This window comes from Melopsittacus undulatus, chromosome 6, assembly GCF_012275295.1.
Source record: "Melopsittacus undulatus isolate bMelUnd1 chromosome 6, bMelUnd1.mat.Z, whole genome shotgun sequence".
Lineage (NCBI taxonomy): Eukaryota > Metazoa > Chordata > Aves > Psittaciformes > Psittaculidae > Melopsittacus > Melopsittacus undulatus.
The window spans coordinates 76,193,962-76,264,614 of record NC_047532.1 but is presented as its reverse complement, the minus strand read 5'-3'; the positions used below and the strand labels follow the sequence as shown (position 1 = coordinate 76,264,614).

General features: G+C 43.6%; 4 protein-coding genes across 5 annotated transcripts; all 4 read right to left on the bottom strand.

Moving 5' to 3' along the window:
* Nucleotides 1–11,353: 11,353 nt before the first annotated feature.
* On the bottom strand, nt 11,354–19,482 carry VGLL1 (vestigial like family member 1). Of its 2 annotated transcripts, none has more exons than XM_034064347.1 (6): nt 19,298–19,482; nt 17,036–17,092; nt 15,688–15,917; nt 14,704–15,126; nt 12,370–12,429; nt 11,354–11,695 (listed from the first exon to the last, which is right to left on the bottom strand). In XM_034064347.1, exons 3-6 carry the CDS (start codon nt 15,896–15,898, stop codon nt 11,655–11,657), a joined length of 735 nt encoding a protein of 244 aa, XP_033920238.1. In that variant the 5' UTR covers nt 15,899–15,917; nt 17,036–17,092; nt 19,298–19,482; the 3' UTR covers nt 11,354–11,654. The 2 variants fall into 2 exon arrangements, with proteins under 2 accessions (XP_033920238.1, XP_012984317.2); XM_013128863.3 differs by having other exon boundaries at nt 14,704–15,123; nt 19,298–19,481.
* Nucleotides 19,483–21,472: 1,990 nt separating this feature from the next.
* Nucleotides 21,473–35,350, bottom strand: HTATSF1 (HIV-1 Tat specific factor 1). The gene is made up of 9 exons (XM_034064012.1): nt 35,061–35,350; nt 31,100–31,304; nt 30,737–30,784; nt 29,737–29,891; nt 28,733–28,896; nt 27,726–27,825; nt 27,096–27,185; nt 26,453–26,590; nt 21,473–26,077 (listed from the first exon to the last, which is right to left on the bottom strand). Exons 1-9 carry the CDS (start codon nt 35,232–35,234, stop codon nt 25,793–25,795), a joined length of 1,359 nt encoding a protein of 452 aa, XP_033919903.1. The 5' UTR covers nt 35,235–35,350; the 3' UTR covers nt 21,473–25,792.
* A 5,909-nt stretch (nt 35,351–41,259) lies between these two features.
* BRS3 (bombesin receptor subtype 3) lies at nt 41,260–45,641 on the bottom strand. Its single transcript, XM_005148256.2, has 3 exons — nt 45,211–45,641; nt 42,216–42,567; nt 41,260–41,667 (listed from the first exon to the last, which is right to left on the bottom strand). Exons 1-3 carry the CDS (start codon nt 45,639–45,641, stop codon nt 41,260–41,262), a joined length of 1,191 nt encoding a protein of 396 aa, XP_005148313.1.
* An 8,019-nt stretch (nt 45,642–53,660) lies between these two features.
* ADGRG4 (adhesion G protein-coupled receptor G4) lies at nt 53,661–70,231 on the bottom strand. Its single transcript, XM_034063814.1, has 16 exons — nt 70,051–70,231; nt 69,218–69,350; nt 68,627–68,745; nt 67,381–67,591; nt 64,976–65,141; nt 64,706–64,855; nt 63,766–63,888; nt 62,126–62,171; nt 61,185–61,288; nt 60,310–60,431; nt 59,193–59,461; nt 58,062–58,155; nt 56,357–56,646; nt 55,732–55,833; nt 54,493–54,654; nt 53,661–53,865 (listed from the first exon to the last, which is right to left on the bottom strand). The coding sequence occupies exons 1-16, from the start codon at nt 70,229–70,231 to the stop codon at nt 53,738–53,740; spliced, it is 2,400 nt and encodes a 799-aa protein (XP_033919705.1). The 3' UTR covers nt 53,661–53,737.
* Nucleotides 70,232–70,653: the final 422 nt, after the last annotated feature.

Below are 70,653 nucleotides of genomic sequence, written 5' to 3'. Positions count from 1 at the left end.
GAGTCGTAGAGTCATAGAGTGTGATAGAGTGATAGAGTGATAGAGAATGACTGATAACGAGTGACGGAGAGTGACGGAGAGTGGGTATCTGACAGCAGCCAAGGGAAACCCACCACATGCTCCCAGCTCTCCCATAGCCCCATTCACTTCCCACTGTGCAGTGCAGTTCCTGAGGAGCATCACTGCCCTTCCTGGCTTCCTGACCAGCCAATCCACCCTCATCCTCAAGAGCTGAATCACTGCAGCTACCAGTGTAGAGTAGTGCTGAGTCTCAGTGCTGACACACACATACACCCCATCTCATCTCTACTGCCTGCCTGCTGGACCATGAAAGTCTATGGCACTGTGACATGATCAAGACTCATAGAATCAACCAGGTTGGAAAAGACCTTTAAGATCAAGTCCAGCCTTTACCCCGGAATGATGCCAAGGATGATGCAGAGACAGTTTCTAAGTGAGAGCCTGGCTTTGGTGCAGGAGGAAAATCCCCCCTGATTCCCACCTGCAACCAGCCCTTAGGATCCATCAGGGCCTTTGAAAAGGGGACTCAGGTTTTGTACCTCAGCTTTGCAAGGCAAGAGCATCAGTGCAACTGAAAGTAGGTTCACACCACAGTGCCCACCCATGCAAAACTCTAACAAACCACAAAACCAGGCAATTGCACAACCTTCTTCTTGTGTTTAACAGGTTCATTTCCCGAGCACTGGCTGCTGTTGAGAACAGCCTCAGAGGAGTTTAGCGGTAAGAGTGACCTCTTGGTCTGCTATTGCCAGGAACCCCACTGAACCCTGTAAGCTGAGGTCTGTAAGAATGGTCTTCAAACGATCCTGCAAACGTTTCAGTCCAAACCCAGAGCTCTCATATCACCTTCCTTCACATACCTGAGCTCAAAGGGACTTCTCTCTTGGAGATGTAGAGCAGGTTTTCCTCCCTGCATGCTAAGGATGGATGGGTACCTCTCAGGAGGCTGGAGCTTGAGGTTCGCTGTGCCTACAAAGAACCATATAGAAAAGGTCTACGTGATTAACTGTACACAATGTGCATCACTTAGACCCAACTATGTCCTTTTAGCCTATTTCAGGCTATCCCCACCAAAATCCAGACCAGGTCATGGCCAAAGGCACTATGACACATAGCATCTAGCAGAGAAGGTGGGTAACCACAGCCACCACCACAACCCCTATGAGATGGTCCTTCTTCTAGAAACCTCCTAAAATACCTACCTGTTGTTATTATAAACGCCACTGAAGTCAGTGGGATAACACCAAGAGCTCTGCAGTGACCAATTCCTTCCTTTGAGCAGATTTGCAAACTCCCTGAGAAATCCCTCTCTGGCTGCATACAAGGACTCAGGAGGAAGCACAAGCTATAACCCCTTTGCACACACTGCTCCTGTGTCCTCCTTACAGCCTGTGGACATCCAGTGTTCATAGCATGGGTCAACTTTCTTCTCCTTCCCATAAGCAGGAAGAAGTTTCCTCTCTAACAGCCACTGCTACAGCCTTTTGCAATGTGATGGCTCCTGCTGGGTAGCAAAACACCAATGAAATACTCATGGAACTATGTCTCAGGTAGGAAAAAGGCCAGAGCTCCGCAATGGGAAATGAGATGCTCTTGAACTTATATAGCTGTCCTGGGGATATTCACACACGCAATTGATGAAGAACCCTTGAGTGCTTCATACATCAGCCTAGAGAGCACCAAGCCCCAAGCTCAGCAGCTCTAGGATGGGATTAAGGCCAAGGAAGCACTCAGCAGACCAACTCCTGCATTGCTCTGTCCCCACAGTGGTGGCAGGAGAGAAAGTCACCTGCATTGGCAGCACATTGACCAGCAGCTTTGGTTAACATCACAAGCACTGTTAGGATGCAGGATGGGATGGTGTGATGCTCAGCACACTCCATTACACGGCTTGAGGGCTGCAGTATGATGCCAGCCCTGCTGGAGCTCAGGAGGCATTGAGCATAAATCCCAGCCTACATTAAGATCAAAAATCCAGTGCCCACCTCAAAGAGATAGATAGATATATAGATATATAGATAGATAGATAGATAGATAGATATCTGATAACCAAGCAAATTAAGGACCCACCTTGTGCCCATCAAGGTTTGTAACTCACTACACTGGGAGTTGCATCCAGAGAGCTGCACTGAGGAGAGACCTGATGTCTCTGTGTATGCTGCTGCACCCCACAGCATCCCTGAGCTGGGAGCACCACAGTCTGCTCACACTCTGCCACAGAAGCACTGTTTTCCCTTGTTTCACTCAACAGTCAGATCCTTGTCAAGCTGCTCCACAGTCTTCATCTCCTTGGCAGTGGGAATTCACTCGTTCTGCTGCTGCCACACTGCAGTGTGGCACTTCTCCAAGCTAAACCTGGTGGGTAGCTTGATTCCCACGCTATGCCATTTGACAACAGCGCCAGGACACAGCACAGCTCCCTGGGAAGTGGCATTAGCTGTGGGAAAGACCTTTGGAAGAAGAATTGGCTTGCACACAGTCTGTTACTGACTCCTTTGGAGGACTAAGGCCTGGAGCATGCATGAACTTTGCATGATCCCTCTTTCACTGGACACTGCCAGGGATGGGGCAGCCACAGCTTCTCTGGGCACCCTGTGCCAGCGTCTCAGCACCCTCACAGGGAAGAGCATCTTCCTTATATCCAACCTAAATCTCCCCTGTTTCAGTTTGAACCCATCACCCCTTGTCCTATCGCTGCAGTCCCTGATGAAGAGTCCCTCTCCAGCATCCTTGTAGCCCCCTTCAGGCACTGGAAGCTGCTCTGAGGTTTCCACACAGCTTCTCTTCTCCAGGCAACAGCCCCAATGCTCTTACCCTGTAATAACCTCCAAGGGCTTTGATATTCAGAAGCAGACAGAGGTGCCCCTTGCTGTCCACATTGTTCCCATTCTCCCATCACAGAAGCAACACAAGGCAGGAGATAAGAAGCATCCTGCAAAGGGAAGAGAGATGCAGCATTGCATGATCCAATGACACAGGGCACTGTGTACACATGGTGATAATCTGCTGCAGCTGAAACAGACACCTAACCAGGAGAGACCAAGCCTCCTTCCTGACTGAGCCATACTGGCACAGCTGGAGCTCCAGCTTGGGGACACGGACACATACAGCTCAGGAGGAGGAGATGCTCATCTGCATCCAAGTCCAACCCACGAGCCGTGCACACCATGGCCATTCATTGCATCAGGAGTGATCACAGACAGCAAAATCACTGATAAGATGATACTGGTTTTCATATATTTATGGTTTTGAAGAAAGATTTAGGGAGCTCCAACCTTTGAACCAGGCCCTGGAGAGAAACAAAGAATAAGGGATCACATTTATCCATAGAGTAAGTGGCAGCATTGAGAGATCAGGAAATGAAAGACCAGGCTCATTTCCTACACTGAAATAAGAGCATCTTCTTTCATGCCACACAGACTCTCAGTATTGTTACTGCATGATAGACTGAAATAGAGCTACTTGATCTTAGAGCCACCAAAGAACTGGACTGAAGCCACTGAAGCCATTCATCAGAAGAGCTGTTAGAGAAGTACAGAAATCAACCAGGTTTGTGAGAAGGGCTCTTAGGTTCACATCCAAACACATGTGGTCAGTGAAAACCCAACTGATTTACCCCAACCTGCTTCTGAACACTGGTAAATCATAAAAGTAGCTGCGAGCCGAGAGGCAGGAACACACATCAAGAGCCAACAGAACAGCTTCAAACAGCCTGCAAACAAATAGAACAATCCGACTCACTTAATTGCTTAAATCAAGCCAAAATCCAATGTAATAACACCCTTACACACAAAGCGTAAGCCACAAATAATGTGTCGACAGAGATCCGTGTTTAACACAAAGAAGCTAAACTGGTTGTGTGGCAGATGTTCCTTTACATATGTATTGGTTTAATTGCAGATTGCTCTCCCTCCTTTCAGGATTGCTAAGAAGGATTCAGAGCACAGTCCCTGAGCTGCTCCAACCGAGCCAGCTTGACTAAATGCACTCATTCTTCCTTCAGCAGAGATGTGCAACATTCCTGCTCTTATTGACACAAACAAAGTCAGAGGCAGGGGCAGGAATCCCATGGCTTGAACTCCCCGTGCATCGCTGCATGCAAGGAAGTTTGGAGCTGCCATTGTATAGCCTTTATGAAGGCAGGAGATGCTTCTCCTGCCAGAATCAGGCCAAAATCAGGCCAGAAGATGCTTCAGGGGTTTCAGTCTGCAATAAAGCAAGTATCTGTGCACGCTGCAGCTGTGTGTATGGGAGGTGAAGGGAATGGATGGGGACAGGGGAATAAACCTGGCCCTGACTTCCTGCTCTCCCCAGTTTACAAAGCCACAGGAAGCACATTTCCCAGCCAAGGAAGAGCAATATGGAATGCTCTTCTTTCTCTGAAACCCCTTCCTTCCCCAGTGTTTCTGAGCTGAGACAGGCAGCAGTTCTCATTAGTGACTCCTATGCTTGTTTTGGGCCCTGCACACTGTCAGTGTGGGAATTCTGCCTAGAGCAGCCCAGGCAGAACCAGCACCCTGCGGGATGATGCCAGAGCTGCTTCCCAAACTGGCATTTCCCAGTGGAGTTTCCAGGCTGCTTTCCTGGGTAAGCAAGGGAAAATAAACAAGTAAATAAAGCTACTCCATGGGTAGCGTTACACAGCCTGTGGGCAGACAATGCAGGGAAGGGGATCACCTCTTGTGTCTGTGCTGAGAGGATGCTGCACAGGGATGCCTTGCAGAATGATGCCAGTGCATCCCTTGACTCGCTTCGTGCCCACATCTGCATCCCCAGCGTGGCTTTGCCCCTTGATCTTCCCCATCATTGCACTGTCCCATGAGTGCTCCTGTGAAACAAGAGTTCCATAGCAGTGTGGTTTGAATGACAGATGTAGAAGCCTCCTCATCAGAGCCGTCTTAACACAAGGCATGGTTTTGTCATGCACTGTGAGCAGCTTGTGGGGCAGAAGAGCCCCACTGACCCGTTCTGGTCAATATGCCACCTTATAGATGATGCAAACAGATTTCATGCTTCGATCGAACTAATAAACTGAATAGGAGTGTTTTGGAAGAAACAGGACAAATGATGCAACCACAATCCTGATCCTACATATCCGGACAAACCCAGAAAAACAGTTGGAATGGCCCACGGCAGGCATTGGGCAATCCTCTCGGGCTCTGTCAGCAAATGTTGAGGTCAAGGAGAGGGTGTTTGGATCCTGCATGCAGCAGAGTGGAACCGCCCCCTGCCCCAGCCCATTTACTCATAGTCAATCACCCATCTTTGCGTTACACAGAGACCTCAAGTGCTGTGTACCTGTAGCACCATCCTTGATGATGCTGTTGCAGCAAAGTCCCTTTATGATTCACAAGCAGAATAAGGGCTGGCTGTTCCCTGCACACCTTCCATCAGCTGTCATTGGTGCAGGGGAAAACAAGGATTTTGATGCTAATCTGTTCTTAAAATATGGCACAAATCCAGCACCAACAAACAACATGCGGTGGGTGGAATTGCGATGGTATCGTGCGCATCAGAGGTTTGAGTTATGTGACAGCTTGACTGAAACCAAGTTTTCCTTCAAGTCTACTTATTCTACCTTAAAAAACCCCTTCTTCAAGCATTGAGAAGTCCAGCTGGAAGATTAATTGCCCATCATTTTTAATTAGCCCTGTGTTCTTCTCTGCAGTTATTTGAGGACCCAGACTGCACGCAGCGTTCCTCATGCTGGTGGAGCTGCACATGGCAACTTCAGTTAAATATCACTTACCCAGCTAATGCTTGAGACCTGATGGTATTTGGGTAGCTCACAAGAAGCACTGGCGTATTCCTCCTGCCTTCCTGAGAAAGAACCTGGCTTTCCTGCTTTAGTCCATACTGCTCCACAACCTACACAAACCTGGAGGTCTTGGTTTCCAGAGCCACAACCAGACCTATTGAGATGTGAGGGCTGCTCTGTGGGGCCAGTATGGGGTCCACAAACCTTAGAGACACACAGGCTTTCAAGGCTTTCATGGGAACTAATGCTTAAAGACCAAGGAAGGGTTGATCTTCTGCAAGGTCAAAGCAAAGGGTTGTCCTCTGACTGCATCATTCAGTGGTATCTGCAAGACTTGGATCATCTTGGGTTCAAGGCCAGGTTGGACACAGGGGCTTGGAGCAGCTGCTGCAGTGGAAGGTGTCCCTGCCCGGGGCAGGGGTTGGAGCTGGGTGAGCTTTAAGGTCCCTTCCAACCCAAACCAGGCTGGGACTCTGTGATCTCTAACTCTACAAACACAGGGTAACAGATTAAGCCTGTGCATGTGGGGATGCTTTTCCAGACATGGGGAAACAACGTGTGCCAGGCAGCCAGGACAGGATTATTTCAGGCTGTGCTCAGTTACCAGGGATGCCCTTTGCATGTTCAGTACATTCAGTTTCCTTCCATCCTTTCCATTTGGTTTTTCACTTGGCAGATGGATTTACCTAAAGTGACACTTCTCTCTGCTAAGTACACAGTATTGGGAGCTAATGGAGTGATTTACATTGCAGAGCACAGAAACTGTTCTTTTATCCCTGCCTCAGGTGGAAAGGCAGTAAGTAGGGGCTGAAATACTGTTGTATTCCAGTATCAAAACCTGCTTCCTAATGCTTACCTAGCCCTGTGCTGTACCCAGCATTTGCCCCATGGAGAAAGACGGATGGGGAATTGCTTTGCCCAGACTCAAACCCAGAGCCTGCAAAGCCCAAGCTGGGGTGATGGGGGTACAGAGGTGAGGATGGAGGTTGGGGAAGCAGCCCACTTTAGAGGTGCAAGGGCTTTGCAGGGCCAGCCTTACTCACTGGAAGTGCTGTACCCAGCTTAACCCCTGCCTGAAACCAGGCTGTGAGGGCAGGGTGAATCAGCAGCATGGATGCTGAGGAGCTCACAGTGCTCAGAGGGGCTCTTGTTGGACCATGTTTTGGGAGCACAATGTACGAGCCAGTTTACAGATAGCTTGGGTGGGCTCCGTTATGGCTCCAGACACTCAAGAGCATCCTCTGAGCTGGCCCAGAGAGCCCATGGCCCCACGCTACAGCCCAGCACTCACTTCACAGCCCTCAGCTGCTTCTGCACCCCCTCAGCAAAGAAATGGTGATCTGCATGATGCGACCACAAACAAGCTGCTTGCACAGCAATACTGTTGGTGCGGTAACTAACACACAGCCCTCTTACCCAGTGTGTGATAATGAAATGAGAGCATCCTCCTCCCAGCAGCCAAGGCATCAAAACCACCGCTGTGCACCCATTTTTTGCTGAAATCGTGGCCTGGTTTGTGTTGGAAGGGACCTCAAAGCTCCTCCAGCTCCAACCCCTGCCATGGGCAGGGACACCTTCCACTGCAGCAGTTGCTCCAAGCCCCTGTGTCCAACCTGGCCTTGAACACTGCCAGGGATGGGGCAGCCACAGCTTCTCTGGGCACCCTGTGCCAGCGCCTCAGCACCCTCACAGGGAAGAGCTTCTGCCTAGGAGCTCATCTCAGTCTCCCCTGTTCTGGCAGCTTAAAGCCATTCCCCTTGGCCTGTCCCTACAGGCCCTTGTCCCAAGCCCCTCTCCAGGTTTCCTGCAGCCCCTTTAGGCACTGGAGCTGCTCTAAGGTCTCCCCCCATGAATCGCTTCTGAGACTCTGGATGTAAAAATAAAGAGTTTGGACCTGTGCAAACATCACTGCTGCTTCCTTCCCTCTGCAGTACTGCAGAACCCACCTTCAGCTCAAACCAGTGCAAACTCACCAGTGCTGACACGCTCTGGGCAGATCTCAGCTTCGCTGTCTGCCTCTGAGCCCCTCACATAAACAGGAGCAGCACTGTTCTGCTCACCAGTGCCTGCCAGAAGGGAGGCTGAAAAACCACAGCATAGTCATAAATACCAATGGAGGTGAATGCTCCATCCCTGGCAGTGTTCAAGGTCAGGTTGGACAGGGCCTTGGACAACATGGTTTAGTGCAAGGCATCCCTGCCCATGGCAGGGGGTTGGAACTGGGTGATCTTAAAGTCCTTTCCAACCCAAACCATTCCATGATTCTATGAAATCAACTAACACATTAACAGAAATTGAATTACAGTGTTCTTTAACAGCAAGAGAACGTCTCTTGTTTGTCATTGCAGCCCAGGACTATTTTTAACGCTAGCAACAAGTGACTAAACTGGGGTGGAGTAGCTCAGCCAGCCCCACTGCTCCCAGCCACCCACAAGGTTTATCTGACCATCAGAGGAGGAGCTGGACCAGGGCCATCCCACGTGAGAAGACAAAGCAAGGTGCCTGCAAACGTGACCCAGCAGCTGTGTCCTGGGCTGTGCATGGTGAAGACATGTGCAACAGTTCCTGTGGCTTACTCAAACAAGCCCCAGCCTCCTCACAGGGAACGCATGTGAAACCCTGGAGGGGTTTAATCTGTGTTCATCTCTGAACAGGCCTCATGGAGGATGCAGTTTGTATCTCATCTGCCCATCAGGAAAAGATAAGGGAAAACCCATCTCTGCAAGAAGTTATTCCTGGACTAGAGCTTCAGAAGTGGTACCCAATGAAGGCAAACCGTGATGAAGGCAGTGAATGAAGGCAAACAGTGATTTCCCACAGTACATTACCAGGAAATGTAACACCCCAACCACGTTTGTCCTCCTGTCCTTTGGAGCTCTGCAGAGTGGTCAGGGAGTCAGATGCTGCTCCAATGGGTACATCCCGCATCCTTTCTCCTCCCGTCACCACCACGACTGCTGCATTCGGAGCAGGAACTGAAAATCAGTGTGGGAAGGACCAGCTGGCAGCTGCTGAGTGCAGTATGCTGCCTGCCAAGTCCTTCTGAGCAGAGGAGCACAGGAACTGAATGGGAATGAAGACACCAGGAGCATGACAGCAGTGCGGCAGCATTGGGAACACAGCGTTGGCCTGAGGGCAAAAGAAACACTCCACTCTGGGCAAACAACGTGGGAGAGGAATCTATATTTTACATGTATATTATATACAGGCACGTTTAAAAGCCTACCTGCTGTAAGGAACTGATGTGAAATGTCCAAACCTCTATTCATACTACATTGTTAAAGGGGAATTGCGGAACAGTCGGATGCCTATAAACTCAAGCACTCTCTGTGCGTGTTGCTGCAGTGGTGTAAGAGAAAATGTTGGAGCAGCAAAGCCTCTGTCCCCAAGGTCCTCATTCTTCTATCAGCTGGGGAAAAGAGCAAGCACCCAGTGTCCAGCCCGGAGCAGAGCTCACGGAGCTGATGGTGATGGGGACCAGGACAGGACACCAGCCTTTGGGGGGTTGCATGGGCCTTTGCTGCCTTGCCCCAGGTCTGCTGCCCAGCTGGATGGTGAAGACATGGCATTGCCAAACCCTGCAGCAATGGCTCAAAGCATTGCCATGTCAAGGTAGAGTCACTGATGGTTTGTGTCCTTGCATTTAAAAACAAAGGGTTTCCCATCCCATACGGTACAATTCCACTTGGCTGATTCACCATGAACACTGGCTCTGTCACCTTCAGCGTCACAGCTGGGAACATGCACAGGACCAAAGTGTTCCAAAAAGTACTATATTTTAAGGAGATTTAAATCACAGAATTCCAGACTGGTTTGGGTTGTAAAGGACCTTAAAGCTCATCCAGTTCCAACCCCAACACCTTCCACTAGAGCAGGTTGTTCCAAGCCTTGTCCAACCTGGCCTTGAACAGTGCCAAGGAAGAACTTCTTCCTTATCTCCAACCTCAACTACCCCTGTTTCAATTTGAACCCATTAACATGTGTCCTATCGTAACAGCCCCTGATGAAGACATCAGGGAGTTTTAGGTAGTGTTATATGATTTTTTAGACCTTAGAGAGAAATGATTTAAACATTTTCCATTTAGAGAAATGGCAGAGGGAGATGAAATAACATTTCACTGGTTGGAAGCAATAACTTCACTGGAATTACAACACACACTGATAAGACAGATATACAGAGTACAGCTCGGAAAGCTTTGCTTCTGCCCATTATATTACCACATAGCTTTAAAAATCAAGGGATTAAGTGATTTGGGCTGACAAAAGAAAACTATTTGGAGAGATATTCCTAAACTTAAAAGAGAAGAATGGCAGTTTCATGGAACTATTAAAACCAAGTAATTTGGTGGTGCTCACCCATAGGGAGATATGATGGCAGTTTACTCTTTCTTGGTTTTGGTTAAAATAGTCCCCCTTGCACATGGCCTCAGGTGGCTCTGGCTCATGTATCCATTATAAGACACAAACTGGGATTTAAGCATTCCTTTCTTTTAAATCAGTACCAATAACACTGGAAGTTACTGAGCTCCAGTGACTGATAAACTTACGCAAGGTGCTATAACTGATGCAGAGCAGTGGCAGCATGTATTTGGTGTAAACTGAGCCACAAACACTTCTATACCAGCTAGATTTGTCATCCCAAATCACAGGCCTAAGATCTCAAAGGTTGAATTTCCTTAAGCAACTGCATAGAGCTGGCAGGATAAGTTTATCATGCTCTTTTAATGTCTATGTCTAGCATGTCCTATCATGCGTCTATTAATGTCTAGTTAATGGAGAAGGAAAACTGAAACCCAAATCCTTAGCCTTAGGATTTATAACAAAGGCTGAGCAGTCTCTCTTCAGTGCATACCTGAAACCTGAACATACACAGACCTGAACACCAGTCACAGGAAGTTTTACACACAGCACCTTCAGCAGATGGAGCAGCTAAGGGCAAGTGATGAAGCAAAGAGGTGATCTGACCATGAAGGATCAATGCACGCTTCATGGATGCCACTGCATGGAACCCACATTCAGCCCCTCTGAGGTCTGTGGGATGCAGCTACTATGAAGGAATTGATTTTTGCTTGGTCAAAAGCTTTTATGCCTGCAGAGAGGTTGGGAAAATAGGACATTCCCCCCTCCAGCTTTTGCTCAAGGGTATTTTAATTGCACCTAATGAGGATCCAGATTTCCTCCCAGATTTAGTGTTAATTCACTGTTTTCTAGAGGATTCATTATAAGAAAGCAAAACAGAGCCTTTGGGCATATGCACATTATATCGTTTCTGAAGAACACCCCTGTGAATTGCAAGTATGGTTACAAATCAGTGTACTTCCAAACCATAAGCATGACCCATGGCTGTCTTGAAGTCTCTTGCCCCGGCCTAAGACTATTTTAAACAATATGGATGTATCAAATCAAGCTGAGAACCTGCAGCACTGAATTCATGCCAAATTCATCTGCATATTCATATATATATATATGTCATGTTCATCTGCATATGCAAATTCAGACTGCATCCCTGCACTTACCAGTCAGCAACTGCATTGATAAGAATTGTGATTCTTATCAATGGTAAATGATAAGAGATGGTAAATGAGTACATGGATTAAAAAGTGCTAAGAGTCTTTTCAAGAGGGCTACATGAAAAGCCTTCAGTAGACAGTATTTCTTCATGACAAAGAGTCAGGTTTAATCCCACAGCTCTTAGAAATTGTTTACTGTATAGAAAAGGATGATTCTTCACTCCCCAAATAGTAAATAGCACGTGTATCCTTCCAACAGAGAGAGCACGGAATAGCTGCAGTTCACTTCTTGATTCACAGTTGCAAATAGTAAGAGTTCACAGCAAGAACTTCCTTGTTCAGAATCAAGGAGAACCATCCAGTGGCTAAAAGTACAAATCTCTTCTTCTGTCATGGATCTGAATGCCTGAAAGACACAGCAGGATCAGGGCGGTCAAACACAGGCCATGCAATCTCTGCAGATGTGGGGCAAACAAAATCACACCTTTGGGTCTGATGCAAAGTGACCCTTAGGAGAACAACCAGAATGAGTCCTCCAAAGTACTCTCTGAATATTGCACAGCAAAGAACTGACACCACAGTATAACAGTGTTCAGTTTAACCAGGACACACGGTCTGAACAGAGAAGTACACAGAAGTCTGAACACTTTGGAAGTGACCAACTCTCCCAGCAGTGTGGTGGGTTTGCTGGTGACAGCTGCAGTAATGTGAGCACACAGGTCCAACAGGGACCTCAGCCTGAAACTGGGTGCTTGAGATACACTGCAAGGGGTGTCCTGTCTTTCTGGGATCTGAAACTGGGACAGCCAGTGTCAAACAGGCATTGTGAAGGGGAATATTGATGGTACAACCACAAGAACTTGGTGGGGTTAGAAATCATGTATCTTATTTAACAGAATGCTTCCCCTTTTCACTGGTAACATAGTTATAGGAGGTGGTTTGTCTTTGTAGGGGAAAACAGGGTTTGGAAATAGATCCTGGAAGCAAGCAAGGAAGCATCTTTAATTCTGCATGCGTAAGTAAGGTATCCTTCATAGTTGAGCATCGATTTGTTCCAGTGCTGCTGGCTCCAGTACTCACCTGCGGTGGCGTGGCTTCCACCAGGATTCTCTGAACCTTGGTAAGAGCTTGCTTTCCTCTCTTAAAAGACAGAAAACACTGGAGATGAGCAGAGATTCCACACAGAGCTAGCAGCAGAGAGCAGTTCCTAACGCAACCTTGTGCTTTTGCAGCCCAGCCTATAGCACAGGTGCTGGGGAACTCTGTGCTGGCTGGCACAGCAATCTACACTCCCATAAGTATAAATATCAGCTGTTCTTATACATGACACAGCACAAGAAGTGTATTGAACAGAGAGAGCCAAGAAACAGGGACTCCCACAGCCTGGCAAATGCACAGATCCCAGGGGCTTGCCAAAGCCTCCCTGTGAACACGGGCCAGCTGTTTCCTATCTGTTCCTTTGGGGATGCTGGATAAGCACACGTGTGCTGCTACACGTGGAGTCCTGTGAGCCTCCTTCACTGGTCAGAAAGGCCCTGGAAGCATCCTGAAGGAAAAGGCTTTAACTGATGAGTGTGAGGCATCCCTGCCCATGGTAGAGGGGTGGAACTGGGTGATCTTAAGGTGCTATCCAACCCAAACCATTCCATGATTCTATTATGGCTGAGGGACATCGAGCTGTTTAATTCCCTTTTCCACGCATAGAGTCCCCTGTTAGCACTGCTTCTCTTTTTGATCCCAACACTGGCTTCACGAAACATGTCCTTCTTTGGAGAGTTTGTTCCTTGGGCTCCAAAGCCTTAATAGGCTCACATTGCCCCCTGGGGGGAAAGAGAGCACCTAACCCTGTTCTTAAATTAAACCCTAAACATCCAAACAGTCTCTTTCAAGTAACTTGATTGTCATTTACCAGCTGCAAAAAGCCTAGGGTGAGTGCCTATGCAACACATACATCCAGCCTCAGCTAAACCTATGTACCATGAGCAGCAAATGTGTATTCCAGACAGACATCAGACACTCCAGATGGATGGGTGAGCAAAACACCTATAGCTGGGGTCCTTGTAACACCAGAGCTTTGGTGTAGCCGCAGAAGAGAACCTGTGGGTAAGCCTGACTACAGATAGAAACAACAGCTTTTAGCCCATGTTGTGCCAAATTCCTGCTGATGCAGGTTAGAAACAGGGCAACCAGCAGGTATTTCACAGCTGCTTGTTGTTCAGACACTAAGACTTGGGATTGTTTCCTCACATGCTTGCTCCTCTCCGTGTAGAAGCACCAGGTAGGACACGCTGTGTTTTTCCAGCAAACTCCCTAAACAATTTCACAACCCTTTTCTTGGAAGCCAGTGCCAAGCTATGTATGTGGGTAACGCCCAGGAACAGCAATGCAGGCCTACCCTAACAGGGCTCCAGGAAGCTTGATCCCAAAGGGCTTCTCAAAGGCAGAAATTACTCACAACAGAGCAATTTATCCATCAGAGCAGCCTGTAGGGATGTAAGATCCCAGGGAATGGACTACAGGCACTAGCTATATTTCTTCTGGGTGCTGGTAGTACCCAGGATTGCAATTCCTGATCATTGTTGGTAATAAACAAGGAACAATCATCACTTCTGTGTGCATTGTGTTAGCTCTGGGAGATCTATAGCAGTGGGCAAGCAGTGCCTTTGCCAGCATGGCAGCAGTGCTTCATGGCAGGCAGCAAGTAGCTGGGAAATATGGCAAGGCCAAACAGGAAGCCCCTTTACCCGAGTCATAGAATCCCAGCCTGGTTTGGGTTGGAAGGTGCCTTAAAGCTCCTCCAGCTCCAACCCCTGCCACAGGCAGGGACACCTTCCACTGCAGCAGCTGCTCCAAGCCCCTGTGTCCAACCTGGCCTTGAACACTGCCAGGGATGGGGCAGCCACAGCTCCTCTGGGCACCCTGTGCCAGCGCCTCAGCACCCTCCCAGGGAAGAGCTTCTGCCTTAGATCTAACCTAAACTTCCCCTGTTTCAGTGCAAACCCATCACCCCTTGTCCTGTCACTGCAGTCCCTGATGGAGAGTCCCTCTCCAGCATCCAAAATCCTCCCAGCTACACAGTAAAGTAGGCTGCTGTGGGCTCTTACCTGGCCACCCCCTCCCTGATCCTCATAGCACTGTGAATAATGTTTATATTCACTTAAAATAGCTCCCTAATGTAAGCCAGGAGGGAGAATATTGTGCAAGTGGGCAATGTGTAGTTTCTGATGAAGCCACACTACAGAGCTCATCCATTCCAAGTACCACAGGACACATCCTGGCCTATCTATTGCAAAACATTGCTAGGAGCTGGGCTGAAGGTGACTCCAGTTTGAGAACCTGAGGAACAACAGCCTGTATTATTTTGTCTCCCTCCATAAGATGCCATCAAAGAACACAGTGATAGTAGTTCCTTACCTCCCCCAGGAGCTGAACTTTGGCTTATATTTTGTAACCTAGCAGGTCCAGTCATACAAGCAGAACTTGAGTGTTGCTTCATGGAACATTCCTGCATGGATGTTAGGCACTTTTCCTGCTGCAGAAGACCAAGAAGAGAACCGTATTTCCTGTCACAGACGGGTTCATCTCCCACGTGCAGGTCAGGCAAGGCATGATGATGATATACTGAACTGGGGAGACTGGGAGTCCCAGTCGAAGGGAAAGGCCATAAGTCTGCAGGTTGGGTTGGATGACTCCGCAGAGCTGGTGGCTGGTACTGGCCTGCCAGACCAGCAGCAGCAAAATTCAGGCCTGAATTTGACACGCTTGGTGCAGGAGATGATGGATATGCTTTGGAGCAATGTGAAGAGAAATTCCACTGATGGGGCGACACGCTATCTACTTAAAAGAGAAAGAAAGCATCTGAAGTCTTAACAATTCTTACTTTTCTCCCAAGGCAAATTCCAATGGCTAAGGGAATAGTACCAAACTGCATATTCATTTCACACATATATATATTCTCCATAGTGCTGCTTGTCTTCAAAATCCACCACAAACTCATGCTAAAAACAGAGTAAACCACCACCAGTACTTTCAAGTAACTATCACATGTGTTTTCTTACAAGCCACGGGCAGAGGCAACTTTTTAACTATTGCAAGATTAAATAGATTATGACAACAAATAAAGTCATAATGCACTCAGTGCATCTGACAGTGATGGAGACACTTGGCTGGCAAATGAGGACCCAGTCCTGCCAACAGGCCCACGGATAGCCTGGGAAGCATCCCAGAATGCACAGGGATTTACTCAGAAAGTCCCAGCTTTATGATCCAGGGCTCTGCAAGCTTTTCTTGCTTTCTGTTTGCACATAGTCCCAAACATAAGCACACTACATCCTAAAGTCTCAGTGAAAGCCAGTCCCCCCTGCCTAATGCCATGCTCAGGCATAGAAAGCAGCTCACCGTTCCTGAGGACAACAGTCTCATCCTTGTGCTTTGTGCTCAGGTCTTGGGGGTTCTTGGCATTGCTTAGAGCTCTGGAAAAGTGTTCATCCACCACACTGTTAATATCCCCTTGGAAATAGGTAAATACAACGCTTTGAGAGCCCCATTCTGTTTTCACAGGTTCTTTGCTTTTACACGGCTTTGGAGAGAGCTTCCTTGTTTCTTCCATTTTCAATAACCACCAGCCCCTGCCAAAGAAAACCAGAGCAGTCAAAGACATCCTGCTCAGCTTAAAGTGCACAGTCAGCGGTGAGCCCATCTTCCTCTTGAAACTGGTAGGGCCAGACCAACTGTTACTAGGAAGATGAGATTCTTTATCTGGGTTTCTGCTTATTCCACACACCTTTTCTTCACTGATCTCCTTATCATACACTTCTCATGTGGAATACTTGCAGTATAAAATGAAAGGAGAAACCTTTCAATAAATGTGTACTAAATGTCACAGAATTGTGGTGGAATTGCATTTTTCCCAACCAAAATGAGTCCAGTGAGTCTTTAACTTGTTCAATACAGGATCTTTTGGTGGAGAGCCCCAAGGCTGATATAACTGTACAATATGCAACCTTCGTAAAGGGTACTGCGCCTTGAAAGCGGTGAATGGCTCAGAGATGCAAAGAGCCTGATGGACCCCACCCTTGTCTGAGTTATCTGTCAGTGCCATAGCATTGGCTTTATAGAGGAATGAAATGCTGTCATTTCTCACCCTGCCTTTATAGCCCTGCGTTTAGGACGTAGCACTGTGCAAATAACGCCCTGAGGATGGAACTGTGCTGAAAGAACTAAAGCACTTAGACAAATAATTCAGAGGTTACATTGGTCCTGGATGTTCAGGGTGAACCTATAGAATGGTTTGGGTTGGAAAGGACTTTAGGATCATCCAGCTCCAACCCCTGCCACAGGCAGGGACACCTTCCACTGCAGCAGCTGCTCCAAGCCCCTGTGTCCAACCTGGCCTTGAACACTGCCAGGGATGGGGCAGCTACAGCTTCTCTGGGCACCCTGTGCCAGCGCCTCAGCACCCTCACAGGGAAGAGCTTCTGCCTTAGATCTAACCTGAACTTCCCCTGTTTCAGTTTGAACCCATCACCCATTGTCCTATCGCTACAATCCCTGATGAAGAGTCCCTCTCCAGGAGAATTCCTTCCTCTGGGATGCCTCTCTGGGAGGATTGCTTTGTCCAATTCTGGTCTCAGTGTTGTTCAAAAACCATACTGACAGAGTGAACTGAAACATTAAATACTCATTAGAGCTCCAAACAGTAATCTCTAATGAGTATTTTATTTAGACAGGGTGAAGTTCAAAGTACCTTGAGCACTGGGAGCGCAGACTTCCCCAGCGAGATGTCTGACAGTAGTTGCTTCACCTATTAGAAGAAGGCAGAAATAATGATTGGAAATTCAAATTATAGCAAATTCAAGTAAAAAAATACCCAAACAAACCAAACAAAACCTCTTGTGTATTTGAAACAACTTACTGAGGAACATGGAGGGTCTATCAGTTGCTTAAAACTTTGGTAGCAAGACTGCTAAATCACACACCAAGACTGCTAAAACAGACCCTGTAGCTCAACCAGGGCTTATGGATTTAAGGCAAGAATGACTCTAAAATAGTTTTCAGGAAGCCAGCCTAAGACTCCTTTTTGTCCTCCTTATGAAATCTCTGCTGCCAGATAGGGTGAGAGCAGGATAAGGAACATCACTGCCTGCCCTGGACAAGCACAGTTTATACGCATCTATGCGGTTTCTGCCCGTGGGGGAGTGAGTTCTACAGCCAGAGCTCAGGCATTCTGCTCTAATCAAGATCATACGTAGCAGTGCTCAGGCTGTATATGCAGGAGGAGTGCCTGCTGTTTCTATGCCATTTTCCAGTCTCGCTGTCAGCTCATCACACCACACCACACAGCATAACTGCTTTACCTTGGTAGCAAGGGGGCTGTTATGCTTCAGAGAACTGGGAAACCTCTGGTCAATAGCCAGTTGTGTCATATAAAAACTGATGAGTCGTTAGTGTTGTGTTTCCATCCAAGTGACCCTGCAATATGCAGCATTGCTTAACTTATTCCCATACCTTTATCTGATTTCTTTTCTAATCATACCCCCCCCGTTCCCCAGATCCCAAGCTTCCTAATAAACTTGTGCTCATCCCTGCCTCAGAGGGTACTCTGAAGTATTGCAAAGGCTGCCTCCAATGGTCTCTTAGTATTTCTTATGCACGAAAAGATTGTTCAGGCTGCAAAGCCAAGTACTTACACATTAAGAAATACGAGGATTGAGATTATCCAGCATAACCTATGCCCCTTTTTTTGCTTAAGCCTTCATCTACAAACCTCTTGTTCATGTTTATCACTTGTTTCTAGGTCTAGTTTTGCTTGTTACCTCTTCCCACTTCACGGACCCTTCCTTAACTAGCACCAATACCCTGTTATTAACCACCAATTTCTGAGGAACTCAATAGTTCCTCAGTCCTCATTTTAGGATTCCTATTGCTTTACCCTTCTTGCATCATTTTTCAGCTCCAGCCTCCGGTTCACTTAGACACAGTGGTGGGGATGGGATGCACACAGGTTTGTCACCACTTAGAAATGCAAAGGAATGCTCTAACGGGTGTCTGATTCAGAAGACAATCTTCCAGAGCTTTAAAACTCATAAAGCTTTACCACTCAGAGAAAACTTCAACCAGAAACCCTTCCTCATTCAGGCACCATCCCAAGGCCCATGACGGGAGCAGGAACTAGCACAGCCCAGCCAAACACAACTGGAAGAATGTCAAGCATAGGAAGAGACACTCTTTTCCAGCCTTGTTTTAGAAAGCAAGCCACTGCTTAGGTTAAGAAACTCTCTGGTTGCTCAGCTGGAGGCCAGGACTTGCCATTGTAAATTCTAACCCAAGCAGTAAAAGCTTGACAAAGTCATCAGTGACCATACAGCCTAAGAAACAGTACATGAGGCCATCTCAACAGCAAAGAGCAAACCAGCAATTCCTGTGCTGCTCCACAGCAATATAAACTTTAGGAAGCATTAGCTGTGGCCCAGAGGTCTATTTTCGCTGTTCCTCACTCAGTGCAAGGCAGCTATTTGGTCTTTGTACCACTTTATTAACATGCTTAACTTGCCTGTGGCATTAACTGTAAGCTGCTGTAGTGATGTTTATTGCTGTGTAGCAGCTGTTCAGTATGTGTGAATTGTGAGTTCCTCATCCTTGCTAGCAATAGTAACTTCCTTTCACGGTAGCATCAGACAGGGAACTCAGCTCCTTATTTCATGGAGCCCAAAAGAACTTTAAGATTGAATTACAGAATCCCAGACTGGTTTGGGTTGAAAATACCTTAAAGCTAATCCAGTTCCAACTCCCTGCCACGGGCAGGGACACCTTCCACTGGAGCAGCTGCTCCAAGCCCCTGTGTCCAACCTGGCCTTGAACACTGCCAGGGATGGGCATAAATAAAACACAGAGATTTTCTACTTTCCAAGTATTGAGCAATCATTTAACAAACAGACATTCGCTATCCTCCAGTATCACTTAAGAAAGTCAGTGAACACAAGCCGAAATTACCATAGAATTCTCCTACCTTAACTCACTGTTGGCAGCAGTGTCACACCAGTGGAGTTTTCCAGATGTGGGATGCTCATGCTGTGCCCAGCAGTCTGGGATCCTTCCCCGGCAGGCTAAGTGCACTCTGCAGTGACTGCAAGAGGAGACAAGCAACGTTCATGAACTCCTTACATGCTTTCTAGCCTCTAGCTGCGAGCGAACTAGGCGTTTCCTTCAGCCCATCTGCTAAGAATGCATGAAATGCACTCCGACGAGTCAACCGGGTTAGGAGGTTTCAGGAATGAGGAAAACAGAACTGTAAGCAGGGGTTGTTTTTTATGACAATGTGTACACAATAAAGACAGTGTCTGGACTTCAGAGGAGTTTACACTAAGATGATAAGTTATGGCAGAGAACCAAACTTGGCCAGGATCATAAAGGACTTGCCTGTGTCAGGTTATAGTATATTAACTACAAGTGTCCGCAAGAAGGAAAAGATCACCTTGTCTCCATCCCTGGATAACCAATCCTCATTCTTTTCTTTGCTGGATCTGCTTAAATGACTTAAGGAATCTTCAGAAAATAAAAGCATCCTTCCTGTTCTGCAAGGGCTGTAGCAAGAAAGAGTTTGGGGATTTTCTGCAGTCAGTTCAGCAAAGTAACCCGATTGCAACCGTTCATAAAATCATGGAATGGTTTGTGTTAGAAGAGACCTTAAAGCTCCTCCAGCTCCAACCCCTGCCACAGGCAGGGACACCTTCCACTGCAGCAGCTGCTCCAAGCCCCTGTGTCCAACCTGGCCTTGAACACTGCCAGGGATGGGGCAGCCACAGCTTCTCTGGGCACCCTGTGCCAGCGCCTCAGCACCCTCACAGGGAAGAGCTTCTGCCTAAGAGCTCAGCTCAGTCTCCCTTCTTCTGGCAGCTTAAAGCCATTCCCCTTGTCCTGTCCCTACAGGCCCTTGTCCCAAGCCCCTCTCCAGGCTTTTTGTCAGACCACTTAGGTCTTGGAAATGCTGAATCAAGGTCAAATTTGCCAGTCTCAGATGAAAAAAATAAACAAGGGATTATGAGTCACCAAACTAGTGAAGACATTTATACATTTATGTCTTTCATGCAGTAGCTTCAGTTTGTTTACTCACCCAGAAAGGAGAGCACAACCCTATTCGCTCTGCCTAAACACACACAAATCCACCCTCTGCCATCTCCCAGAACAACTTGGCCAGGATCATAAAGGAAGATATCCCGGGATGGTGCTTTCATTGGCACACTGTCTGCATAAGCACATTTCCACTGTGAGACAGTGCCCTCGACATCATCTTCATTCACTCCTTGAATGAATGTGTTTCACACAAGTTAAGGCACCAATGTGTTGGATGGCTTGTAGGTGAACACCTTGAAGAACTACTGGGCAAAACCAGGATTATCAGCCCTGTTCCTTTGTAATACAGGAACTAAACAAACTGATTTCCAGAGCTTTTTAAGCACTCTGTGTCCAGCCTTGAATGGGGGAAATACATTAAAATCCATGTTCTTGAGAACCAAAATGGAAATTCGGCTTGTTCGTAACAAAAACCCACCCAAATTCCACAATATCACCTGTAACTACAGTGTCTGCAGATGTTCCTTCTGCTCCTTTTATCTTCATTCAGAGTCCATCCACACACCAATCCAGACTGAAGAAAAAAAGACTTACAGAGGGAACAAATACCATGTCCCATCACAGAATCCCAGAGTGGTTTGGGTTGGAAAGGACCTTAAGATCATCCAGTTCCAACCCCCCTGCCATGGGCAGGGATGCCTCACACCAGACCATGTCACCCAAGCCCCATCCGACCTGGCCTTGAACACTGCCAGGGATGGAGCACTTACCACTGCTTTGGTAAAGCACCTCAGCATCCTCACATTAAAGAATTTCTTATATCTTACCTGAACTTCCTGTTTCAGTTTGAACCCATCACCCCTTGTGCTATTACTGTAGTCACTGATGAAGAGTCCCTCTCCACCATCCTTGTAGGTCCCTTCAGATACCACTATTGTAACCACTTACAGTTCCAGCAACACATGTGCTGTTCAACACAGAAGCTCTGGCGTGTTAACACACAAGACTTTAATAAACTGAAGTTGCTGTGCACCAAATGCAATGGTACCTTTGACAGAGGGAGAAAAGGCAAATACATGATCTCCAGACTCATCAGAAAAGACTTGTTTTGTTCACCAGTTTGTTTATTAAAAAGGTAGTATAAAACACAACCCCTTTAAGAAACAAAATTGAAGATGAATGCAGGGATTCTCAGATGCTCTCACAGGTCAATATTACTCAAGGACGATTAAATGCTGGTTTTCTAAAGGATAAATGAAAATGAGCCATTTATGGAAAGAAAAAACCCTGTCAGAAAAATTCCAAGTCAAGTTCTTGTCAAGTTTAATCTAACAATAGGCTTTCATATTACAGAATGAGCAAAAAACCAACCCAATTTGCTGCAAAAGAGTTTGCAATCCTATAAATACAGAACTTCCAGAGTCTCCTGACAGGAAGACTTCAAGCCTTGTATAATGAGCATTAAAATACATACAAGTCAAATCAACACGAGTCCACAACGTCCAGAATTCACGTCTCATATTGCAGTATGTTTCCTCACGTTCAGAAAGAAAAAGACTTTAAAATCCAAATGACATCTCTAGATATGGTGGGGTTTATTTAGAATTCACTTAGGCTACACAGGTCAAGAATTCAGGGCTTGAACATCCATTTTGCTGGAAAATTTAAAGCAAGTATGGGTTTCTATGAAGCATCCAATACCTTTAAGTTTCCTCAAGTGACTCAAGCTAAGGATTTGGATTGTAAATAGAGGTAAGCCTTAACTGAATAATGTTGAGGATATGTCGTAGCTAAAATGCACTGCATTTATCATCCTAAGGATTTTAAGTGAATTGCAATCCTTATACAAAGTGTAATTTGTATGAGGGAGTGAAATTCAATTAAAAAACAAAGAAGCAATTCCAAAAGTCAGCAGGAGAAAACAGATAAAACATTTTGATGCAAAATGAAACTAATTCTCTCTTTACAGCTGGATAGGAACATTCAAGAACCCGCTACAACTTATGTGCCCTCTCGCTTGCAGATGTCTACCTTGGCCATGCTCTTCTCAATGCTCCTCTCATACTTGTAACTGTGCAGTTCCCTCACCAGCAAACCACTAAACAGCACTGGAAAGCAAACTACTACTGTATGTTGAAGCTAAGCAACTGATTTTGTATGGCATGGTGAAGGAAGTGATTATCTATGGTGAATTATGCTGAAGCATCAGCTAATACTCTTTCCCTGCTGTTATATTGAGGTGGCTTCACATCCCATTTTGTTACACTGTGTGAATTAGTAAAAACAGCTATACCTGTAGTTCAAAACTGAGCAACACCAGTTGGGCCAAGGTGCTGCTAGTTACTGTCATCAGGACATAGAGGGAAGGAGCTTGCCTTAAAATGAACATCTCAACATCATCCTTGGGATGAAGGCACACACAGTACACTGGAACACTGGAATGGAGCCTAAGGAAAAGGAGAAACTCAGCAAAAAGATTGATTTTGTCCCTTTTTATGAGCAAGGCAAGTCATTAGAAAGCACTTTTAATTAGGGAATAAATATAGGGAAAATTGTATTGGGATTTTCACTTTTTCCCCATTCATTTCTGCTGCTGCTCAGTCAGAAGAACTTAAGTTTAAAAAGCAACTATGTTCAGCTTCAGGTTTGTTACAGTTTTGTATTAACCATCACTGTTCTATAATACAAGGTTCCCATAATCATACTTTAAAATTAGAGTATTTAGTGAAAATGTTTAATTCAGGTTCAGATTTATAAAACTTGGCATCATTTAAAAAACAGGGCAACATCAAAAAGAATTTGGTCTCAATGAATGTGCTGAAAAGAAAGTCCCAGCTGCATTAACCTCTCCATAGACTTATAAATGCCTCAAGAACTCAATGAATAGTTTAGAAAAATAGATTTTTACATTTTACTGGGGAATAACAGAGGTAGACAAAAGGATAATACCTGTTTGAGTGTAATGCCACGCTTCAGAACAATGTATATGCATGGAAAGAGCTTTTATTCTCTTACCTATCCTAGGTAATAGGAAAGCATTTGGTCTCGGTCTGTGTGGGTGCTCTGCTTTAGGGGGTCTAGAGGACAAGGTGAAAACACTACCACCACGTTGGACTTTTGAAGGAAGCTGATCATATTTGTACATCAATTGGAGAGAGGAAGGTTACTGCACACAGAATGGTTCTTTATTATCCAGTCTTGTTCCAAACACTAACACTAACCTTATTTTCCTATCTGATACCACAATAAGGCTTCATAGGACTGTACAACTTTATACATTTGTCAGTAAGTTTCTCTATATCTGTTGCAATTCCACTGTAAAACACGTGATTTAACTGTGTAGGGTGTTATATGACTGGGCTCTCAAAAAAACCCTTAACAAAACACAAGAGTAACAGATCTAAAGCCTGGAGTCTAGAAGCTGGAAGGCAAAAAAGGAGCACTGAAAGCAATACCCACCACACTACATCACATTCTTCATATGCAGAAACTTCCAGCCCCCAAAGGTCTGTGGGGCTTATTAGCAATAAAAATAACTGAGGCAGAAGCAACACAACCCAGAGATGTAATGTGAATATGCCACTGGGTGCAATACAAACCAGGCAGTGCTTCAGATGCCTTGAATTGTTCAAAATACCTGCTTTGCTGTAATTCACACTTGTAAAGGTGAGAGAATGGACTTTCTTAGCTGGCAACAGTTACAGCTCTTCTGTATAATGCAAGCCAACGTTGGAAATTCATCATACCAGCTTACAATGAGCCCCCAGGCTTTTAAATCCTGAATTCAAGTATCATTTCTGTTGTAAGACCAGGTATTTCACCATAAAAAGATGTAATTCATAACCTCAGCGGCAAGGGTTAACTTAGATGCTCTGGTTGCCATAGCTACCCATACGTTTCGATTACATATTAAAACAAGAACAAGAGAAAACCAAAACCAAACCCCAAAACCAAGAGAACAAAACAAACTTCAAATATCATATAGACTTCTGGGAAAGAATACAGATGGGGATCTCTGAGCACAAAGTTTGAACACACCAATTTTCAGAGTATTCTGAGTACTTGAGGGTGGAAAGACAAGAATCAACATCTATGGGGTCTTGCATATTCATATTCATTCTTTCATTCTTATTAATCAAATGAGAATTAAAAAACCCTTAAAATGCCCTCCTTAAAAATGCACACTTGTCACCATCCACATAAAGAACATGCTAGGAATTTAGCACCAATGTTTTAATTGTTTGGTGCCTAAATCCATCTTCTTCTACCCTTAGGTATCAAAGTAATGGGATTTTAAATTAAGAATGACTATGCCCAGAATGACTCCCCCAAGTTATTCTTACTAAGATATCTAAAATTAGAATGTTTCCTAAGTCCTGCTTTTGGGAATATTTATAAGAGGGCTAACGTTTGCTTTTTCCATAGAAAATGATAGCATTTGAAAGCATATTTTCAAGTATTCTAACTTTTGCACAACAAACTGTAGTTCAAGTTGCCAAAAGCCTTTAAGTTTTATGAAATATGGGAGACCATTCCCACTCTGAAAAGCTAAAGCAAAATGTCAGAGAGAACTCACACTCGCCATTCTAACGTTCAATGAAAGCTTTTACCCTAATGTTAAAGCAAAAACTAAACGAAGTCAAGACATCAATCAAAAGCCTATTTCGCATACCTACTGCATACAGACCATGAAAGTTTAAGATCAGTCTGATTTCATTATGGCCTAGAATGTGTGTGCTCATGCATTTCTAGTCTCCTTGACTAATTCCAGCCTCAACAGAAGATTTAAGCATCAACTGAAAATCAAACCAGGGGAAATAAAACATGATTTCCTGAATGCTGTGATTTAATAACCTATCTTCACTCAGTTTGCCTTATGTTGGCTATGGCAACACTGTTTTCCACTTCCTTTGTTACTTGGTACTACTCTTATCATTTGCTACTTAAGGCATATCCAATGCATTCACCTTGTACTACATCACAGCATCTGTTCCATCAAACGATCCAGAGTACTCTGGAAAAGAAGTTAAGGGTAAGATACTGAGTTCCAAGGGGTACAGGAAAATTAGCAGTATAATCCACAAATCTTGTAATAGCTTTGCATTACTTCAGTTACATACAGTTACATAAACTTAAGGGTTGGAACATATTCTACACTTACATCATGAAACACTGACAAGCATAGTTAGAACAAAAGAAGCCTGATGAGTTTTACTGCATTCTTGGCAACTTGAGTTACTTTACCTGAACAGCCAATTAATACAAACTTTTAGAACCTGAATACTGCTTTTAATGAAAACTTCAAAGCACACAGTTGATGACATTCTAATATGCATGTAATTCATATGAATATTGTCTGCAGTCACCCTGAAGAAAGGGATAAACTCAAACACCACCCTAAAACCCATGCTTTCAGAAAGCATTGAAGATGTTATGTATCTGCTTCATCATCACTCCCTGCAAGGCTGCTGTCTGTAGATGGAGCTCCATCTTCATTAATGCCCTCACCATTATTCTCCCTCTTCTGGGCTTCAGTATTTACATCATCCTTAGATGTGTCATTAACACTTGAAGGTTGCCTGCCTTCAGGCAGTTTAACACTACTCGTTGCAGAATCCGATTCAGATGCTGTTTGCTGCTCCTTTGCGTCAGGATCCTCTAGGAATGATCCCCACACCTTGAGCCTTTCTTCCCTTTCTCTTGCAGTCTCCTCCACCTATTAAAGATAGATTTATAAATATCATTACTAAGTCATACCTGTAACAATGAATATTTACACAGATAAAGTTATACACACATTTATACTGCAGTGGTATCTCAAGCCCTGCCAACTGTGAACTAATCATCTATACATCCACTGGCTGATCTTCTAAGCAGACATCTCCAACACACCATTTTTAGCATCAAACAGGTCCTTTACATCTTTGCTAAACTGAATAAGGATGAATTTTTGGAGACACACTAGCAGTAAAGGAGAAGCAAGCCAGAGAAGGGGAAGAGTATGGAGCTGAGAACACCGAGCACTTCTCCAATTAGAACAGGTTTGCAGTTTGGAAGAAGTATTGGATAAAATAGGACCATGAAAGGCTACCTGATAATCCGTTACACCATCCCATGTTTCAGCACTGAGCTGACGGCCACCAAACCACCTCCCATTTAGCGTCAGCTTGCACAGATCAGCTTCTGTAGGTTCTTTGAAGGACACAGAGGCCACGCCATCAGGGTGTCGCTGTAAGTAGAGACAACTTTGGTTTAACAGGTTAAGTACTGAATTTTTCCAACATCTTTTACCCTGTGTAACAAAATCAACTTGGATACAGCTCCATCCTAATCATACAGGATCTTGTTTGGAAGATCCAATTTGCAAGTTTACGCATCTTGTTCTATTTGTGGGCAGAACAGACTTTTTGAACACAGAAAACAACCAAATGTTTCAGCTACTTTAGCTACAAATAAATGGGTTTATAAACGTTCAGTCCTGAGACATGTATACAAGTTATTGGGAAGAGTTAAAGTTTGCCTTCACATTGGGTGAAATAGAAATTCATTTCCAAACCAGCTAATTTAAAATACTGAAAGATTAGGTCAAGTTGCCATGAAATAAAGACGTGAAGCCATTAAATTGTTAATTTAATTAAATTAATGAATGGTTAATGAATTAAAACTCATATTTAAAGATTCTTAATGTTTTGCACATTTAGACATGCCAACATAACATGTACAAAAATACCTACATCAAAAATGAGAACCTTCTTTACTTGACCAAACTTTTCACACTCTGTCCGAAGATCTTCTCTGATCTCATTTAGCACTAAGGGATCCTCCTGCAATGCAATCACACAGCTTGAATCCAACAGAAGCACTTTCTTTTTGCTCAATCACCAATGGAAGACATCTCCCATCTATTAAAAGTTCATAAAGGAAGTCTTGTTATGCTGCTTTTTCAAAGCCACTTGGGAGCTGACAGCCAGCCCTTATGTGAATTTAATAAATGCTACTTGTTAATAAGGTTATTTTGTGCCAGTTTCTGCATTCTAACATACTGGTTACTCCTCTTTCCATCCTAAAGAGTATTGTCACTACACACACAGTGAAAAAAGCCAAAACACAGTCATACCAACTTCTTTTTGCTTGCTTTTTGGAAACAGGTGAACGAATGTTAAGCAGATGCTTGGCACACGAAAAACCCTGCCCAAACTAAGTTTAAGTTTGCTCTCCGCTGCTTAGATGTGATCTGCTGTATTTCTTATAGCAGAAAATTCAATATACAATATATATATTATATACAGATATATATAATGTGTATACAGAATATACATTAACTATAACAGCACAACGTACTGTAGCAAACTGCACCTTCCTACCTCAAAGTCCTTTGGGTGGAACATATTCCTGATAATAACGATGCGTTCATGTCGCATCCGAGTTGCACCCTCTTTCTTCTCTGGCCTCCAATCCAGCTGTCTAATGAAATGAAGCAACAGTAAGAAGATATTGTTGCGGCTCTCTTCAGTTTCTACAAGTATTTGTTGAAAAAAAATCATTAATTTCTCGAAATACAGCAACTGAAACATGTATTTTGACACAGAGAGTTAAGGCATTCTTCTAAAGAAAGCATAAGCATCCGTTTTTACCCCTTCTACAAAGCACTTGAGGTTTTAAGGTACTTATATGTTCACAGAGGAAACATACATAAATTATTCATAGAATCCCAGCCTGGTTTGTGTTGGAAGGGACCTCAAAGCTCCTCCAGCTCCAGCCCCTGCCACAGGCAGGGACACCTTCCACTGGAGCAGCTTGCTCCAAGCCCCTGTGTCCAACCTGGCCTTGAACACTGCCAGGGATGGGGCAGCCACAGCTTCTCTGGGCACCCTGTGCCAGCGCCTCAGCACCCTCACAGGGAAGAGCTTCTGCTTTATATGTAACCTAAATATACATAAATATATATTTTAGTATTTGACCCTATGCAAGCCGGCATCTCTTGCCCTTTGCAAGTAGTAAAGCATGGTAGAAACAATATGTGCACAGACAGTGTTTTTATCTCACAAAAGCATAAATACCATGTCAGGATTTGCACACTCTCACACACTGAGCTAAAAAACCAACAACTTTTACGTCCCTGGAGTTGTAACGCTTTCTTCCAGATCTGCAAGGACCTTGGTTCCCTATATATGATGTTAATGTGTCAATCATTATGTCAACATCTAATTTAGGAGTTCCTCCCCTTCAAATGGGTATCTTTTAAGCTATTTTGTTGTCAGGTGAGACTTCACTTTCTGCATAACTCTCAGCACTGCATTCCAAAGAAAGCAGCTCTTTAATAACAGCCCTAGAATTCACGCAATATTTTACTGAAATAAGGGATACAAACTTCTGCTGTTGAGACAACTTCTTCTTGTAGTCTTTACATTTCTTCTTCTTTTTGCTTGCATCATACTCCCCCTTCAGTTGAAACTTTGCAACTTCCACATGCAATTTATAGCCTCTAATTTCTGCCTCATCCAGAAGTCTCAAAGCAAGTTGAACTGATTCTCTCTATTTGAAGATAAAACAGAGCACAAGCTTTAGAGCACATGGCACAGCCAAACTATTCCAACAACATTTAATCCAGTTTATTGTGCTAAGGATCAATTTCCTTTCACTGTAAACCATAATGCCACATCTCTTCCAAGTCTCTTGCCATACAGCTAGCTGGCTATGCTTATCAAAACCCCGTATTTCTTCACCACTATTATAGCACTGTCCTGGCTTCAGGACAAGCAGATTAATGCTCCCAAAAGCAACTGCATACATTTCAATTAAATATGTCATAAAAAATAATCTGCAATGGTCAAGCAAGCTGATGAAGTCCTTTAGAATAGAGACTGTTTATACCTGTGCACTGAACAGCCCCACCTACTAAAAGTACAGAAATAGCATAGATTACAATGCAGCTGCTTTAACACTGCCTGGTGCTTTCTGCAGCATTAAAGCACATTGCACTTGCAAGCAATGACTTCCCAAATTATTCACCAGTAAAACATACAAAGGAAGTAGTCCTGCAGCCTGAACTATTACAGGTTAATGCAGAATGCAGTAACAATTCTGAACCTAACCACTTCTCAACCAATATTTACTCAGCTGTAAATATAAGACTACAGTACGCAGACAAGACAGGAACATGCAGAGACATTTCCAGGGGTAGGGTGGGGATGGATTAAGAGGAACCGAATGAAGAGCACAAGCAGGTAAGTGGCATTTCTGGAATAAACCTGTAAAACAGACCCCTAAATTTTAAGATGTACTTCTGATAAAGAATCTTAAGAGTATAATTCTAAAACAGTGGTATAAGCATCTTCAGTGGGAAGGAAAACCACATGACAGTGCACCACTGACCTTTAGATAGCAACACAGACCATCTCCTTTAAGATTTCCTTCCTTATCTTTGTACAGTTTGATTTTGTGTTCTTCTGTCTGAGGATCTCGCATAATGATACCACATTTTGACATGACTTGTATAAATTCATCTTTCGTGATGTCTGGAGGTAAACCTGCAAAATCAATTCAAACAGAAGGTTTCAGTAGGTTCTATTACTTTGTAAAACATCAGAAGAAATCCCCCCCCAGTATTTCTTTAAAGGAAAGATCTCAAGGACAAAGTTTTACATACACCATAAGAAACCACTGCCCTTGGGACAAGTATTTTTGGTATTACCTTTTAAACATTACTTCATACCCATAAAGCTGCCACAGGCAGGGACACCTTCCACTGGAGCAGCTTGCTCCAAGCCCCTGTGTCCAACCTGGCCTTGAACACTGCCAGGGATGGGGCAGCCACAGCTTCTCTGGGCACCCTGTGCCAGCACCTCAGCACCCTCACAGGGAAGAGCTTCTGCCTAAGAGCTCATCTCAGTCTCCCCTGTTCTGGCAGCTTAAAGCCATTCCCCTTGGCCTGTCCCTGCAGACTCTTGCCAAAAACCCCTCTCCAGCTCTCTTGTATACCCTTTAGATATTAAAATATTCAGTGATGCATATAATCAGTGCACTATCTTATTATAAACTTGTTCTCATTATCCTATTCCTTACGTGCTCACAGGAATTTTTTCTTGGTGGTAGCTTACTTTAAAGAAATTAATGTCTTAGCTGACATAATATCTCTCAGAATAATAATAGCTCACAGAACATCACATTTAAAAGATAAAAGCATAGAGTATGTCCCTTGTATTAACTTTCCCATCTGCAATTTAAAGGTCACAAAGACATTACACATTCAGAAACATAAGGTTAATTAGCTCACAAGTGGCAGATTGACCAGATAGTATTAGGAGTCAGTGAGATATATACAAGCCTTATACCAGCTTTAGCTCAAAGCATATAAAGGAACGCTCTCACTTACCAGTCACATAAACATTCGTGTTTCTATCTTCTTCAACATGAAACCATCCTAAAACCAAAGAGTTTAATTCAGTTATGCCAATATATTAAACATGGGAGCACATACTAATATTCCCATTCCATCTGTTTTTTTTTTGCTGCTCATGGAAAAAGCTCTGAACATGCTTTACATTGCCATTTATTCCATCATGTGTACAGTCTCAGGAGGATACCTACAAAGTACTATACAATTTTAAAGCCATTCTGGAAACTTTCAGAACAACCCATATCTTTGCTGGACATGGTTAACACCAAACAGTTGCCAGTTTCCAGTCAGGACTATACAGCTTGCAGCCTACACAGAGGGAAACCCTTTGTCACTTACCTGGCTCAAGCTTCCGTTTTTCTGCTTTTTGCTTTGGATCTGTTTGCTGTGGTCCTTTCTCATTTGCTGATGGTTGAGTTCCTGATGTCTTAGAGCTTACTGGTTGCTTACTTTCAGTTGCTGTGCCAGAAGCAGATGAGCTGTCTGTGTCCTCTGCATTGAAGCCGTAGTTGGCATGATACGTTGCTAGGAAATCTTCTGTTATCTGAAAACAAATTAAGGAAGTGAATCCAAATTTTTGCAGAACTACAAATTCAGGTTTTAAGTGGTTTAATGGTAGGCAGAGGAGGGTCAGGTTTTAATCTATCAGCACAGAGAGTGACAGCACTTGAAATCACCTTTGTAAAGCCACACGAACCAGCTCAGCATTACCTGAACTACACTGACACACTAATTCCATAGAGCACATGAAGTTTTTAAGCAAACATTTCACAAGTTCTGCCTGTTTTCAAGCAGGTTTTCTGCTTGGTTGAAATGAATTTACCTGAGGGACAGAAACCAAGCACTCCAGATCATGTGGAGGAGATAAAGTGACACTGACAGTGAGCCAACAACTTCTCCACACATGATGAATGACTGACATTTGTAGACATCTGCCTTTGCATAGAAACATTCTTAGAGATGACATATGTTTGTGTTGATAGGCAATAAATATTGCCCTTCCAGACATGTCTGAACACTGTTTGTAAGGGTGTACACTCTTGTATCCTACTAATAAATAATTCTCTTGCTCCTTTCTAGAGACTATATTTGGATATAACACAATATTAGCAAATGTCTGTCTTGTAGAGACCAAAACCAAAACCACCCCATAAATTATACCCAGTATTTCCAGCCAGGCAGATTTTAATACTAACCAGTAGCAGTAACATGGAAAGAGATAATACATCATAGCTGCTTTTGCTACATCACGGCGCTGTGAAGTATTTCCTGAAATTACCCACACTGAAATGATTTACTCCCAAAGCTGAGTCTTAACCTTTGAAAATGGTACCTGATTCTGACCTGTGCAGCACTTGCTTCATCTGTATCAACAGGGAACAAAACTCGCTGTCACTGAGCTATTTTAAGAGTGGCACACATGTAGGTATTGTAAGTACTGGCAGACAAAAGTAGGTGCCAACAATAATGACGCAAGCTCATATCTGCCATAATGATTTGATGCTTGATGTTTCAACTCCAAGCTTTTATTTTGACAAATCAAAACCAGAGTTGATAGTAACAGGCCTGCCATGAATAACACAAGATGCCACATACCCCCTTGTAACTTATAAGTTTACTGTGCAATAATGCCTACAGGAAACAAGATTTGCAACACACCTTGATCGGGAATGCATGTGGCTCCTCTTAGAAACATGACATAATGTCAAGAAAAAAAGAATGCTAACACCTTTAGTGAAGAAAAGAAGGCTCTTGTGCTCTAACCAGGTTCATTATACTTGACACCAGCAATCTTAGCAAAAAGCCTTAGCTTCCCAGTTGATGAAATCAAGAGATTTAAGAAGCTTTTAAAATTTCTGGTGAACAATATTATTTATGTTCATCAGAGAACCTACTGATGAATTAGTGATTAAACCTGCAACAACTAAGCACCTTCCTGCAACAGTATAGTTTCCCACCTTCAAGGGGAACCACAATCTCATGTAAAGCCACATTTATTCCCAGCAAATTATCCGCTACAGACTGACAAATTTTGCCACTCAGTAAAAGAGGCTTTTTTCCCCCATCATATGCTACCATCTTACCATATATACTAACTACTTCAATTTAAAATGTGGGTTTTTTGCAGGCATAAAGGAATTTATGCAAGAAGAAAGGCTTTTATTGTGACTTATGTCACATGGAAAACAAGCACCCACAGAACTTCTTACTTGAGGCTTCTATCTACTTCTGATGGTGAACATCAGAGAGAAGGTCAGTTCTATCTCCTGTACAGTTTGGGGTAATTAAGCTTATAGGAAAAGAAATACAATACTGAGGGCCATGCTGGCATGTAATTTACTACTGGTCACACTGAAATGGAAAGGAATAGATTAACCAAATGAAGAACAGATACCCTGCGCTTCCACATGACATCCAGTGTGTTTTGTCGTAGCAAGTGCTGAAGGAAGCCAGATGAATTCAACATGTGATTTTGTGCTGTATCTGTGAAGGATTAGAAGAAGTTGGTATCCATCAATATAGCACCATTGAAAGAAAACTCATCAATAATACATGACATTGCCATCACTTTTAGTGAATATTTGACTGTCTCCAATCTTTGCTGAGGAATGTTGACAGTTAATAGCATTAACTTCTTGCACTGCTTTGAAATCAGCTTTAGCAGAAGTTCAGCTCTATTCCCAAAGCAGTCTGGAGATGACGCTTATTTAGACCAGTCAGACTATTATAATCTTTTGTTAGAGAACAGAGGCAAGGGATTTTGTTACTGCTCATGAAGCAGAGCCAGGACTTCAGCTTTTAGCTCCTACAATCTCTTAAGTCTATTTTGATACAACATTCTGTTGTATAATCATCAGCAAAAAAGAAGTAACCTGAGATATTACACCTAGCTCTGGTGTTAGATCTGACACATAGCATTTCACAATCATTCTTCAACTTCTACTATACATCACATCTACCAATGAACTTTGCTATTCCTATTTAACCTGTGCAACCCTTAATGTTATCTCCTCTCCAAGAGAGAAATTTGAGGTAGGAAAGGCCCGAAATGAAGAGATAAAAAAAGAGGTGAAAAAGAGGGGAAGGAACAGGGAAGTTGGAACTAGATGTTCTTTAAGTCCCCTTCCAACCCAAACCATTCCAACACTACAGGAAGTTACTGTGCTCACTAGATATAGTCCTCCAGAAGGAGCCAGGGATACTCGGTTCCCCACTGCTCCACTTGGTGAGTCAGGATTTTCAATGTTTTTCCTGCTACATGGACACCTTATTAGGTTTAAACACGTGTAAACCTGGTACTAAAGGCTTCATCCTCACTGCCTGAACTGCAATGAATTCAGAGGCACAAATAAGAACTGGTGCATTACCTTAATCAAGTATATGCTATAAAATGTCTTATTATTTGTAAATTAAGTAACTGCCCTTGTTCATTGGTATTAGTAACAACTCTACCATGTCACTCATAGATCAGCACCTTGGCTCAACACATTATATCTATGTTCCCTCACACCTTGAGGAACCAGGCTGTTACAGTAAGTTCACTTATTATACTCAAAGTATTTGATAACAAAAACAAGATGAAAAACTTTAAGATGTTTCCATTCTGTGGTAGGCCTTTAAGCTAAATTTGGAACTAGATCTTTAAGGTCCCTTTGAACATTAACCATTCCGAACAATTTAGTTATCAAGCTCTGAGGAGAGGGAAGGAGACATCTTTACACACGCATTATTTTCAGGTAATAATAAAAGAGGAACATCATCCAGAACCCGCTAGTTCATGCCCACAGAAGGACAAAGCTCAGAGGTTGGAACTAGATGATCTTAAGGTCCTTTCCAACACAAACTACTCTGTGAGTCTATGATCACCACAGCTCCTGCGATAAAGAAACCCAAACATGTCCAAGGCAGAAACGGAGACCCGTAGATCTCACTGTGAGTTCATGCCAGGCCAAAATAAGTTCCGCAGATCCACAGCAAAGGAGAAAAGCCAACCTACAGCTCCTCACAACACGAGAGAAGCAAGCAGCCGGTAAGATTACAGAAGGAGGCAGCGCTGCCGTGGGTTTTGCCTATAAAAACCAGCCTTTCAGCACTACACATTTAGCAACAGACACGTTTAGCTGAGCCAGACAAGCGAGACAGCTCCGTGGTGGAGGCCCCGCACCAACCGTGCCTCACTCCCACCCCTCCGCGGGGAATCCTGGGCACGCCACGGGGAGAGGCCGGCGTGCGGGAGGGCGCGGAGGCCCCGCGGCCCAGCGAGGAGGCCGCGCCTCACAGCAGGCCCGCCCGCACCCACCTTGGGGAACCAGGCCTTCTTCTCCCGGTCCCACTCGTAGGCAGCTCCGTCGGCCGGATCGACGTAGGTGAAGGGGTCGGACTCGCTTTCGCCGCCGGGCTCGGGCTTGGCGTCGTACTGCTGCTGGAGCTGCAGCTGCCGGTAGAACTCCTCGTTCCCGTCCTCACCGCTCATCCTGACCCGTTTAGGCGGGGGATACACCCGCACCGGGCCGAGGAACCCACACCGCACCGCCGCTGGGAGCGGCGGGGCCGGGGAGCGGCGGGTCCCCGCGGCCGGTGACCGCACCGGAGCCCCGCAGCACGCAGCAGCGGAAGCGACCCCCCCCCAGCCCCCAATCACCGGCGGGGGCTTTCCCTTTGCTCCCGCCCCCATCCACGCCTCAGCCACTGAGCTGCGGGCTGGGTGATCACGTGCGGAGCGGAGTAGCCAATGGGAAGGAGGGAGGGTGGGAGACAGGTTGTTGCCGGGCTGAGGGAGGGAGGTTGCTTTCCCGCCTCTGGGCGGGTTGGGGCTCGCAGAGATGGCGGACGGCGGGCACGGGCATAGGGCGCAGCGCGGTTCGGGGCTCACAGCCCCCCTGCCCCTACCCCTTAGGCTGTGTTGCACCACAGGCACGGCCAAGGTACAAGGGCGGCTGGTCCGGAAGTACTGAGCTTAAAGCCTATTCCCGGCCTGCGGTGGGCAGGGAGCCGTGGGGCCTGTGTGGTGTAAGAGGCAGCAGTGCTTTATCCTGTTGTGCTTTGGACACTGCTAACGCTGCCCAGAGAAGCTGTGGCTGCCTCATCTCTGGCAGTGTTCAAGGCCAGGTTGGACACAGGGGCTTGGAGCAGCTGCTGCAGTGGAAGGTGTCCCTGCCCGTGGCAGGGGTTGGAGCTGGGTGAGCTTTGAGGACCCTTCCAACCCAACCCAGTCCATGACATGTGTCTGCTTGCAACAGGACTGGGCTGTAACAGGCTGAGGGCATCCAGCTATGGTGGCTGTGTTCCTTTCGGAAAGGGTTGAAGTACTGCTGCATAGGGCTTATCTTCAAAATGTTGAATCGCTTTGCAGTAACGAAGCCTGCAATTCGTTATTAACCATTGTAGAGACCTGTCTATGGATACTTAAATCAGTTCCATTAAAAGACCTTCATTTAGTGCCATCTAGTGGTTTCCACAGTGCAATCCAGGCAGCATTACATGTAAACCAAATTTAATTGCTAAAGTTGTATGTACTTAAAAGTATTTTTATTTAGAGGGCAAAGAAGCAAACTGTTTAGGGTTTGTTTTGCAACATTTCACCTAGAGCTGTAAATCCCGGGTATTAAAACAGTGCACATGTTCTGAATGAACAGCTAAGCTGACTGAGACTGGTTACAAGTGGCAAAGCCATCTTCCCACTCAGAAATGAAAACTACCTTCAGCACAAAAGCTTTCTGGAAATGAGTGTTCCAGGAACGAAGGTATCATTACTGTCATACACACTGGCAGGATAATAAAGTCAAAACCACAGTGCTAAGCTTTGTAAGGAGGGACCAACATCAACTAACTGTGGTCAACAGACCGTGGGATGAAATTGCTGGGGATATAAATATAGACTTGTAGTAACCTTTGGCTGTTCCACAAGCAGCATCCATCCTCGTTAATGGCATCTTTCATGCTTCAAGAGTTTTAGTCTTGGCAGGGCTGTTACGGTGGTTGTCCAAAGATTGTTTTGTGATCACTTCTAAACTGACAGCTTAAGAGGCATTCGTATTAGCCCTCAAATAGGTACTGGGTTTTGGTGAGGAGCATGAGGGGCTTGACATAAACTGTGCTTTCTTGCAAAACTCGCAGCTAGGTATATTTTGGAAGTAAGATAATCACAGCCTTAAACACTTGTAAGAGTGATATAATGTAAGTCTGAAATGGCTCATTTGGTTTTTGCAGTTTTTGACATCCATCACCTGTGTAAATGTAGTGATGTCTGTGCCCACATAGTACAGATTTCCCTACTGTGCACTGGGGCACTGTCCTGGGAAACAGGAGATCCAATTTTCATCTCAATCCAATGGAAGTGGAAGCATGCTTGTGTGCAGCAGGACTAGTGGGTGGTAACTGCACACTTCAGTGTAGCTATGAGGACAAACTACCTTAGATTCCCTCACACCTTCCACAGATAACAGCATGCGTGATGGCAGCTACTGCAGCAGAGCTTCTTACTATGTTGCCACCATCTGTTCTCTTCCTTTTCAGTGACCCAGCTCAGGGAGATGATTCGTCTGGAAACTCATAATTTTTGCTGGTCAGTACAGCTTTCCTTCCAATCATATCCTTGATGTGGAATAATTCATGGCTGCACAAGCATTGTTGCTGCAAGCTGTGTGTTGTGGGGATGGCGTGAAGAGCTTGAGTGTTACACAGCTCACGTCAGGCTAAGCTGTCAAGAAATGGTGTTTAAATCCTGACAGAATGTCTGAAAGTGAATATTAAAAGGAAACATTAGCAGGATAACTTGTATCTGTGTCTGACTCTGTGACAACAGGTGTATCAGAGCTGATTGTTGGTCTATAGGTACCATCTACTACAAATAACAGTCCTGCTTTTGCTAAAGTGGTGTTTTGCTACCACAGGGGAACAAGCAATTCACTAGCTAATACTTAATTAGGTAAAGAGATAGCACTCTTTTCTTACATTGCCTTGTTATGTTAAACCAAGGAGGCAGTAACCAGGGATTAAGTACAGAGAGGTTTCTACTCTTTCTAAGTCTTCTGTTGGGTTTCCATGGGGCTGGAGCCTGTAGCTGTTATACAAACCGGTGAGAGTGAAGAGGAGGCTTCACAATGTGAAAAATGAGAGCACCAGAGCCAGATGTGCTAAAAATTCAATAGCCTTCCCTATACTGACAAAGGAAATTCCACAGAATGCTTCACCTTTGCACTGAGGGGACCATCTGTGGCAGAACCCATGACCTGATGCTGACTGGAGACTTAATTATAAGTAACACTGATTGAAATAATAAAGTGCTGTAGCTGTGTGTAATTTTAGCTTATTCTTGAGGTTTGTATTCATAGCAGAAGCACATGAGAGTGTCAGCAGAAGGCCACATTGAACTGTGTAACATGAAACAGTACTTCCTGAGTGAGCTTTAATAGTGACAGCACAAATTAAAGTACTGATACTAAAGCTGCTGCTAAAGTGAATGTCAATCGTAAATGTTACATTAACACAAACTGTTAATGGGCTTGTCTCATTCACAAGAGAAACTATAAAAAAGGTACATCCTAGAAATCATATTTACTCATTCCTTAAGACTCTACATGAGCAAGACCTTTGATGGAGTCTTGGCTTTCAGTAGTTTGTGCCTTTTTTCTACCTTGATATAAATAGAATACAAATAGTAAACTACTAATTATTCATGCCAGTTCTTTGCTAAATAGCAGTCAATTTTTCTGTAAATTGATATTATTATTCCCATATGCCCTTATGGAATTACACTTGTATTACCTAAGGGTAAAAGAACTGGGTTTTGGAACACTGAGAAAGATTGCAAAGGAAACAGCTCTTTTCCCCTAAATCCAGTTATGGTAACTGGAGAGATTTTATGGGTATTATATTGGGGCAATAGATGGAATAAATAATATCAGATTGTTTAGCTAAAAATAAATGTTAAGCAGAATATCACTCCAGTACATGGAGATTTCAATGTACAGAATTATGAAAGCATAAAGTATGCAGCAGAGTTAGTTAACTCCTAGCTTGAAATACGGCCAGTCTTTAACCAAAACATGTGCAGCATTTAGCAGAAGCATCACGTTTGTAGCAGAATCTATTAGCAATAGATAGGCTCTCCAGTTAGAGGACAAGCAAAAAGTAGCTGCATGCAAAGCAAGGCAAATGGAGAATTAGGAAACTGAGGGGTTTAAAGGCTCCTATGAGGTGTAGCCAAGGATTTTACAGAGGGAGATTTGGTCTCCAACAGAGCTAAATTGTGAAGTCCAGTAACATGTGGCAGGTTTGTTTTCCAAAGGCTGAAAGAAGCTAGAATAGAAGAACTGTAGTGTTGGTTGATTTAGCCTTTTGTTTAGAATTTCCTATAGTAAGACCCAGGAAGATAAAAGTAGATTCAGAGGTGTTTAGGCTTGTTTCCTTATTTCAGTCTCACCCTGCAGCCCCATTAAGACAAAAAGAGAAAGGAAAGATATCAGTGCCTTATATTTGATGTGTTTGTGCATAGCTCACTACCAGAGACTGTGTTCTATTAAGACAAAGAAAGTAAAATAAAGTATCCTGAGTCTGTTTTACTATAAATGGTATTTCTGTGCTGTTATATTTCCATTTCAGTGGTCTTATCCTGGTGTAAAACTGGTACAAAGAAATAGAGAATCCATTGGAAAATTAGGACTTATAACCTTGCAGCTTGTAACATGAAAAGTGTAGTAAAATAAGGCCAGGCCTGATGAGATTAAAGTGGACTGTCATGAAAGTCATTTAAGATGATGACAGAGGTTGAATTACAATGCCTTTGGGATTTATAGTTTGGGCTTATTATTCTGATTAGGGCAGTCAACAGAGAGAGACTGCAAATATGTTTTCTCCTCCTGTAATTCAAATACTGGAGCATGGATGGATGGATTTCCAGCTGTGTGTCGTTAGGGGCTCTGTGCAGCTGGAGGGCTTAGAAATTCCTAGAATTCAGAAATTCTCTAACTTCCAGCACTATTTTGTTTAATTCCTATGTTGCAACCCCTCTTCTATGCTTTAATGCACAAATATCTTGGTTTGAGATATAAGTCCCTTAGTTTAAGCAACAGAAAATCTATTGGGTTTTTCTACCACCAACTCTCACAGAGCAAAATTCAGGTTCAGGGTACAGAAAATCCATAAAGATGAGTGTTATTCAACATTTTTATAATGGGAGGTAGGAAGGTTTGCCTCCTGTATTTCCTGATGGGAAGACAGCCCATGCCAGCAACCCTGCTGAGCCTTGCAGGGATGCACAGGCTGCCCATGATAGGCTGTCAGTGACTTACCTCTGCGTGCAGAGGCATAAAATGAGTGGATTTAAGATTAGAATGCCTATCTCATAAAGGCAGTTTGTCCAGATATTACAAAGGGATCCTGCTTGAACAACTTGAAGATTAGAAAATCAGTACAATAGAAAAACCAAGCTCTCCCAGCATGCTTGAAAATGTGCAGATCACTTAGATATGACCACGTACACTATAGCAGGAGTGGATCTGCGGAGGTAAAGGGTTAGTCTGACCCCCACACACTGTACACTTTTGGGGGGCTTTACCTCAAACTCACTCTTGTCTGGTTCTGTGGCCTGGACACACAGTTTCATCTGAGAGAAATCCAGGTTGTGCACTCAAGATGACTCTGGGATACAGAGCAAAGTAAGGCGGGAGGGGATGTTTGAACAGCTCGCTTCAGAAGTGCACTGTAAATCCAAATAGAACTTTAATACAGATCCACCTCAGTTTCTTGATGTTAAATCACTGGAACAATGAGGTATGCTGTACTGCTGAGGTGCTTTACCCGTAGATTGCAAGTATGGTTAAAGATGATGATAACTTTCTCTGAGAGATGGTCACTGGCTGCTCCCCTTGACTTCCTTAGGAACTGAGAAGGGAAGCTCTTTACATAGCAGTCAGTTCTTACCCAGAGGTTCAAAGTAGATCACTGTCAGAGCAAGAGCTGGTCCATAATGCTTATTCTTCTTTTACTACACTGTACTATAAACCTTAGCTTTCTTTCATTTTAGTGTGCCTTTTGATGAGTTAGGAATTTTTAACATTCAGGACAACAAAAAGAAATCAGAAATGTTCTTGGTTGATGGTGTTAGGACCATAGGTGGGTTTGCTGGCTTGCTGTGGATGTAAGTAATTGACAGAGGGAGCTCTCAGTCACAAGTCAAAGAACAAGTCACCAAGAACAAAACCATTCTCACAAACAGTTCTTGCACCAACTCTGCTGACTGCTGTCCTGCCCAGTCCAGGAATTCCAGCTAGGGATCCATGGTCATGCTTGGGAACATGAACAATCCCTTTGAGCTTATGCTGGGAAGTTCAACTGTTGCAGCTTCTTCTCCCACACAGTTTGATTTCTTTACTGTACATTTAAAAACCGCAACTCCTGCTGAAAACGCTGCCATAGCCAGGCACCTCCTTCCAGGATCCCAATAGTGGGGGCTTGATGACAAAGCTCGGTTTCTATCCTTCTTCATCCCAGATGGACTAAACACTTTCCTCTTCTTTTGTGATGCTGTAATCTGTTAGCAATGTAACACTGATTTCTGAGCCACATGTGCTGCCTGTGATGGATGGGGCTCTGGTTGGTGTGTTGCTGTGGGTAGCACTGGGAGGCTTTGAACGAAGCTTTGCCTTACAGCACAAGATTTGCTTTTTAAAGTGTTGCCTGAAACTTTTACTCAGCCAATAAAGAGCAAAAGGATTGATGCAGGAATTGCTGAAGGCCAAGGCACGGGAAAAAATAGTAGCTATCAGATGGAAGGTGGAAGCATCGACAGAAGCGTGGTATGTGAAAGAGCGGTATAGGTAGAGGATGTGGTTGGGCAACCAGCAGAAGGCAAACAAAGCAACAAGCACCAGCACTGTTTTTGCAACTCTCTTGCGGGATTCAATCTAGGAGAAAGTGATGCAGATCTGGTGTTAATAGCTTTTAGTTCCATGGGTTTATGTAGTTGGGGATCATTTTCAAAGGGGCCTAAAAAACTAACTCCATTAGGAACCAAAAAAAAAGCAAAGTGGAAAAAACTCCAAAACACCAAAATAAAAAACTAAACCAAGAAACCAACAGAAAAATAAATCTATATATTTAACAAGGTATTTCCACACATTTCCTTTCCGTTATAAATCGCATGTCAAGCTCATCTAGACTGGGATTTAGAAGTATAATAGTTAATGTGTCAGCTCACACAGATGAGGTCTGTTTACAATACAACACTTGAACTCCTGAGTTTAATATGGCCATAACAAAGCAAAACAAACCCCATCCCTCACTAGGAGAGCACACACACTCACAACTAAATGAGTCGTGAGCATGTGCATAGTGGAGTTTGGATTGTTAATATGGGCTGAGTTTATGGAGGATTGAACTTCTATTATCAGGTAAAGGTTTGGTACTCAAGGCTTCAGACTTAATCACACTTTAGTGCTTGATCATAGCTTACCTGCTTACGGGCATGACCGTGTTCTTCTGCTGGCATGTTGGAGGTGCTTTTATATAAAGTTCTGGCGATAAGAAAATAGTAGACAGAAATGACAGCTAAGGGTATAATATAGAACACTAAGAAGCAAACCAGGGAGTGAGCTTCCTGCAGGATCTTCTCAGTCACAGGATAAGGGGCACATGCCTCAAAAGTTACATTCTTCTCAGGGTCGCTGAAAGAATACAAGTCGGAGAAGACAGCCTCTGGGATAGCAAATATCATGGAGATGATCCAAACACAGCCTGCTTTACAGCAAGTCTTCAGGAGTGCATCTGAAGTCTGCAGTTCCAAGGGTTTAACGATGGCTCTGTACCTAAAACCAACGAACACCATGGTCAGAAGTAACACAGGAATAATGCAAGCACCAAGAATGTGAACCTGAGGATAAACCATCCCTGTTCTCACTAATCTGAGGGTGGGAGAATCATCTTGGATATGAAAACAGGTACTAGCTCTTTGTAATTCAGATGGAAATATAGGAGATAATTTTAAACATGTATTTTAATGACTTGGCTGGCAGGACTTGTCATTAAAGCCTTCCTAAGTAAAGATGACTTCTAAGTTTGGATTAGAATCAGTAAAGGCAGTCATCTCTCCTATGTTTATGGTGCTGCCTATAAAGGTAAATGAGGGAATTAACATGTAAAACTGGTAAAGGTATGAAATAGGTTAACTGTTTTAGCAGTACATGAAACCAAGCATGTAGACGCTTCCTTTCTCCCGTGATTTTAAGACCCCAGATGAGTGCAGTAATCTGACTCCAAGCAGTACTCCAGTACTCATTCATATGTATAAAACAGGAGCTAACACTGCTGTTGATTCATGGCTGTGATTCTGCAGCATGTGGACTGAGACAGACATAGGAGAAAAATCTGGGTAAATCGATGGATGTGCGAAAATCTGTGTGGAAATGGAATGTGGGAAAGGAGCTAACTGCCACGAAGGTGGATGAAGCACAGGAAATTATACCCTGCTCCCAGAGTATCAGGGACTCTTGATGATGGAGAAAGAAGAGAACCCTCCCAGGGCACAAGGCTGGCATGAAAGGAAAGGCAGTGAAAAAGGATCCAGAGGATGCGACAGCTTAGTTGTACCATTTTGCACAACCTGAGGATCTGCTCTTTTTCTCCTCTAGGCAAATTTACATAGAAAACTGCAAGCTGGACTGCTCTTTATCGAATACATGCTGGTTTTATTAACTTGGAGCTCTTCTAGCATACTGGAACATGATAGTCGGGCATTGTGCACGACTGATGTTCTAAGTTTACCATATAGTTACCCTGTGAAAATGCAGTGTAGAGTATTTACATAACAGCTACCATGAAGAATTAACTGTCTAAATCATAGAATTATAGAATAGTTGGGGTGGAAAGGGTTGAAAGAGCCCTTTAAAGACCATCTAGTCCATGATTTATTCTGAACTGATATCATACAGGACCAAGACCTTGGAGCTGTAATATGCAGTTCACTGGAAACATGAGCTTAATATTCAGCAGGAGTTAAAACCCACACCAAACCCTAAAGAAACAGCAAGAAAGCAAAATGTTAGGAATTATTAGGGAAAAAAATGAAGAGCAAAAGAGACTATTAAGCAATTATCTGTATCTCTGGTCCATGCAACTCCCAAACACCATGTGCTGCTCTGCAGACCTTAACTCAAACCCCCCCACAGTGATGGTGGAATATATATATATATATATAATATGAATAGCCTGGAGAGATGGATAGGGATCATCGCTGTCTCTTCTGGCACAAGAGTCAGGGTCATCAAATGAAGCCAAAGCATAGCAAGAAAAAGGAGTTTTTCATGCAACAGGCAGTAAAACTAAACAAGTACAAGAAGAGGCTGAACAAGGATCTACAAGAGAAATCCACTGAGGTTATTAAATAGACAGAAATCACATTTGCTCAGGAAGTGATCTGAAGGCTTAGGGCTTAAGTGCAGTGTTGGACAGTGATTTTTATTCTTCCTATGTGTCGTTCATGGTCCTTACACTGGAGGCTGGTATTTGCCTACATGGACCCTTGGTCTCACCCAGTATGGCCATTCCTGTGCTGGAGTACAGTAACAGTAGCATTGATTAAACTCTGGACTTGCTGTTAGATACAATCCACAGTTATTGGCATACAGGATGGAAGTCTTATTCTCTCTTAATATTAACATCTATTTCAGGTTTTTCTGCTCCTTGACATGCTAATTCTGATTGAATTGAAATCTCATCTTAAGATTTGCTCATTCAGAAAAGAAGTGCATGACAAAGCAGTCAGACGGGAGCGCTGATCCCAACTAACAGTGCTCTCATCATCACCTAAGTTTCAGTTCAGAACCTCTGGGCTGAAGAATCTCTGGAAAAGATAAAAGAACTATAAGAGACAATAGTCAAAATGTGTCACATCACACCAAGCCCTCATCAAACTGAAAATTACTGTGTAGTGCTGCAGTAACCATCAAATCATGAGAGTCATCTGTTTGTTCCCTAATCTGTTCTGTGTTTTCCTTTGACTTGCTATCCCCATATGTCAATCTTTTATGTTGTGGGATTTAAAGCCTCGCTGAGTACACAGGACAAAGGATTTCCACTCAGTCATTTTCAGGTTTATTTTTCATCTTCCCTGACTACTTTAGTGCACCACTAGATAGCACCAATCTACTGTCTTATCCCTGCATTAAGCCATTTCCCTTTTCTGTACAATAGAGGAAAAGAACCCAACAGCACTGTACTTCAAGCTAATAAAAGATCAGAAGACTTTAAGAGTATTTCTCATTTCCCTCCATTGAAAAGAACTGCTCTGAGTTTTCTAACACACATTTTAAAATTAAATGTGACAAGGGTTGATTTTGGGTTTGGTTTTGGTCTATTACAATTAAAACATGCACAGATTGATCACTTCTGCTCTTTTGTTTCTAACTTCACACCACAGGTATCTCCTGACAAATGAGTTGCATCAGACCCACCTGTCAGCACTGAGAACAGTCAGGGTAAACACTGAGACTCCAACTGAGGTTAACTGGATGAAAGACAGCAGCTTGCACCCAATCCTTCCAAAGATCCAGGTATCCACGATGTACCGTGTGGCATCTATAGGCACACAAGTCAATAAAAGCAGTAGGTCTCCAAATGCCAGGCTGGTGATGAAGATGTTTGGAACTGTCTGCATGGATTTAATCTTGAAAAAGACTTTGATGAGGATTGCATTTCCAAGGAGTCCCACGGAAATGATCACTGAGTATGTAATATAAATGATGCACAGTATTTCCAATCCTGGGAAGGAGTCTTCGGTCCATTCTTCAGTTGTGGTTTCATTATCAAGGATTGATTTCAGCTCTGTACCATCTGTAGATGCACGCAAAGTCTCATTAGTTGAAGGCAAGTATAGTTGAGACATCTCTTCAACTGCTTCTTCTCTCCAGGCTGGGCTTAAATTGATCACAACATTAATATTTAGCATCCAGCATATCAGCAAGAGAAAGATACAGATTTGCAACTGAAATTAAGATTCCTGTTGCACATTAACTACTTTCATCCCCTTCTGGGTTTCAAAACATGCCTAGAAGGAATGCACACGGATCTTGTTCTGAACTGTGTAGGAGGTGGAGAATTTTGTCATTGGCTTTTCAGCTGGTGGAGCAGAGAGGGAGGAGGAAAAGAGAAAAGTGGAGTTTCTTTAAAGATTTAGCTGAAATGATGGTTTCTCTTGGAAGTATCTGGCAAGTACGTGTTGTGATTACTGCAGCATTAGGGTTTGCATCAGTTGCAAAGGGTTGTTAAAATCTCTCAGTATGCTCTAAGAAGGAAATCAAAGGAAAACCTGAAATAATTTTCTCAGCAGTACAGGTAAGCATAGAATAGACTAATTCACTACAAAGCTTTACAGTATATCTTAGTGACAGGTAAAATAACTCAGAATATAGGTAGTGTTTGCTGGAAAAGCCACAGAGACAGCCTGTGCTTGTCTATGCTCTGTTTAATCCTTTTATCACAGAAATGCAGTAACCTTCCAAAAGGCAATACAAGATTGATATTTATGGCCATAATTTCCTAATGCTTAGATTAAAGATTAGATTTGTCCCTTGAAATAATCCCATTGCCATCAAAACCACAACTCATGCTGGAGTCTGAACAGGTTTATAGGTGCTGTACAGAAGCCTGTTATCTTGCAGTAATCCACATAGTTCCTGGCTTTGGATGGTACAACAAATGATTCAGATCACCTAGGAGAGAACCAGCTTTTCCTGATGCTCCCTCAATCAACCATGTTAGTATTATGTGTTTTCTTATCTTTAGATTAGTCAACTCTTAAACTCTGCCCTGTGATGAGTTCCTGATTATGTTTCATAAATAAGGTACAACAGGAATGGGACCTACTTAGTTAAATCTCCTGAAACTAAGAAAGCCAAGATGTAATCTCTAGATAGTGGAAGTGGAAAAGATAGCAAAGGACTGAGCTTAATGCCTTGAAAATGAAGATCACAGGCTCAGGCTGGAGGATATTTTCCCCCAACCAGTTCTCAGCTGTGAAGTTCAAGCGGAGAAGGTTCTCTGCTCAAATCACAAAAGCAGTCTTATCTTCAGCTGCACACAGACACAGCCACACCAAATCAAGTTGATTTCACTGACTCAAAAAGACCCCTCTGTGAAAAGTCTCATTTTCCCTCTCCCAATGCCAGTCCTTGCGAGCACAACTATGCCATTGGTATCGAATGGTGATAGACCAGATGGGAGATGGTCATCAGACTGAAGCTGTGGCCCAGTGGGAGAAGGAGTCACTGCTCCAAAAAGGATGAAGGGGTTAAACATTCCAGTTCCATTTTTCTTTTAGAGTGCTTTTAGAAGAGAAGCTCTTGTCACGATGAACCATACTATAGCTTATGCAGGCACACTGTGTAGGTTGCTCACACATTTAGGTACCTTTGAGGATGCCCAATTATGTTGTCCACCCACAGTGGCGTAGTACTGTGGATTATATTTAATATAGAGTTCAGCAAGTGAGCAGATTGTGACAGCTTAATGTCAGGTACTTACATAAAATGTTTAGATTTCCTCTATAGGATAAGGAGGGTATCAACAAACACTGGCAACTGATTTCTTTCCACCAAGTGTCAAATACTCAAGGGTGGCATGAATGGATGGAATGAAACATCAGGTATTCAGCTGAAACTGGCATTTAGGATGAAGGAAACTAGTTACTTGCCTCTAACTGCGCTAAAGGTTGGTTGATGCACCAAAGTTCAGCGAGCAGAATAGATCCCAGCCTCTTATGTTCCCCAGGCTTTCAGAACCATTGGAGAGATGAGGGCTGACAACATGAAATCTGAGAATCAGAGAATCCCAAGGGTTGGAAGGGACCTCAAAAGATCATCCAGTCCAACACCCCTGCAAGAGCAGGGTAACCTAGAGTACATCACACAGGAACTTGTCCAGGCAGGCCTTGAATATCTCCAATATAGGAGACTCCACAACCCCCCTGGGCAACCTGTTCCAGTGCTCTGTCACTCTTACAGTAAAGAAGTTCTTCCTGATGTTAACGTGGAACCTCCTATGCTCCAGTTTACACCCATTGTCCCTTGTCCTACCACGGGATATCACTGAAAAAAGCCTAGCTTGGTTTATTCTGTGTCACTCAATCATCTTGTACAGCAAGACAGAGAACCTGAACTGATACCCCTCTGTGTAAGAGGTAATCCAGAGGACCAGAGGCTCTTGAGCTACGAGATGTTCCCAACAGTTGGTCTGGGGATGACTGAGGTTAGAAGGGAAAGGTGACAGACATTCCCAACCCATATTTAAACCTCTTAAGGACACCAACATGTGCTATGGATGAAAGCAACCCTTGAAAGTACCAAGGGCTTAAAATTCTGCTTACACCTGGTTACATGTGCTGTTAATTCCAAACTGGACCTGAATTCATGCATATAGGATGTACCTGACCCTGCATGCTCATTCTGGTGCTTCACACTTTAGAAGCCTGCATTACCTGGAAGCACAGACACATTCTCCCTTCTCTGTCTCTAATAGGACACAGCACACATGTCTAACCCAGCTCACAGCATCATGAACCTCCCTCTGCTTGGGTTTCTCTTTCTACTGAGAGATTGTATTTTCCCTGGCTTTCTGCCTCCTTGGGGGAATCTGGCAGAAGGAAGCTCCTTCATTTCCCACGGTTCTTCCTACAGTCCTGGTATTGCTGCAGGAATCTTCATTCCCTGCTTGCACTCATCCACTGCCTTCCAAGCCTCCACCAGTCTCTGCAAGGCTTTGGCCAGCCACTATCAGCACCGTCTAACTCCTCTTCCATGAGCTATTCGGCCACGTTCACTTCTTATGGAGCATAAGATACTGTCTTAGTCAATCATCAGGAGAGAGGGACTCTTCATCAGGGACTGTAACAATAGGACAAGAGGGAATGGCTTTAACCTGCCAGAACAGGGGAGACTGAGATGAGCTCTTAGGCGCTGGCACAGGGTGCCCAGAGAAGCTGTGGCTGCCCCATCCCTGGCAGTGTTCAAGGCCAGGTTGGACACAGGGGCTTGGAGCAGCTGCTCCAGTGGAAGGTGTCCCTGCCTGTGGCAGGGGTTGGAGCTGGAGGAGCTTTGAGGTCCCTTCCAGCCCAAACCAGGCTGGGATTCTATAACATTCTGAAGACCAAACAACATCCTGAAGGACACCCAGTAAACATGAAATACGGAATTTGTTTGTGAGGGTAGAATTTCAGTGTTTCTGTTCATCAGTTTTGTGTGCTCTTCATTAGCAACATGGGTAGAAACTAGGCAGGAAAAAAAACATTATGTTTTTAACACAGATTCTGATAGCTTTCAGTTGTGCAAATCCAGCTGAAAAGGAAGAGAATGGCATCATTATTGCAAGCAGTGAACAACTCTAAGGCATTCTTTCAGAGCAATATCTTCTGGTGGGAAGAGAAAAGCGATTTGGGTAATTCTGGCTATTGTTCCAAGTACCAGGCTTCGAAGAAAATAAATGTTCCTTTTAAACTCCATGCTGCAAAAAATATGGAGTAAAATGCTCAAGAGTAGAGCATTTAGCTGTATTTTTAATGCAAATCTTCTGTTTGAATGCAGTGTGAATCTTGTCTGAAGTCCCATGTGCTGCGTAGAGCCACCCGTTCAGAAAAAGCTCTTTGGGTCCCATTTGCTCTGCATCAAGCCAAAATACAGAGAGGAGAGCCAAAACCTTCACTCCATCAGAAGCAGATTTGCCAAAATGGTAATTATTTTGTGTAGTGTAATGATGTTATTTCAGCATACATTGAAATAATGGTCATGCTGCATTGATTGTTATTTATACAAGTATGTCAAAATGCTGTGTAGCTACGGTGCCAGGAACACAAAACTGAACTGCGTCTGCATTAGCTAGCATGGGGTGGGGATTAGGGTTATTTTAACTCACTTTCTTAGGTCGTTATTTGTACCTTTCCTGCATAGAACTGTTTAGTTGTCTTTATTCCTCTTTTATGTCTCAGGCTCCTTTTCGACCCTTGCTTTGATTGTCTCCCCCAGCAACATGGCCATCTGTTTATTGCTGGCTGGTTTATCTTTCTGTCTCTCCACTGACGTTTATGTTCTCTGGGTGTTAACAGCAGAGAGATACCAAACAGCTTGTCTATCCTAGCCCTGCATTGTGGTAGTCGCTGTTGTGGCATCCTCTCTTATAAAAGGCTTTTCTCAGATGAAGCTGTCTTCTACAGGTGAGCCCAATTGCTATTCATGTGCCCAGCCTGTCCAGTGCAGAGCAGGACTCTGCCATTGCGTCACTACAGGCACATTCCTCTTACACCTCCCTCAACCTGCTGGAAAAAGGAGGGGACAAACAGTATCATAACTCATGTCAATACTAAGAATGAAGCTTTTATCTGACAGCTTTTATATAGGCTGTGTGACTTGTGTGACTGTTCCCAGTCCATTTCCCAGTGCTCAAGCAGCCAGGTGTTGAATGAGAAAGCCCAAATGTACACCTGAAATGAGCATCAATGTTCAGAGACAGCAGTTCATGTTTAAAGTAAATTACTAACACATCCAGGGCTGTTTCCACTTCTGCTATGCCTAAATCCAGACTGTTCAGTGGAGTCAGTGGGACTCAGTCTGCGTGTGACAGGATCTCAAGTGCTGACATTAATCGATGACTCTAAATACCTTTTATCGTGTTTCTCCATTCTTGCATCCCTTCCAGCCTCCTTTTCCAAGAGTTTCCTCAGCCAGTTTCAGTATAGGAATAGCAGGGAAATGCTGGTGTCATTTCTTAGAAGAGAGAGAAAAATAAACACTGGAATGTATCCTTGAATTCCTTGCATTACAGCAGCAACCAGGCAATGGAGTAATACAGCAAGCACAATTCTTTTGGGCATCCTTGAAACGGTCAATAATGCGTTTAATTTAGAACCATTAGAGTGCCATTACATGTTAAATACTTTCTGATACCTCGAAGCACAGAGTATTGTGCATTAAGACTTAACCACCATCTTATGCAATAGGTAATTATCTTCCCAGTGTTTTGATTTTTAATCTTAACTCATTTCTCATAATGACATTCCTTTTGTTACCCCAGTAATGACTGTCTGCTAAATGGAGAGAGAATTATACATCTTGGGCATCAGTATTGCTAAAGTGTATTGCAAAGCACTGCTGTAGATTCATAAACTTAAACAAGCTGCACTGACCTTTGCCTGTCATCCTATGTGATGTTCTCCATCTATGGTTATTAAAGCGTGGTACATGCATTGAGCTGGAAGGCAGCTTTAGCCACTTGTCAATACAGAGATGTGAAAAGGCTCCAGGGACCCTTGAGTGAGCTGCTTAGACCTTGGATCTGCATCCACTAACTTAGCTGGTGGGAAGGGTGGTGGTTCTGTCCTGGTCTAAACAGCAAGATAGGAATGAGGAGGGTTTTGCCCCCCTCACCCCAGCTGCTGCAGTGAATTTACTATCATTTTGTGTTTCTTCTGCATCATCTAACCTATTGTTAACAGCCCACTGAGATCTGACATTAAATAATTGTCTTCATAGATAAATATACTGTCAGAAATCCTCCTTCAATTGGTTTAAAATAGAGCATGCATTTCATAGTGTGTGTATATCGCTAAAAATAAGCTATCTAGGAGTAAAGAGACTGACTTGGAAATCAGGGGAGCTTTCAGATTGCTGTTTTCTCAGCAAGGGATCAGAGCCAACTGATACAATCCAGCCTGCAGGAAGGAGGATGCATTTGCATCACTGACACGCTCCTGCTCGTCAGGTCACATTCAAGCCAGAGCTGCAGATGCTGCTCCCATCCCTTAGAATGGTGAGGATGTGAATCACAAGCACATAGGAATTCTGCATTGGGTTTGACTTTGTGCATATCCTCTCCCTGTGCAAACCCCCAGGGCACAGTTCTGTGGCAGAATGTCGATGTAGATGCATTAGAAAAGAGCAAATGTAATAGATGCTGAAGATACAATTTCACCCCAAAGAGAATGACACATCCTCATTCTGACTGACAACCAAAACAATGCCATGCTTGAAACACGGATGCTGCAATGTTTAGCTGGAAAAGCTATTAGGTGTATGATGGAGAGCAAATAGCACTTAGCATTTTGCATAAGAAGTTGACAGATTTTAAAACATTTCCTTCCAGCTTTTGCTTTTTGAATAGAAAAATTAAATCACCAGCAAGAACAGAGGCCCATCCACGCAGCCTATTCTGCTTCCTGCTGTCCCGCCTCCAAAGCAGGGAACATGCTGATGGCTCTGTCCAAGAAAGACTGAGAAGTCTTCAGTATTCCAGTACTTTTCTCACTGCTTCTCCAGTCTTTGTTGCTGCTAATAATTGAATGGTGTTATGAGGGCAATTAGCAAAAACTTTAGAAAATCAAGGTACATTTTGTCTTTATCAGGAGTGTAATGAATTATTCATAGAACCTCATCCTGGTTTGTGTTGGAAGGGACCTTAAAGCTCCTCCAGCTCCAACCCCTGCTACGGGCAGGGACACCTTCCACTGCAGCAGCTGCTCCAAGCCCCTGTGTCCAACCTGGCCTTGAACACTGCCAGGGATGGGGCAGCCACAGCTTCTCTGGGCACCCTGTGCCAGCGCCTCAGCACCCTCACAGGGAAGAGCTTCTGCCTGAGAGCTCATCTCAGTCTCCCCTGTTCTGGCAGGTTAAAGCCATTCCCCCTGCCTCAGTTCCTCTACAGACCTCCACAGCCTCCTCTCTTCCCCCACCCAGGACTCCCCTTTAGGTATACAGTAACCCATATAGGGGTGCAAGGGGAGCCAGGCACAGGCCTAGCATACAGCACCAGGGCGCACCATGTCCTGCTTCTCATCAGAAAGCAGGGAAAACTTGTATTCAGCAGCAGGATGTGGAACAAAGAGTTTACTAATGAAAATACAGAACACAAGTAGAGGATGCTAGTTCAAGTGTCCAAAAGCTGAACTATACTTCATATTCAACTTCTTTCTCAATGAAAGCAGTTTCAAGTTAAAATGTGTGGGTCCGAGGTGGAACTTGTTTGTATGTTTTCAATGCTAACGTTTCTCCCAGAAAGCCAAGGAAGAGAAGGTGAGCTGTCTCGTTTCAAGTAGGCTGGCTGCAGCTACTGCACATTGAAATACTCATCTTTTCCTACTAATTGCTGTGTGGGAGTTATTCAGAGAATGAAAGAACCTTTTGTATTCGCTGTCTTACATACCACCTCTAAGACATGGCTCCACTATACTTTGTTACTGCTCTGTGATCAGAGCAGGTTAGTATTTTACTCTATTAGCAATCATCAACAAACCTTCCCTTGAATGATAGAGAGAAAGGCATTCAAAACGGAAACTAGGATTTGATTGTGCAGGCAAGTTCCTGATTCAAGCCCATCTGCTGAAAGCAAGCCCCTCTTTAGTAGGGGGCAAGCATTTAAACACGCCTCTACATCTCTTTAGAGATCTAAATGTGAGTCAGCAGTGCCAATACATCTGAAAGTAAAAACATAAAACTGGAAGGAAGAGTTTAGGAAGCCAAGTCTAATTTCTTAATGTATAAGTGGATCAAGGTCCACCAAAGAAAAAAGGAAGGAAAGATACTGATGGATGAACCCCAACACCCATGTGTGAGACAGTCAGCAAACAGGCTCAAAACTGTGGCTCGAAACTCAGTGGTGTGGGTATTAGGTTCTGAGCATAAGAATCAGGTGAAGAGCACAGGGATGGCAGGAGGGTGTAAAGAGAAGAAAAAAAGAGGACAAACACAGAAGGGTGAATGATGAGGAAGAGGATGATTCCAGTCTCTGTTTAATCTCAGAAACACAAGGGGACCAACTCCTTACATGCACAGTAGTGCCACTCCGCTGAATCCTAAAGCACCCTTTAGGGATGGCTTAGCTCTCTAATTGTGTTCAAAGTGATAACTCTACATTAGAAGTCATTCTTTAGACCAATGTTTATTTCTACATGCCACAAAAAAAGAACCATCCTTAGAGCATCAAAAGAAACCAAATTCAGTATCAATGAAGAAATGTTGCTTTCGGTGGATAGTGCCGCCCTGGATCCATGGGGAATATTCTTTGCGAGCAAGGATATTTGGTTTCAGCATCTTCTGGGAGCAAAGCACTGGGGTTGGAATGAACTTCAGCTATGGAAAAGAATGAGGAGAAATTTTCCATTATAATATTCCTTTTAAATCTATTTAGAAAGAAACGTGTCTATGCAGAACTAACCCATTTAACCACTTTGGGGAAATAACAGAAATCAGCATAATTCCAAAAGCAACCATAAATAGTTGGTGCTTAGGTCAGAATTCCTATAAAGGCATTCCTAATTAAGAACATGGGTCAGCAACAATTTCTCCATCTTGGAAAGCAAACCCTCCTGCTGGGTTTCTCCTGCATTAGCCAGGCTCACAGCAGTTCCTGCTCAGCTTTCTGTGCTCCCCAAGATCTCTGCTCTTTTGGGAATGCATGGGAGAAGCTATAGTGCTCCCAGACTGGAAGTAGGTCCCATGAGAATGAGAGCCAGTTGGCCCAAAGTAGAACATCTCTTAGGTGCTTAAAGTGGAAACTGAGCAGAGAGTTCCCTTCCATTTGCAGAAAAGCCGTACCAGGATCTTAAGGACTCACTTAGTACAGCAAAAGCCATCTGTAATGTAGCCATTAACCCCAAACTGAAGCCTGGCAGAGACAAAGCAATGAAAGGGCTCTTATTTATTGCCATGGGTTGGGCTTTGGCAGTCACCACATGGAACCAGTGCACACTTTCTTACCCATCCTAAAATGTCTATCTGAAGAAGTCCTGGGAAGGAAATCTGAACCATTGAACATGGAACTTGTTCCATTAGAATTTAGATTCCACATAGCCTGGGATGGTGAGTTGGGGTTTAAACACCTTGGTGTAGATCCAGCAGCTGCACCTGACCCATTCCAGTCTGAAATCAGAAAGTGGAAGGCACAGGAATAAACTTTTCTATATTCACATCTCAAACTATAAGAGATCAGGGAGGAGAAAGGTCTGTGCTTGCTTCTTGTGCCACCTTTGTATCTGCCTTGAAGCCATGGGTCCCTGTGCAGCACAATTCCTGCTGTTACCTTTCACACTAGCTCTGTCACATTTGTACCAGCAACCTGGTCTTCTATTTCCTATTTAGAGAACCAATCTAATCTGGATAAGGCCGTATCAAAGAAGACAGAAAGTACACACTAAACCAACTGATTTACCTTCTCCTTTGTTATACCCATTCGTAACATCAACTTATTTTGATAGGCACACAGTAGTGCTGAAGTCTCTAAGTTCTTCTACATTTCCGTGCAGGATCAGCATTGCTGGGAAACAAGCCACAGCACTTGTTATTTCCTGCTGAGCTGGTAGATAACAGAATCTTATGATGATTCAGGTTGGAAGGGATCTCTGGGGGTCTTCACTTTAACCTCCTGCCCAGAGCTGGATCAGGTTGGTCAGGCCACTGTCATCTATTCAACTACTCTCCTGAAATAACCTATTTCCTTATAAATAGCAGCAATTTCCATAGCTGCACCTTGTGTCCTTTGCCTCTTCTTGCTGTGCACCTCTGAGAAGAGTCTCTTCTCTACAACCACCCCTCAGATAGCCAGACAGTGCTATTATTCCCAGCCCTTATTCCCAGGTTGAGCAAAGCCTGCTCCTGCACATAAAAAATAGCTACTGCTATGTCCAGTATCCAACCTAAATCTCTGAATCTCAGCTTTATGAAGCCTGAAAGGCCACCAAGATCATAGCTCACATAAGGGAACATTGAATGTGAGAACAGAATTAGAGACCAAGCTAAAACCTCTTTTGGTAATCTACATTTTACTGTGTGCTGTCACCCCACCATCATATCACATCAGCAGCTAATGGAAGAGGATAAAGAGCTATTAAGGAGCAATTATCCAATGCAATGCAGAAAGGCTGTAGAGGGGATCCTTATTTCTTAAAGCAGCAGGAGAAGAGTTATGAGTGAAGCTAAACAAAGTTCCTCAGTGCTTACCAGAGTAGTTACTCTGCCGACCTCTCCCCCAGCAGAAGTGTACTCGGCACTGCTTCACTACTTCTTCCTTCATTAAGCAGTGAAACACAAAGATAAAGAACCCTAAAGAAATAAGCAGAGAAATGCACAGGGTTTCAGGTGGATTCTCCAACCTGCTGCCCCTTTCCTACATTTTCTGTGCACCACTCAGTTACCAGTAGGTTACACATGGGCAGAGATAGGTGGAACCTGGACCAGAATTGCACCAAGTCCTTTGTCCACATCTAAGGGGAATGGGAAGAGCTTTCTGCAGACTTGGTATCAAAATAACCTGCAAGTCGATGTATCAACCATTTCTGTGCCCAGATGAAAAGGACTGTGCCACCCTGAAAAGGATGAATGTATTGGGACCCATGTCTCGCAAGCATGAGTTTGTGTCTTTAATAGCATATCTATCCCAGCAACAATATTTAAACATTATTATCATCCCACTGCAATGAAGCTTTCCCATTGCAACAGCTAAACACTGTAACATAAAAGCCATATAACATCTTCCCCATGCTTGAACTACATGATGATGCATATTTATTTCTAACCCATGGCCCTAAACTGTTGTATTTATAACAGTATTCCATGCAGATATTACCTTGCAAGGTGTTAAAGATGCTGAAGAGATAAAAGAACAATATCCTCACTGCTCCCCAGGCAAAAAAGGCAAAGCCCCAAGCTAAGCCCAAAAGGAACATCAAGCTGAAAGCACTTTTGAGGTCTTGGAGAAAACTTTGTTTCCAGAACCTGGATCTCTTGTATGTCCTTGATTTCATGGAGTGGATTTGAAGGAGAACAGTGATGAACATGGCTGTGTTGATCAAAAATATTAAGACGATGTAGGCCACAACGGAGATGTAAAACACTGTGTTCTCCTGAATCCAGCAACTGCAAGGAAGGGAGGTAACGTGTTCAGTGAGGAGTTCTGTGAGCAGTGAAACTAAGGAAGCCTGGTTCTCAGTATAAGTGTCTCATATGGTTCTCCAAACCCCAGTAAGGAGCATTCCCTAATGGCGATTGCTTCCCGTCAGTGAGGACATCTTCCACACTTGCCTTTTTTACAGATGTTATAGAAATTCAACAACTTTGAGACATTAATATTTCTGCCAAATTCAGATAAATCTGGCCATTGTTACACAGCTTAATGTAACTAATATACTAATGTTAGTAAATATAATTCTTATTATACTAATATTAATCATTAACTTCATCAGGGTCTGTAGCTATAGAACAAGGGCCAAAGGGTTCATACTAGAACAGGGGAAATTCAAGTTGGAGATAAGGCAGAAGCTCTTCCCTGTGAGGGTGCTGAGGCGCTGGCACAGGGTGCCCAGAGAAGCTGTGGCTGCCCCATCCCTGGCAGTGTTCAAGGCCAGGTTGGACACAGGGGCTTGGAGCAGCTGCTGCAGTGGAAGGTGTCCCTGCCCGTGGTAGGGGTTGGAGCTGGAGGAGCTTTGAGGTCCCTTTCAACCCAAACCAGGCTGGGATTCCATGATTCCACAAACACAAAGAAACCCTGCCTTAGGAAAACTGAGTTAAATACCACTTCATTAGGATAACACAGAGATGAGCCCTGGATAGCTTTTCCTCAGGCATACTTGAGTTTTACTGCCTTTTTTGCTAGAGATGGGTAACAATTTTCCCTCTGAGGTGTCCTGGGTGTGTGTTGCCTCTCTGATGGGATAGAATTCAAATATCCCAGGTAATCTTCCCCAACAAGATTGTGCCAAACAGAAAGCAGGTGGAAAAAATGGAGCATTCTTTACTGGAAAATCCTTCTTTAAAAAGGATGCAAGAATACAGCCTTTTCCCACAGGAAAAGGGAGGATAGTGAGATGAGGTCAATAAAAGAATTAGAAACGATGAAGAGACAGTGATTGTGAATTTTCCTTAAAAAAAAAAAACAAAAAAAAACAGAAACAAAGGTGCAAAACCCAAAGCAATTATTCTGCTTTTAGGTTTTACCAGGAACCTAGAGCATGCAGGAGCAGATACAAATGAGACTGAGTTATACATGAGAATGAGACATATGCATCAAACTGAGCTGATGTCATATAAAGAAAGAGATCTCCCAGAAAGTACACATGGAGTTGACTGGCAGAAGCCCTTCTGTCCTCAAACCCAGTCCACCAGTGTGAGAGTTACTCCATGTAGTAGCTGTACATCCAAACTGATCCAATGAACCAGAATCACTAAAAGGACAGGATTAAGATGGAGGAGAAAAGACAAAAGCCAGAGAAGAGTTGTTCTGGTTATTTCTTGTATCTTTTGGATACTCTGACTATCAAAAAGCTTATACTTACAAATTGCTGAATGGATTGCTCTCTGAGAGTGATCTGTCGCCATAGAAGTCTTTATTTATAATGAGCACAGTAGAAGTGATGAGAGCTGGTATTCCTAGGATGGAAGACAAGAGGAAAAGAAATACTTAGATTAATAAGAAACCATGGAGCCTATGGAAAGAATTCAGCTAATCTCTGACGGGTAATCACAGCAGACTTGTACATCTTTGGATCAAACCTTACGCCTAAGGATCCCTTTGAGATGAGTGTTATTCAGTGCGTGGCAGAGCAGGCTTAATCTCCTTATTTATGTAAATTACAAATGAGTAGGCATGAAAATATCTGTGTTTGCAAAATGTTTGTGAGTGTTCAAACAGCTCCAGAAGGGATCCAATCTGGTTCAATAAAATTAAGTGATCATTATAAAAAGCAGTGTCATGAGATAGGCAGACCGCAGCATTTTGTATTAAGATCCAGTAGAGACAGATGTTTTCCAGGCAGTGTCTTCCCTTCAGCCCACTTTTCCCATTTCCCTTATGTCTTTCAGTCCTGTTTTTTCTGCTGGGGATGGCTGCCACCAACATCACCATCATAGATAGCTGAGAACTATTATGTGCCACCCAAAGTTGAGAGAAAATGATGATGACATTCAAAAGCCTAATAACCCCTTTAAAATGGCATCTCATGGCAACCCAAAACACACAGACCAGATTTTGCTCTGGATCGGTGCTTCTGATAACATCTCTTAAGAGCTGAGCCAGTATTTTGGGTTCTTTTGGTTATGTTTCTCCCAAACAAGTCTCTGATGCTCAGTTCTTGGAGGAAAGGTGAACAAGTTAAATCCTTAGGAGAGTTACGAATGAAAGCCAAATCCACCCCCCATGGGGGAATCATGCATAGAATAGCAGGTAAAAAGCCTACAGAAGGAGATCAAAATCATTTCTGAGCATCACCAGTGCAGAGGTGAAGGCTGTGGGCAGCTCATACTTCCTCAGACACACACACTGCGTGAGATGCCATGATAAATCATCCCTGTAAGAGGGCAGGAGGAGTAGGGAAAGCAGTTCCTTATGCTCACACTTCCACCTTTCCTTGCATATGACCATACAGGGAGCAACTGGTACACCCTACAGAAGAGATGTGCTTACTTACCCCAGCCAGCAATAGAGCATTTTAGGATGTACTTTGGGACGTAGACATTGAAAACTTTGACAAGAGCCAAGTAAAACTGAACAGACTCCAGACACATCCACGTGAAAGCTGCAAGGAGGAAATAGTGAAGGAGCACGGCCACGGTGATACAGAGAGCTGGTTGGTTGAAAGAGGCCAGCCAGGAATTGGTGAGGAAGACCATGTTCAGCATCAGCAGTGCAGCACAAAGGTTGAGAAGGAGTTTTGCAGGGTTGTCTCTCCGCAGCTTTCTAAAAGGAATGGGAAAAGCCACAGGGTTGTCATTGCAGGACTTACGCTGGGTGCATTCACTAGTGCCAAGTAGCACAAATGGGTGTTTGCTGTGTTACAGATTGGGTTCTTGTGGTATGAGATGAACGACAGAGCTGCTGTGAGAGCTGGAGCAGCTCTGCTCTGGAGCCAGGCTGAGAGAGCTGGGCTGGGGCAGCCTGGGGAAGAGAAGGCTCCTGAAGGGGAGACCTGAGAGCAGCTCCAGTGCTTAAAGGGGCTGCAGGAAAGCTGGAGAGGGGCTTGGGACAAGGGCCTGTAGGGACAGGCCAAGGGGAATGGCTTGAACCTGCCAGAACAGGTTAGACTGAGATGAGCTCTTAGGCAGAAGCTCTTCCCTGTGAGGGTGCTGAGGCGCTGGCACAGGGTGCCCAGAGAAGCTGTGGCTGCCCCATCCCTGGCAGTGTTCAAGGCCAGGTTGGACACAGGGGCTTGGAGCAGCTGCTGCAGTGGAAGGTGTCCCTGCCTGTGGCAGGGGTTGGAGCTGGAGGAGCTTTAAGGTCCCTTCCAACTCAAACCTGTCTGGGATTCTGTAAATTGTGTCTACATGAGTGTTTTGTATCAGTGCATAAGTTTACGAAATAACTGAAAGTGATGAACATGGAAGCTGCTGAGCAGTTCAGACCAGTGCTTGTATTGAACCATGAGTATCTGGATCCCTCTTATTTTGCCACAGGTTAAAATTAAGCAACATTTACATCTTCCCTCCTATGCATCACAGTACCAGATATCACCAAAAATGCAGACAGTTGCTTCAAATTCATTATTGCTAAAGGAGTAAAAAGGACATAGGAAAAAGGATCAGACTTACTTAAGGACTAGATATGTCACCAGTGTTATACACAGAAACAGGGAAGAAGCACCACATCCTACATAGCTTATCAGAGTTAATATTCGGTCTTGTGTGGTATCTATCTCTGCCCGGGCCAAGTCCTACGTAACAAGATAAGAAATCACTGTTGTTTGCCATAACAGATAATGAAAATGGATTTCCACCTTTTCACATTGATAAAGAAATTAATTTCCATCCTGCTTACTGTGACTTTTGGAGAGTTTCCATTAATATTCCCATTGAAGGCAAAGGGCTGGCCTTACCCCATCACAATGGCTGTATCCTGCTGGGATTAGACAACTTCAGTCTACTCAGCTTGCTCTGACCTTGCCTATCCCTTTACATTTGTTGCAGCCCATTCTCAGGCAGTCATCTCAGGTTTTGACATTCAACTTTTAGAGGCAGTTTTCCCTGTATTATAGATTTAAAATGACATCTCCCATATTTATATGAAGCTTTATTTTTTGATAGAGCACAGATTCCACTTGCAGGAAGACGTAACTTCACTAGCTGCCACTGACAGGCAGTAAGCTTAACACAGTATTCCCAAGGCAGCAAATAACACATTAACTGAGTTGACCATTGCAAAAGAAGTCCAAACTACATCTGTAACATGAATTTGCCTTGAAGCAAGTCTGTTGTCTAACAGCAAGTCTAAATGTCTAATGGAGACATTTAGAGGACTTTATAGTATAACCAGTTATTATAACTGGTTTGTTTGTTAATGGTGATTTTGACAAACGTGCAGATAACTAACAGCTTGTATAGCTCTGAATCTCCCATCCCTCCCCAAAGCTAGTGATGACTTTGGTTAATGCCACGGGACTCTTGGAGATGATTCACACAATACTTACCAGTAAGACTCCAAAATGGGTAAGATGGTTACAAAAACAGATTGTATAATTCCTATCTGTAGAATCCATTTCACACCCTGACGTATTCCAACCACCCAGTCCATCTGTGTAATAGAGAAAAAGGGAGTTTTAAGCAGAGAGTTAGTCATGCTCAGGCATTTATAGCTCTGCAGCCTGCAGAATGTGTGAATACGAGCTCAAGCTGGTACAGATTGCAGGGTCATTGAGCAGCACACAAGTGAGATTTCACACAGGAACACTTCTGTAGTTGCCTGAGAATCTCAAAACTTGGATGAAAGCCTTTGGTGAATGCAGAAATATTTGAAGTCATTTCTATGCCTGCACACAGAGAAAGCAAGAAGGTAAGGAAGAGTGTGCTGGGCTAGATGACGCTGCAGGATGTGGAAACACAGGAGGCAAGGGGAGAGGGTTTCTTTAGGCAGTGTAGCATTGAAAAAGCTAAATCTTCCCTGGTAAGATTAAGTTTATGTCCCTATTTATGTGGATGTATGACACGCTCAGAGCTTCTGATTCTTAAAAATAGATATTCTAACACCAAGAAGTGCAGAGAAAATGTCTCCCACATGTTCTGAATTAACCCAATACACAGTTCCCTTTCCCTCTCTCTCGAGTCATATTCAAGACTTAACCCCAGCAAAGCCCCACTGACTTCCCTGAAGTAACTATGAGAAATCATCTCACGTTTCCTTTCATTTCTGCTTTTATTTCTTTAGGCTGAGTCTTCTTATTCATGTGGATACATCCCTGTGCAGTGCCACACGTGTCCCCTACTGATAACACTGATTCCTGAGGCAGCAACAAGAATCAGCGACACAGACTCAACAGGACACCCTCAAAGTTGTAAGTTGCAATGTCAAGGAGGCAAAGGCTCTGTGCTGCTGGAGACAGATCAAGCCTGAATCTCTGTAGATAACACTTACTGTTCTTCTGGAAGTCCCAAAAGACACAGTGCACCGCTGCATTCCCCTGGAAGCAGAGAAAAAGGAGGCTGTGACATTCAGTCAATACACCTATAACCCATCTGTACTTGCAGCTGTGCAGGTCACTGGAGATGCCAGCAATTCATTGGGAATCAGATGGATTATATAATTGCAGCCTGCTTTGGGCTGAGAAGGGACCTTAAGGCTTATCCAGTTCCAGCCCTCTGCCACAGGCAGGGACACCTTCCACTAGAGCAGGCTGCTCCAAGCGACTCCCAGTTTTCACCTTGCCCTTTACCAAGGGAAAAGCCAGGAGTCAGTGATTTTCCCAGTTTTAGCAGTCTTCCTCTGTCTTGTAGTATTTAAGGACAGCAGAAAATCTGACAGGTTATCCAGTTTAGAGCAATTCCTATACCCAACCTCAGTGGCTTCATGTGCTATCGGAGATGTTATACCAAATTACCAGTGAATTTCACAAGTTATGACTAAGACTACAATAACAACCTGAGATTTTACACAATAAACCCCCACAATTCTCAGCTTCTATTTTACAATGTCTATGTTCCCATTCTGAAGCCAGGCAGGGAAGACACGTAAGAGCTGAACAGATATAAATGGGTATCCAAAGCAGTGTTTTCTCTTGGGGACATTCTAGTTTATTACTCATGATGCTGCAACAAACTTTCCCAAGGCACAGATTCATTTTCTTTTATTATAGTGTTAATAAAGTTTAATAAAGCACAGAGTTTCCAGGAAGCCACCCTAACAGATAAGCTGATAAGATCCGTGATCTGCAGACTGTCAAATATAATGAGGCAGAGAGCCAAAGATGAAGGTTAGGATGATATTCCATTAAATATTTAATTAGGATAGCTTTAAAAGGTCAAGGAAAAAAGTCTGAGAGGTGCCAGATGGTGGAGTAAAAGTGATAGAAGAGAGGGGGTATCTAGATGAAGTCTCTGGGTACACAGATAATCTACTAGAACTGAATGGAAGGAGCTTATTGCCATAAAAGCAGCATTCTCAAGCTCTCATTAACTTAATCACATTCATCTCATGGACTAATTTGGTTCTGCTTTTAGTTTGCAATATATTCATGTGGAGGCTGGGCAATAAAAACGGGCGACACACAAATGCTAAAGGGGAACTCAGGCACCAAGCTTGACCTGTGCCCATTTAAAAATAACTTAAGGTAGATTTTAGTTTCAAAACATCATTTTGAAACCAAAGAAATTAATTTTGAAGGTATCTGTGCAATGTTTTGATTTCTTTCTCCAGTTTACCTCTTTTGGTGGCTAAACCACTTCACTGAATTTCGAGCAACTACAGATGGTTTCAGTCAAAACCTGCAATTCTTTAGCAAATCAACTGTTCCTTGAAAAAAATCAGATCAAAACAAGGAAACCATGAAATGCCCCTTGTTGCCAAGCATGGATTTAGTAGAGGGGAGATGCAAGCTTTACTAACTGCAGGATTAAACACCAACATCTTCATGGTCTGTGAGGCATTTGGATTGATGATCACAGAGAGGTCAGACAACAAAATGGCCTAAGCTCATTTGTCCTGTTGATGATTTATTGTAAGGCTAAGTGAAATAGGCTCTACTTCAACATGTCTCTGATGAAATGAACACATCCTACCGTATTAGGGTCTATGTGCTGAAGAGTAATAGTCACAGGCTCCTTAAGGGTCTGAACTGATGCATTTTCAATGCTGGCACTCACAACATAAGTATTCAACCTCTCCTTTGTTAAGCTGTCATCCTGCAGTGGGAAAATACACACATGAAAAGTAAAACCCAAGCTCTTCCCTGCTTCCATTTTCTTTGACTGTATTTTTTTGAATGCATGAGATGCCTGATGTAATTTAGCCACTTGCTACTTCATTAGAAAATGTAATTAGCTGCATATTCAGGCACAGTCTCCACATCAGCTGAAGCAAAACAGATTTCAGATGCATCGTCTGGATTGAGAAAACTGTATAATCATTTCAGTACATCAGAACATCCAGTTGTATATCATTAAGCTCATTAGACAGCAGACACAATGGGGAGTGCTGCTTCTGTGTGAAAAGCATTGCTCAGCACACTGTATTGCTCCATCATACCAAAAGAAATGTCTCCTTTTTAAATCACATTCATCCACTCCCCTCTGAGATAAGAAAACAGCAAGTAGTAGAATACCCTAAATTCTGTTAAACTTGAATGAAGACATAAATCTTGAAGTTATTTCAATGCTATTTGACATGTGCTATGGCTATTTGACATGTACTATGCATGTTCCTTAAGCAAGGGCTCACCAGCAGGGGAAGATTAAGGGAAGTTCTTTTCCTGCAGAAGTATTAGAACAGCTTCAGCTACAGACAATGGTCTGAGGTCTACAGACACCTCTCTGAGCATCCTTGCTACAGAGAAGGTTTTGCTGCCTGGGAACATTTTCCCTGCACAGTTCTTAGTGCTCCATCAGTCTGATGTTAAATGTGTCCAGAACAGATGAAACTATTGGGTTTTTTCTTTAGCACACATTAAGAACAGCAGAACTGATTCCTGCTGTGTTAGTATTTGGTAGGAGTTGTAGTTACCACAAAGAGTGAAGTAGTGCCAAAGAAGTTAAACTGGATCTTGGAATGCTTCTCTGGGTCAGAGTGCTTGATCCCGAGGAATTTCTTCAGTGACTCTGGCAAAAACACCGAGGCCAAGGCCTCTTTAAAAGGGTTTTCCTGAATGTTGATCTACAGGGAAGAGAGATGGTGTGCTCAGAGCTGCTTTCCTCAGGTCAAATATGTCATGGTACAACACAGCGGGATTGTCTGGTTGAGTCAGTGGCCCCCGAAGTGATATTTTGCTCTCACCTTGAGATCCAGGCCTCTGTTGTAGGAGGTAACACCAAAGGCCAGTCCTCCAAATGTGCTGGGGTCTGGACGCATCACCAGCAGAGCCATGGAAGTGGTTATGACCGATGTATTTCTTTCCATGTAAGTCACCTTATAGCCCATCTCCTCAGTTGTCTTCAGGATACTTTACCAAGAGCAACAGCAAGAAGGAAAAGAATTAAAAAAGATACATCTCTTGAAATGTTCTGCTGGCTTCTTAATACTCATCCAGGAGAAGAGAAGCAGTTAAAAACCTCTGTTCTGATTTATGACTACATGGAGCAATCACTAGAGCAGAATGGATCCACTAATGGATAGATGGCATTTTGTGTGGCACAGGATCAGATGATGGTTGAGTTAGCATGTTGCAAGCTAAAAGTGTGGTAGGTGAATGATACCCTCCTATGGGGACAACACAAAGTGGTTCTGGCAAGACCCTAAGTTCACACCCAGTCAAATATTGCATTTCATCTGGCAGGCAGTAACTTGTAAAACCTGCTGATTTGATTGTCTGCAGTCCATCTAATTGTACCCCCAGCTGCAATATCAGAGCCAGAATAATACAGTCTGCAAGGGACCTCTGGAGACCTGACATCCAGCTTCTGGCCTCCCCCAGGCAGGGAATACTTTAAACATAGGTCATTTGATCAGGGTCTTGTCCAGGAAAGCTTTGGATATCAGTGAGGATGGAGATTTCCAGGCTTTCCAGGCCCTGCTATCAGTGGGCTTTTTCTAAGTAGAGAAGAGGCTGGAATCTCAAGAAAGCAGTAAATTAAGGTTACTTAATGCTCATGGGTATTAAGTATCAGAGGCAGTTCCACGTCTTGTTTGGCCTCCCTTAAGGTTATTCAGCAGCATGCAATAGGGATAATACCCTATTGAAAACCTGCAAGAGAGCTGCCCCCAGGAGACTAAAGGAAAACCTTCCTGTCCTTCTTTGCTCTGATCTCTTCATGCATCATCAGTCCCAGACACACAAGGAGCCTCACAGCTGCCCTAGAGCTGCAAAGCCTGGAGTTCAACTTCCCCAGAATATCTGGGATGCAAAGTCTCTACTGAGGTCTGGAAGAAGCAGCATAATAGCTCTCTCTCATGAGGATATCATCATGGTGGGACCCAGCAGGCATCATCACAGTGGTCATGCTCTTTGGTGTTTTAAGTGAGGTCTGGTTGATGGAAAAGTGAAAATATCAAAGATTGGAGTTGTGAAGGCACTATTATTACAATATGCACCTACCAACTCATACCCCTAAGGGTTAGGAATCCAGGGCCTATAAGAACATCATCTGTGTCCCTAAAACTTTGTATTTCATAGGAGAAATCACAGTAAACATTTCACTTAAGCCCCCTCCCAGCCTATTTGAGAAGGCAGAGGTGTTGAGTGCTGGCAGCTATCACAGCCCCCTCTCCACACACTGCAGTGCAGTAGACTTTGAAGGGGGAGCATAGAGCCAAAAGGATCACGATGCTGCTCACTGCTTTCTCCCTGACAGGTTTTCTAAGCTGTTTTTGGCTACTCCTCCTTGCAGCTTCCTGAGTTTGAAAGGGCAACGCAGAGGTGTCCAGTGCAAACAACTGGCTTCTTGCCTACCCTATGCCTCACCTAGAACTTAAGTGTGATGTTAACTTTCCTTGCTTTGGATATTTCTTATTGACATTTATTAAAGTACTGGTTTACCTTAAGTAAAACAGAAAATCACTGATAATCAGGCTTTAAAATGAGAGATGCTGAGAGACTTTAATACAATGAATGCAGCACCCTTACACTGTTGGTTAGCAGTGGTCAGTGGAATGTAGGATAATCTCTCCTTTTTGGAGCCTCAGGTTGCCCAGTAAGAAGTGGGTAAGCTGCCATGGCCAGATCAGAGATGGGTGAACTTTGTACTTGCATTTACCTTTGAAGAGGCTGCAGGAGTTTTCTGAGCAGACATTTCAAAACCAAGTGGTTGAGTTACCTTTAAATAGGCAGTTGAGTCACCTTTAAGATCGCAAAGGATAGAGATGTTTTCAAAGTTATCTAGCAACTTCAGTTTTAGCATGTGTGAGGATCAAATAATGGGTGTAGGATCCTAAATGTAGATTTGGAAGCCCTCGGTGCTGGGATGTGAAGATCACCTTGGAGATGAGATGGCAGCTCAGCAATCTTTATGCTCTGCCTCCAGGCTGAGATGCCCACAGAGAACAACCCTGATGGTAACTTCTGCAAAACTGTTGCTGATAAAAGCACCTTTGCCAACACAATAACCGATTTCTACTGCTAAGAATCACAAACATGTTTAAGATCCAAGTACGGATATTGCTAAGTCTTATGGTGCTATTTTAATGGACTACTCCATGGTATCATTGTAGCTTAGGAAGCCACTTCTGGGTGTTACCTTACTTACCTATTGGTCACTTTTCTCATGTTCTCATCTTCTATTTCTTGCAGCAAAATATAGTTTAGTATAGACAATACGGACTCTGCGAGTGCCATGCTCACATCTGCCAGCCTTACAATCTCAGAAACTTTACTTGTGATGATTTCTAGTTCTTCCATTTGCAGGGTTGCATTTGGCAAGAGGTACAGAATCTGCTCTGCAACATCCTGTGCGTTCTCTGAGGAAAAAGAAGAAAGTACAGGTGTTTTATGTGTGGCATAGCTATGTGTGTAGCTGCACAGTCTAGCTATATAGCACCATGTCTCTATGTTAAAGCAAGGAATTGGTCTGCTTCTGTTCTCTTTCCATATGGATATAATGCTTCCAATCTATTACAGCATTATGTCCTAAGAGTAGCTCAATGAGCCCTCAACATATCAGTGAAGCTGGCAAAAACCTGGATATCTCAGCTTGTATGTTTGAGGAATCAGAATATTCTCACCTCCTTTTAGATGCTAAAGATTACCTGTAAACAACATTTACTTTTAGCTTTGGTCATGCTCACAAGCAGTTTGGAGTTCAGATTTACACAAGTTCTTCCTATCTGCCCAAATGCTGCTTGACTGGGACAGCAGCAAAAGCCATTGCTGAATGATAGAGTCTGAAAAGCTGTATTTGCCATTCACCATCTCACCATCTCTCCGCAGTGTTTTCATAGAAGCAGTTTTGCACCCAGGGACTCAAACAGCCTGTATGCAACTGCACATCTCTTTCGAGGCTCTGTTATTTGATGCCACTGCTGAGTAGGTGGATGAGCAATGGTATTGGTTTTGTTCACCATTCAAACAACTTGTACTGTTTGCATAGCTTAGCAAAGATGTAATCAGGCGGTTAAAGTTCACCTTAGAGCTTACATGAATTACAGCACAAACTTCTTGCTTCCATACACTAATCAGTGCTTCTCTGTACAACATTATCAACTACTTCAATGCAGTAACAGACAGGCAAAACCTGTCATGTTATTCAGCAGTTATTCACTTTGTTCTAAATCTAACCTCTGATTTGAGACAAGTCTTCAAAGTGATTGCTAGAGAATTTTGAAGCACCTGCAAAAATCCATCTATATTAAAACCACTTTAAGATGCCCAGGTGAGCAGGATGCACATGAAACAACCTAATTGCTTTGGTTCTTCAGATGTCTAGCATAAGCATTACCTGAGTATAATTGTTTTTACTTTGATTCACTGTATCACTGAAGTATTTGGTGCCTTACCTTCTGTTATCATGATATTGTGGAGGTCTAAGATATTATTTGGGAGTTCTTCCAGTAATCTACATTCAGTCAAATCTGGTTTCCTCCAAAAAGCTTGCTCAAGGTCAATATTAATTCCACTGAAAAAGGAAAACAGTGTACATTGTTACAAGAAAAATCCATGTACTAATGGATGTTCATTTCCCATTCAAGTACATTCAGTGTCATTACTTAGCCCAATTTTAAAACTGACTTACAAGCCAGATCTCACTTAGCACTCATTTAGCAGAGTGGGAGCAGAGCCCAAATGCCAGAGCAATTTGAAATGCACCTGGAGGTACTGGAAGTCAGAGCTGTGAATGGATGGCACAAAACACTACCGGGCATCCGTTTCCCCCCCTGCTCAAGCAGAGTCAAGTGCTGCTTGTGCTTGCTGCAGGTGATGAAGTGATGCAACCTGCGCTGGAGCATCCCTGCACACTCCACATCTTCCTTGGCACGGCGTTGATGTGCACCACGGCACGCTGCCATCTGCTTTCCCACCGCTCCAAGCTTGGCTCTCCCTCCCATTATCCCATGCAGGAACCAAAAGGAGATGATTTTGTCACTCACCAGCTCCTCTCAGCAGACTGCAGAGGGTTTTTCCTGCAGCTCACCTTCGCTTTGGCCGCTGGCTTTGTTAGTGGCCAGGAGTAATTCCCCTTGTAGGTTGTGTGGGAAAAGCTTTCTGGACAATCCATGAGGGCTGAGGAAGAAACACATAGAATACCTTATAAAAGATAGAATAACTGAAAGGTAAACACCACCCCCCAACACACTGCTCTCTGGCCTCCTTTCCTGTTGGGAATGAGCTGCAATCTGCACACTGGAGAGGAGCATTTGACAAGTTAACTGGCTGCAAGAGAGCAGTTTGCTGAAGTATTTAATCTGTTCTTCTACAACCTTCTCTTTTGCTTGGCAAGGTCAGTTCTCAGGTAAAGCATTATTCTCCCAGCATCACCAACCATATTTAATAATGTCAGAACATCCTTCAGGCTCCTCTATTTGAAGGTGCTTTCACACTGCTCCTCATTATCCCCTCAGTGTCCTTCCTCCAGGCTTTTTTTGGCTGCAATAAATAGGTGATCTTTTGTAAGTCTTTGGTATAAGACGTGCTTTTGAAGTCCAGGTACAGCTTTATAGCTCTTCTCTCTGACTTGCTTCTGTGTTTTAAGGAACAATAGAGATTGCAACCAAACCAGCAAAGAGAGTGGGACTGGAGAACTTGAAGAGGGACTTTTTATAAGAGCAGGCAGTGATAGGACAAGAGGGAACAACTTTGAACAGAAAGAGGGTAGGCACAGGTTAGATATATGGAAGAAGTTCTTTACTGTGAGGGTGAGGAATATCCTCAGAATTACAAAACATGTGGTTTCCAATGAGCTTTTAATGAAGTATTATCTTACCTATTGGCGTGACAGCCACATCTTCAGGTTTCACATACAAAGATAATAGTCCCTCTTCGTAAGTGCCATTCAAGGACTGCTTGATCTTGAGCCTCAGGACTTCTTGTGTTTCAAGTGATGTAACCTTTATAATGGCCTTACAGATGTAGCTACAAGCATGATACACAAACAAGGCCACCATATTAGTAACAATCCACAATTAGAAGTGACTACAAAATTAAGGAGTAACCCAGAAAATTATATGGACTTGGATAATTTATGTATGTATTTTGTTCACCAGAAGTGCAGTCCGATGGCAAATGTCACTTCTTATGCACACTAGTGGCTTATCACTGGAGATGCTTTCTAAAGGATGAATTATTGGGAATACAGATGCAGGAATCTTTTTATAGCTTCGTGGTAAGTATCACAAGAGGTTTCCTGTTCATGTTATCTTGGCACAGGAACACCTTTGTCACAAGTAAGCATTTTTCAACCATGCTTTAAAGTCTGGAGTGAGCTAGCCATAAAATGATGAGGTGCTTGGGTACCCCTGTGTCCAAACAGAGGTGTCAGACACCAAGGTCCCTGGAAAACTGGAATTTAACTATGTGCTTTTAGTAT

Bases quoted from the DNA above. Each gene is read 5' to 3' on its own strand.
- BRS3 (XM_005148256.2), bottom strand. From the start codon at position 45,641: ATGTCTCAACTATACTTGCCTTCAACTAATGAGACTTTGCGTGCATCT. The intron at 42,568-45,210 runs GTGGGTCTGATG...CGTTGGTTTTAG, and splicing joins ACTGTTCTCAGTGCTGACAG to GTACAGAGCCATCGTTAAAC. The intron at 41,668-42,215 runs GTAAGCTATGAT...ACTTTCTCCTAG, and splicing joins ACGGTCATGCCCGTAAGCAG to ATTGAATCCCGCAAGAGAGT.
- ADGRG4 (XM_034063814.1), bottom strand. From the start codon at position 70,231: ATGGTGGCCTTGTTTGTGTATCATGCTTGTAGCTACATCTGTAAGGCC. The intron at 61,289-62,125 runs GTAAGTGTTATC...TCTATTACACAG, and splicing joins TTGGGACTTCCAGAAGAACA to ATGGACTGGGTGGTTGGAAT. The intron at 54,655-55,731 runs GTAAGCACTGAG...TTCTGATTTCAG, and splicing joins TCGGCAGAGTAACTACTCTG to ACTGGAATGGGTCAGGTGCA.
- VGLL1 (XM_034064347.1), bottom strand. From the start codon at position 15,898: ATGGAAGAAACAAGGAAGCTCTCTCCAAAGCCGTGTAAAAGCAAAGAA. The intron at 12,430-14,703 runs GTAAGGAACTAC...CTGTCTTTTAAG, and splicing joins AAGTTCAGCTCCTGGGGGAG to AGAGGAAAGCAAGCTCTTAC. The intron at 11,696-12,369 runs GTGAGTACTGGA...TGTGTCTTTCAG, and splicing joins TGGAAGCCACGCCACCGCAG to GCATTCAGATCCATGACAGA.
- HTATSF1 (XM_034064012.1), bottom strand. From the start codon at position 35,234: ATGAGCGGTGAGGACGGGAACGAGGAGTTCTACCGGCAGCTGCAGCTC. The intron at 28,897-29,736 runs GTCAGTGGTGCA...ATCTTCAAATAG, and splicing joins GTCTGTGTTGCTATCTAAAG to AGAGAATCAGTTCAACTTGC. The intron at 27,186-27,725 runs GTAGGAAGGTGC...ATTGCATTGCAG, and splicing joins TCCACCCAAAGGACTTTGAG to GAGGATCCCTTAGTGCTAAA.